We start from the raw sequence: 72089 nt of genomic DNA, 5'->3' as shown, positions 1-72089 counted from the left end.
AATACAATCTTCTTATACAAATCATACACAACAGAACCATCCACCTTATCAAATGACTCTTTTAAATCAGTCCAGACTTCAGAGGCAAGTTTTGAAAAAACTTGTCCTAAAAATAACTCCTCATAAATAGAATTTAACAGCCAAGTAATAACAACTGAGTTACACCTATCCCATTGCTTTTCTAAGACATCATCATCTTTTGATTTTTCACATTTACCATCAATAAAACCATATTTATTTTTGGCCTCTAAAGCAACCCTCATAGCATTTGACCAAACAGGATAGTTCTCAATACCTTTTAATTTTATACTAACAATGGTTAAGGTACTAGAGTCACTAGTGTGACCCATTTTAACACAAGAAACAAAAAAACAACAAACAAGTAGTAAAACAGTAAAACAAACAAGTAGTGAACAATCACAACCACAACAAACAATCACTAACCAACAAGAAGTGAACAAAAAACAACACAACTATCTGTGATAGAGGCCAGATTCCAGGTTCATCACTCTATAGATGCCTGGACAAGCATAACACAGAAACAACACAATCCAAGACAGACACAATGCAACAAGAACCAAGTAAGACACGATCAAGGCCGGTCCAGCTACCCCGGTAATAGACTATGCCTAGACTCACAATGAATGATGACAAAATAATCAAGAGAAAGTTAGAAACACCCTTACAGAAGCGTTTAACTCCCTCCTAAAGCAGATTGATCTGTAACCTTCTAGGGTTACAAGATCAAGATCAGAAGACAAACAAATGAAATCTGGTCAGTTTGCTTTGTGATTATAGACAATCACAAAGACCAACACAGTCCTTCACACCAACAATCAATGAAGAGCAAATCACCAACAACCACAGATTAGGGTTTTCAAACCCTAACTTGACACCACACCCAAGATCGCTCCAATCGCCTCCACTAGGGTTTCTTGAGTCTAGAAACCCTAAGATAACCCACATAATCACAACAAATAAAGATAATACCAGCGGAAACAATGATCGAGAGCTTGTATAGCTCTGATACCATGTATAAATTAATGGTATCAATAACTCACAAGATTGAAACACACAAGTATAGCGACAAAACGGTGTGAAAATCTTATTATTAACCCAAACCAAAAAAACACCCAACCAATACCCAAGATCTTACTGATCTTACACAAAGAAAGATCTGATGAACAATAATGTTCAGATCAACTGATTAATCAATCAGCTGATCACAACACAACACAACAAAGGATACAGGAGAAAGAATACAACCAAATCTAAAAAATCTCACAGGAGAGATTATCAACAACACAGAAACCCTAACTGATCGCCACAGATCATGCTGGGATGATGCAGAGATCAAGTGCAAAAGAGGAGAACCAGAAGAATGATTTGGAAACCCTAGTTTCCAAATATATATCAGCATCTTTTGTATTTCCACTTTGCACCCTCCATCTTTCACTAATTGCATCGACTTCACAACAAGTTACACCAAAATCCCTTCCAATATTACAAAACGACCCTCCAAGTTATTTTCCTGCTATATACCACAGTAACCAGAAAGATAAGTAACTTGTAACATAACAACATAACATAATTAACTTATGAATGATAACTAAATCATTCTTTTAACATTTTTAAATTTAAATTGATAACTTTTTTTAATAATTGTACTTGTTTTTTATTTGTAAAACAATGTGTGAGGCTATAGACAAAATGTTGTTTGAGGGGTGCACGTCGGGTCAAAGCTCTAATGTATGACACTTCTCTCCAACAAGAGTGAAACTTGAAAATTTAAAAATAATAAATTCTAATTCTGAACAAACTTAAGGTGCGTTTGATTCATAGGAATTCAATAGAATTTAAGAGAAATGGAATCTGAATTCCATCTATTAAGATGTTTGGTTCATAGAATTTGATGAATTGTAATCTCAATTCCAATATTTATGTGTTTGGTTGATAGTGGGATTGGAATTAGAATTTGACATGAATTCTTCAAATTCCTTTAACTAAAGGAATTCAAAATCCTTCTGACGGGTGGTCCATTGGACAACCCTTAATGATGTTAAAAGACGAATTTATCCTTCACTTGATCGTGTAATTATCTTGAATTAGATAACTACGAATGCTTATGTTTCAGGTACAGTTCGGGAGCTAAAAAGGAATAAAACGCAGCTTTGGATGGTTTGGAGATGAACGGGTCGTTCATGGAATGAAAGAAGAAACAAAACCCAACATTCAGGGCTCCACCGTAAATTACGGTGGCCCTGAAACATGTCAAATTCCCACCGTACCACAGGCTCATCTTACCGTAACACTTTTTGGTCCACCGTAATTTACGGAGAATTTGTAACTGCCTCATTAAAACAGTTTTTGGGGTGCCTTTTCACATTATCTCATGATTGGATGTTTTCTCTGCATATTGGGGGCGATTTTGGCTAGTTTTTCTTGGTTCCAAACATTTCTAAACAATTGGTTTGTGTTTTCGATTCGTATGAACATTAATCGTTGTGTGAAGATGATGTACCAAGTCATGCGTGGCTAAACTTTTGGTGATCATCCTAGATGTAAGGTTTGCTTTTGAAACACTATGTTTGTGCTTGAATTTCTAGAATAATAACTTTGAATGTTTGTTTGAGTTATTATGGTGATTGAATGTTTGTTTGTAAAGTATTGATTTTTGTTTGCTTATAATTCTAAACCATACGTTCTTGGTGCCGTTGGCAATTGAGATATCATGGGAGGGATTAGGGTTGGATAATTGTCAATTGATCATCGGGTAACAACCTCACATTTTATAATCCGAGTACTTAGTTCCCTTTCATCACAAACAGATAATCAATCACGAGCCATATCTATGTGGTTCTTTCTAGTTAAGCATAAACATTAGTGTGGATTAAAACCTGAAATCTAGGATGGTCGCTTGTTCCTAATCTGTTTACAAAACCAATCTTTGATTTGCAATTTAATTAGTTAATATTAGTACTTAAAACCAAAACAATCAACTCTTGAATTTTAGTTTCTGCATTTTAGGATAATTGTAGTTAAATCACAAAGCTATAACATAAACACATTTTCCACATACTCCCTGAGTTCGATACCCATTTACCGCTATCTACTAGTTGTAATTTGGATTAAATTTGTGTGTACCGCGACTGCACGTCAAATTTTGGCGTCGTTGCCGGGGAGTAGTGCGCAACGTGTGTTAATTTAGTAGTTTTGTTTTTGTTATTTTCGGGTTTACGCTGGTTGTGTTTAATGTGCAGGTACTTTCAGGTGTATGCATACTAGAGGCTCTCACAAGTCGTCACCACTATCGTTTGATCCGGAAATTGAAAGAACATTGAGGCAAAACAGAGTGTTATTACGAGAAAACAGAATTGTTGGTTCACCTACTTCACCTATTACACCAAGAAACATCACGCAAGAATCTCAAGTACCACCCACAACGGGTCAAACGACCTCATCATTCATACTGACTTCCACACAACCTTCACCAAACACCACTATACCTAATACCACCATCGAACCTACTCCACCATTTGAAGTTACACCAACCAACACCACGCAACCGAACACTACTGATGTGCGTGAAGTGTGTTATATTTTAGGTATATATTTTAAGTCCTTTTACACTTTTTAGCCAAGTTTTAAATTTATAAAACACGATATTTACTAACACTAAACACACATATGGGTAAGTGCACCCATCGTGGACATAGTATAGTGTTGGTAAGATACTGAGGTCGTCCAAGGACAGAAGAGCTTTTAGTACCGGTTTATCCTCAACGTCTAATCAAATCAAAATGTTAGAAAAAGGTTTTAAACTAAGAAAATAAAACTAACTAAAATGCTGAAAAATAAAATAAAAACAGATAGACAAGATGAATCACTTGGATCCAACTCGTGTGTAGTGTAACCTTTGATTATTTTCGCACTTTTGCACTTGTTTAAGAGATTATCTTAGTTATTGTAGTAGGCCCCTCTTTTGAAGGCGACGTTACCCTCAACCCAGTAGTTTGAGTCAGCAAGGATACAAACCTAAAGGGTCGGATTATTGAAAGATAATTAATTAAGTTATTAATGCATAATGTGGTAGGCCCCTCTTTTGAAGGCGACGTTACCCTCAGCTAAGTAGTCTGAGTCAGCAGGGATACAGTCCTAAGTAGCTGGGTTAAAGTTTTAATATTAGTTTAACTTATGAGGGGATCAAAGAGTTTGGACCCCCGCCATCCAATACCTTTGGGTATTGAAGGAGGTCCTACTAAATTTGACCCAGGTCCTTTGCAGGATCTATACACTGAACAATGACAAGACTCTTACCAAACCGTTCCCTTAACCCCCGACCAGGTAGCCAACATACCTCCATATATACCGCGGAGATATGAATGGTGAAAATCTTTTATTTTATATAGACAGTAAAATAATGCCAAGACACCACGGACAAACGATCAGGAAGAATCACCTTCAACATAAGAAACTAGTAATTAAAGTCATTAATACAAAACCAATTAAAAAGTGCAAAAGATTAAAAATAAAAAGTATTACACTAAACATCTGTCTTCACCAAGTGATGTAAGAGACTTAGGCAAACATGGCCTTTGATTGTCAAGAACTCTTACGATCAATCTTGGATCCCGAGACGACTCACACACTCTATGATGGACAATGGATGATGGTGGTGGATGATGGTGTTATGGTGGTGGTGGGTGGTGGGTGAAGTGTAAGAGAGGTGGTGTGCCAAGGGATGAGTTGCAAGAGCTCCAAACACTCCTATTTATAGGCTGAACAGAAGCTCGGGCATGGCCCCGTGTCCGCTGGGCACGGCCCCGTGTCCATCTGACTCTCTCTTCATTAATTGTAATTCGCAATTACAATAAATGCGCCTGTAGGAAGTTGACCACGCCCCCATGTCCGCTGGGTACGGCCCCGTGGTGCGTAGTAGAAGCTTCTATGGGTTTGTCTTTTCTGCTGCTACTTGGGCACGGCCCCGTGCTCACAGAGCACGGGGCGTGTTCAGTCTTCGGTCTTCTTTGTTTTGCTTGGGAAGATGTTGTCGGGAGGTCGGGCATGTCACTTTTGTTCCCTTTCTTGTATTTATGTTAGATTTTGCTGTCTTTTTGCTTCTTTTGTTCATTTGAGCTCATTTAATCCTAAAAATACAAAAGGAAGACAAAAACGCACTTTTTCCAAAATTAGTACTAAAAAAGGGTTAGTTTTATGACACCGTTGATGTAATTTATATGTTGCATTTTGTGCACATCAAATACCGCCACACTTGAATCTTCGCTTGTCCTCAAGCAAAACTCTTTATAATGTGGCTTTATTCACTCCCAAATGGAATGGGTAGAAGAGAAGGTTTTTGGGCTTGTCATAGTGTGTCGGGATTTCCAAGATTATTTAGGTTTTATTTTTATTTATTTACAATCCTATTCGTCATGATTTATTAAAAACGTTTCTTAAGATAAATTACTTATTAAGGCATAACATATCTCTTTAAAATTCCATTTATATACAAGTTCACATACCTCACGGGGAATCTCTCAACACTCGGCCGAAGGTGTATTTTTAGTGAATCACTCGAGAGCGGCATGGAACTTACTCCTACCATAAGCTTGCCAAGCAATCAATCCTCCTCCTTTTTAACTATATACCTTTGTAAATATCAAGAGGACTTTTTGGGTGAAGGGTTAGGCTTGGGCTAAAGGTGGGTGGTTGGGTTAGTGGTTAGTAAAAGGGCGAAAAGCATAACAAACGTCGGTTTTTGAAAGACTTTTTATTTATCACATTTTTGTTTGGTTTCATCAATATATATATATATATATATTCAAGGAAGAGTCATTAGAAAACCGAACGTTGTTACTAAAAGAAAGGGTTAAAAATAAAAAGGTTTAGGTGGGTAAAAAGGGTGATTGTTTTGGATTAAGAAATGAAAAGGTTTAGGCTCAAAGGGGTTAACTAGGGGGATTTTGGGTAGGTGGTAAAAAAATGAAAAATAATGGTGTAGAAAGAAAAATGGTTAGTCCTAATGCCTCCATCATTTACTTACTCATGTTTAAGTCGTACGAACCAAGCGGCTATTCACACAAAAAAACGAAAAATGAGCATTTAGTGTAAAGATATGTATTTGTATGCTCGATAAAGGCTCAAAACTCACTTTTGTGGGAAAGGGTTTTTATGTGATCAAGTATATATAATCAAATTTTAACTAAGTTTGTCATGCCTTTTCATAATTTTCTTATGTTGGTTCTTTTTATCACGATGCTATCGGTTGTAAACTTGTAAAAATAACCTTGTTAGAACTTGAAATTCCAACTTAAACTTAGAAAGTAAAAAAATGAAAATTTTTTGAAAAAATTTGGGGTGATTAGCGGTTCCAATAGAGTTTTGTGTAAGGCTTGTTATTAGGACTTGCAAGATTCAAGGTTTTAGCATCCCCCCTCACACTTAAATTACACATTGTCCTCCATGTGTCCCAAAAATAAGTTTTTAGGTTGATTGAATGTGTAAAATGGTGTTAAAAGCAAAATTTTATGTTACTGGCATCCTGGACACGACCCCGTGTTCAATTTCCAGTAACGAAAACTTACAGAAGATGGACACGGGGGCGTGTTGGCTGAGCACGACCCCATGTCTGCCAAAAATCTGTTGAAATTAAACAAACAACAGGTCTGGGAGGTGGGCACGGGGGCATGTCGGCCGGACAACACCCCGTGTGGACAGTCTGCAGGGATGAAAAACAGGTTTCTTTCTCTGGTTTTCCTGCCTTGGCTTTAGTAGTACTAATATTTAGCACCCTAAGCCTCGTTTGTACCTGTTTTATCAATAAATACCACACCAAACAATACCAAACGTCCTAAATTACCAAGTTAAGCATCCAAACCATCAAGTTAAAGATAAAAACAAAACCAGAAAATAAAAATAAGTTAGGAAAAGTAATTTGTTCAACACTTCGGCACGCAGGCCGGAAATTGTTCGATAGAAAGGGAATTTAACCTATGGGATCACCAACCAGCCGCTCCTACTCCTACTCCACCCGCCTAGTCCATGTCTTCATCACTGTCATCACCTCCTTCCCCATGCCCCGCCATATACTCCCGGATGCTTCCGATGTCATCTTGGATATCGGTGATGTTTCTTTCAATGGCTCCGACCCGGTGGTATGTGTTGTTGCCGAGGTTGTAGGTGTTCCTGGTGCACATAAGGTTTTCTTGCAAAAGATCATGTAAACTCTGAAAGTTAGGAAAACCACCTCCTTGTGAGGAGGACTGACCCGGTTCACCGTGGGGTTGGTACTGGTATTGGGGAGGTGGAGCGTGAAGGACTAGCGCCTCTTGCGGGTTCCATGCATGACCTTGCATCCTCTGAAAGCTTACCGACCCGTCTTCCGCCTCATAGATTAGGTTCATGGAGCGACAAATGTGTAACCCGTCCTGACCATGGGCTCCTTTCAAAAGACCTAGGTATGCGCGTGAAGTGCTTGAAGAGGCGGTACACCCATCCCCCGTAGAAAATAGGGGTTGGTGCATGAGCAAGCCGGTTCACATGCATGTTCCGGAGTAGGAGGAATGGAACATCGAGGGGTCTTCGGATGTGAATGCAATGGAGGACTACCAAATCTCTCAACCCAACAACGCCGCTGCTGTCATGTCTCTGACTAAGAGAGTAAGCAAGGAGCCTATGAATGTAGCGATAGAGCGGATCCCTTAGCTTAGTGCTCTTAGTACTGCTCGGACTGTAGAATCCTTCCCCAATCTGAGCCCATGCGGCTAGGCGTGCGTTTTCATCCAACTCTCGCATTCCCCCGGTGTTTTCTTCACTTCCAGAATCCTCTTCTGTATACAGCCCCACTATTGCCCCGAATTGCGCCATAGAGATCGAGTACCTAGTTCCACCACACCAAAATGCAACACCCTCATTGTCGAAAGGGTCGCACCTTGAGTTAAAAGTGAAGGTGCTGTAGAACTCCATGCTGCACTCATGTACCGATCGAAGTCGAGTGGTTAGGGCAGCCCTTAGTGGGCCGGTAACGAGGTTGTTGAACCGGTCAAGTTGGTTCACCATGGCTAAGAGGTACGTGCATGCTTGCCTTGGGTATTTTTCGGGTCTTGTTTGAAGTGTGTCATATCTGGCCCTAGCATCGAGCTCATTTGCGTTGAATCTTGTGAACTTCTTCGACATCTGAAAGAATACACTAAAAGTTAGCACGAAACAGTGAGATTTTCGGAAGAAACTGCAAACAGTGAGCTGGACACGGCCCCGTGCTCAGCGGGCACGACCCCGTGTCCAGGCGTCTGTTACTCAAAAATTGCATTTATCGACCCGGTCCCGAAAATCTGAAAATTTTTGGCCAAGTAGGTGCGGTTTCCCCTGAAAATGAAACCCCAAGTGCCGTTTTTCCCAAAACAAACCGTTTACCTTTTCAATTTCATCTTTTTCAGATCAAAAACAAGGGTTTGGGGTTTTCATGAGAAATCGGACAAATCTATCAACAATACAAGTGTATTTACTTCCCATTACACTATTCTAAACTAATGCTAACAGATGATTGCAAAAATTTGAGGTTTGATCCAGATGAACTTCAAGAACCCTAGATTTTTCCCCAAATTTTTGATGTTTTAACTACATGCAAGTAACTAATCTAACTACTAATGATGATAAGAATCATACCTTGATGTTGTTAGAATGAGAGGAGACATCGAAAATCTGCGGAAAATCGCCTGGACCAGAGCGTTTTTCGGGGAAACGGGGCGTGTGGAATGGTGTAACTGATATGAAAAGAGGGTTTTATCCCAACAGTTGCGCGGACACGGGGCCGTGTCCAGCGGATACGGCCCCGTGCCGAGCAAAGTTTTTTGAAAAAAAAAATTTTGTTTTGATAGTGCTCGTGTGAGTGCCCTGTTTTCCCAAAAACTTGGTTAGAAGACTTACCGATTTCGATGTTTACCCACTTGTTCGTAACATACCAGGTATGATGTGGATGCCTTTACTCGCCGACCGTTTGGAGCGAGATCTCCTCCTCTTCATCCTCAATGGATCCTCAATAGAGTTTCAGCCATTGGCCATTGACTTTGAATGGAATTCCATTCCGAGATTTAATTTCTACTGCACCGTGAGGAAAAATATGGATGATGGAAAAAGGTCCTGACCACCTAGATTTTAGTTTACCCAGAAATAATCGAAGTCGTGAATTAAACAATAGAACCTGATCTCCCACTCAAAATTCATTAGGTTTAATGTATCTGTCGTGTAAATTTTCATTCTTTCCTTATAAATTTCCGAGTTAGAGTATGCATAATTCCTTAATTCGTCTAATTCATTTATTTGACAAAATCGATTTTTGCTTGCAATTTCTAAATCCAAGTTTACATTTTTTATTGCCCAGTAGGCCTTGTGGGCTATTTCTACTGGCAAATGACAACTTTTTCCATAGATGAACTTATATGGGGTTGTGCCTATAATGGTTTTATAAGCAGTTCGAAAAGCCCATAAAGCATCGTTTAATTTATCGGCTCATTCCTTTTTATTTAAACCTACGGTTTTTTCAAGTATTCGTTTTAAACCTCTATTAGTCACTTCGGCTTGTCCGTTTGTTTGAGGGTGATATGTTGTTGAGACCCGGTGATAGACCCCATATCTTGTTAAGATTTTTTCGAGTTGATGATTGCAAAAATGGGTACCTCTATCACTTATTAATGCTTTAGGTGTTCCAAAACGAGAGAATAATTTTTTCAGAAATCTTACCACTACTCTTCCATCATTTGTTGGAAGTGCCTCGGCCTCGGCCCATTTAGACAAGTAATCGACTGCCACAAGTATATATTTGATTCCTTTTGACGGTGGGAAAGGTCCCATGAAATCGAGTCCCCACACATCAAAAATTTCACAAACGAGAATGCCATTTTTTGGCATTTCGTTTTTGGAAGAAATATTACCTGATTTTTGGCAAGCATCACATGTCTTGATGAGACTTTGCGCATCTTTATAAATGGTCGGCCAATAAAATCCTGAATCAAATACCTTTCGTGCGGTACTAGCGGCACCATGATGTCCTCCATATGGACCTTCATGACAATGGCGGAGAATTCTTCGTGCTTCGCTGCCATGTACGCACCTTTGGATGAGTTGGTCGGCACATATTTTGAAAAGATAAGGGTCTTCCCAAAAGTAATGCCTTACATCAGCAAAGAATTTCTTTCTTTGTTGATGTGGCCATCCTTTGGTGACTATACCGCTAGCTAAGTAGTTAGCGTAGTCGGCATACCATGGTTCTTGTCTACATTCCGCCATTTCCAAGGACTCTGTTGGAAATTTTTCGTTGATTTGCTCGTCCCTAGTTGCCTCCAAAGCTGGGTCTTCTAGGCGCGAAAGATGATCTGCTACTGTGTTTTCTGCCCCTCTTTTGTCTTTGATTTCAATATCAAATTCTTGGAGGAGTAGAATCCACCTGATCAAACGGGGTTTTGCGTCTTGTTTCTTGAAGAGGTATCGGATGACTGCATGATCTGTATAGACTACAGTTTTAGAAAGAACAAGGTAAGAACGAAATTTGTCAAAAGCAAATACCACAGCTAGTAATTCTTTTTCAGTGGTTGTGTAATTCTCTTGTGCATCATTAAGTATTTTACTAGCATAATAAATCGGGTGGAAATGCTTTTCTTTTCTTTGTCCCAAGACTGCTCCAACGGCAAAGTCACTTGCATCTCACATGATTTCGAAAGGTAATTTCCAATCGGGCGCTATCATGATAGGTGCATTGACTAGCATTTCCTTGAGGGTTAGAAATGCGTGATTGCAATCCTTGTCAAAGATGAAAGGCGCATCTTTTTCAAGTAATTTTGTTAGAGGTCTTGAAATTTTCGAAAAGTCTTTGATAAATCGTCTATAAAATCCAGCATGCCCTAAGAAACTTCTGATTGCTCTAACGGAGGAGGGTGGAGGTAATTGAGAAATTGTGTCTATTTTTGCTCGATCAACTTCCATTCCTTAGCTCGAGATCTTGTGACCGAGTACTATTCCCTCTATTACCATGAAATGGCATTTTTCCCAGTTAAGGGCGAGGTTAGTTTCCTCACATCGGGATAGCATTCGTTCGAGGTTATCGAGGCATTGGTCGTATGAATCTCCAAAGATAGAAAAGTCGTCCATGAAGACTTCCATTGTCTTTTCCATCATATCATGGAAAATGGCCGCCATGCAACGTTGGAATGTTGCAGGGGTATTACATAGACCGAATGGCATGCGTCGATAAGCAAAAGTTTCGTAGGGGCATGTGAAAGTTGTCTTTTCTTGGTCTTCAGGTGCTATCGGAATTTGGAAGTAACCTGAAAAACCATCCAAGAAACAGTAAAATTTATGATCGGATAGTCGTTCTAACATTTGATCAATGAAGGGCAAAGGAAAATGGTCTTTCCTTGTTGCTTCATTTAATCGTCTATAGTCTATGCATACTCTCCATCCTGTGACGGTTCTCGTTGGTATTAATTCATTCTTTTCATTAGTTATTACCGTCATACCTCCTTTCTTTGGGACTACTTGGACGGGACTCACCCATGGACTATCGGAGATAGGATAAATAAGTCCGGCGTCAAGTAGTTTGATGACCTCATTTTTAACCACTTCTTGGACATTTGGATTTACTCTCCTTTGTGGTTGTATTACTGATTTGCAGTCATCGTTCATTAGAATCTTGTGCGTGCACATGGAAGGGCTTATTCCTTTTATATCTACAAGCTTCCAAACGATCGCATTTTTATGTTTTTTCAAAAGTCTGATTAATTTTTCTTTTTCTACACTATTTAATTTAGACGAAATAATTACAGGTGAATTACCATCTTTGTCTAGAAAAGCATATTCCAAACCTTTTGGAAGTTCTTTGAGCTCAAGGGGCGGGTCTTTAGGAGACTCCTTATTTTGGGGCTCATCTAGATCAAGAACTTTAAAAGTTTGTTCTATGGCGACCTCTTCTTCAACAAAGTGGTCAATCTTTTCACTTATATCGGATGGCTCATCTTCATCTTCAATTATGGGGTCATTGTTGCCAAAAGGATATTTCATTGAACGCTCAAGATCTATGCTCCTTTTGAATTCCGCTAATTGAAGAGGTAGATTATTAAACTTCCGGTTTTTCAAAGCTTCGTGACTTTTTACAAATGGTCTTCCCAACACTAGAGGAGTGTCATCGAGGATGACAAAGTCGGTTGGAATAACCATTTAATTTGTTTGAACCAAGACGTCCTCAACTACACTGATTGATTTTATTACTTTCCGATTGGATAGAAAAATGGGTATTTGAAGGGGAGCAAAATCACTAATACTCAATTTTTCGAAAATGTAGTTAGGCATTATGTTAACACAAAGATCCTTATCAATGGTGACGTTACTAATAAATGAATTTTGAAAAAAACATGGAACCGTTGTAATGTTAATTTCAAAAGGGTCTTCTTTTATTACCGAAGTTTGATCGTTAGTTAACTTAACACTTACCATTTCCTCAATTTTTGCGTTAGTGTTTAGCTCTTTTAAACACTTAGCATGAGTTGATACTAAACAATGATTTTCAAAAGAAGGTGACAAGAGATTAATTTCTTCAAAATTAGACTCTTCTTGGATTTTAACGTTATCGGCCTCACCTTTTTCGTTGTTTAACTCATGTGTCGGTTTTTCACTTATTTGTTCCTCCATTTTTAACTCTTCAACTATCGTTTCTTTATTTAATTCTTCTCTTGCGCGGGACTCCTCTTCCCTTGCGCGAGATTCTTTTATGTATCTTTCGATAGTTTTAAGTTTTTCTATTATCCTATTGGCCACTTTGGTGATAGAGAAAGGATCGGGATCCTCAAAGCTTGAATCCGGTTGTTCGATCCTTGGTTCCTCATAGTACTCATATGAAGTAGATGGTTCACACCATTGTTCTTCATTGTAAGTATATGATGGATAAGGGTCATAATTTTGTTCTTCATAGTACCCATATGAGGTGGGTTGTTCATGCCATGGTTCCTCATAACAAGTGTATGAAGGTGGTGGTTCATATCTTGACTCCTCAAAGTATGAGTATGAAGGTTCATACCTTGGTTCATCAAAATATGAGTATGGAGAAGGTTCATACCTTTGGTCTTCATAGGATGTGTATGAAGTCGATGGCTCATACCTGGGCTCCTCATAATAGTTGTATGAAGTGGATGGTTGAAATAAGTTACAATATTGTACCGAGTGCAGGTTACCACAATTAGTGCAATAGTTTCCCCTATAATCATCCTCCTCATAGGTGTAGTTGTAGCCTCCTGAGTATTGATCCATAAGAATCACTCAACAGACCACAACTGAGTCTCGGGAACAGAGGCTGGACACGGCCCCGTGTTTGGTGAACACGGCCCCGTGTTCAGGGTCTGTATCTTGGCGTTTTAATTAAAGTTGCTGGTCTTGTTGAGCACGGGGGCGTGTTCAGTGAGCACGACCCCTGTTCAGACTCTGTATCTGGGCGTTTTATGAAAAATATGCAGCACGGCCCCGTGTTCAGTGAACATGGCCCCGTGTTCAGGCTATTGTAAATGCAAACTAAACTAAAATGCAGAAAAATGTGCGCGCGTTTTGAAAAAGTTTTGAAAAACAGATTAGGCCGTCGATTTTAAGCTTTCTTAAAATCCTTGTGTCCCCGGCAACGGCGCCAAAAACTTGATGTGCGTGAAGTGTGTTATATTTTAGGTATATATTTTAAGTCCTTTTACACTTTTTAGCCAAGTTTTAAATTTATAAAACACGATATTTACTAACACTAAACACACATATGGGCAAGTGCACCCATCGTGGACGTAGTATAGTGTTGGTAAGATACTGAGGTCGTCCAAGGACACAAGAGCTTTTAGTACCGGTTTATCCTCAACGTCTAATCAAATCAAAATGTTAGAAAAAGGTTTTAAACTAAGAAAATAAAACTAACTAAAATGCTGAAAAATAAAATAAAAACAGATAGACAAGATGAATCACTTGGATCCAACTCGTGTGTAGTGTAACCTTTGATTATTTTCGCACTTTTGCACTTGTTTAAGAGATTATCTTAGTTATTGTAGTAGGCCCCTCTTTTGAAGGCGACGTTACCCTCAACCCAGTAGTTTGAGTCAGCAAGGATACAATCCTAAAGGGTCGGATTATTGAAAGATAATTAATTAAGTTATTAATGCATAGTGTTGTAGGCCCCTCTTTTGAAGGCGACGTTACCCTCAGCTAAGTAGTCTGAGTCAGCAGGGATACAGTGCTAAGTAGTTGGGTTAAAGTTTTAATAGTAGTTTAACTTATGAGGGGATCAAAGAGTTTGGACCCCTGCCATCCAATACCTTTGGGTATTGAAGGAGGTCCTACTAAATTTGACCCAGGTCCTTTGCAGGATCTATACACTGAACAATGGCAAGACTCTTACCAAACCGTTCCCTTAACCCCCGACCAGGTAGCCAACATACCTCCATATAGACCGTGGAGATATGAATGGTGAAAATCTTTTATTTTATATAGACAGTAAAATAATGCCAAGACACCACGGACAAACGATAAAAAAGAATCACCTTCAACATAAGAAACTAGTAATTAAATTCATTAATACAAAACCAATTAAAAAGTGCATAAGATTAAAAATAAAAAGTATTACACTAAACACTTGTCTTCACCAAGTGATGTAAGAGACTTAGGCAAACATGGCCTTTGATTGTCAAGAACTCTTACGATCAATCTTGGATCCCGAGACGACTCACACATTCTATGATGGACAATGGATGATGGTGGTGGATTATGGTGTTATGGTGGTGGTGGGTGGTGAGTGAAGTGTGAGAGAGGTGGTGTGCCAAGGGATGAATTGCAAGAGCTCCAAACACTCCTATTTATAGGCTGAACAGAAGCTCGGGCACGGCCCCGTGTCCGCTGGGCACGGCCCCGTGTCCATCTGACTCTTTCTCTTCATTAATTGTAATTCGCAATTACAATAAATGCGCCTGCAGGAAGTTGACCACGCCCCCGTGCCCGCTGGGCATGGCCCCGTGGTGGGCAGTAGAAGCTTCTATGGGTTTGTCTTTTCTGCTGCTACTTGGGCACGTGAGCACGGGGCGTGTTCAGTCTTCTGTCTTCTTTGTTTTGCTTGGGAAGATGCTGTCGGGAGGTCGGGCATGTCAGTTTTGTTCCCTTTCTTGTATTTATGTTAGATTTTGCTGTCTTTTTGTTTCTTTTGTTCATTTGAGCTCATTTAATCCTGAAAATACAAAAGGAAGACAAAAACGCACTTTTTCCAACATTAGTACTAAAAAAGGGTTAGTTTTATGCCACCATTGTTATACTTTATATGTTGCATTTTGTGCACATCAACTACTCAAGTTGAACCCAATCTTACCTTTAGCCCTTCCGTTACAATTCCACCATTGTCACACTTCTTTCCTCCAACTACGGGACAATCATCCTCTAACTTCACAATCGCACCAAATTCAACTATTGTGCATGCTACTTCATCCTTTAGACCACAAAACCAATCGGGTTTTCAATATTCAACTCTTCCCTTTGGGCAATCTTTGGGAATACAAGGGGATGGATACGACAATGGGTATGAAGAGGATTTTAGAGGGTATGAAGAGGAAAATTTTTACTATGGGGGTGATGGAGGATATTTTGGACTACAAGGAGAAGCGGGACAACAAAGTCAACCAATTCAACAATTTCAAAATATGGGTAGACTACCGGTTGGAGTGCAACACATTAGACCGCAAGGGCCACAATTGCAACGCCCTACACCGCTACATCAAGTGCGGCCTCAAAATATGCAACCTCAATTTCAAAGGCCGATTCAACAACAACCAATGCATCAACATCAATATCAACCCCCGTTTGCTCCTCAAGGGCCTTTGCAAGGGCAAATGGGTCAACCGAGAGCACCATTAGGTGCCCCTCAAAGACATCAACGGGAGGTAGTATGGGGAATTGAAGCTCACTTCCGGCCTATTATCACTAACAATCCTTCGCCGGTAGTGATTCCCCATCGAGCGGATGGAAGAACTTTTGAAGTTAGAACAACCGCCCTCCAAAGTTTACCGAAGTTCAAGGGATTAGCAACGGAAGAACCCTATTTTCATTTGGAAACATACGACTCCATTTGCAACACTATTGAAGGTCAAGGGTTTTCTACAGATGATGTCAAGTTGGTCCTTTTCCAATTTTCCCTAGAAGATAAAGCAAAGAGATGGTTTCACACTTTGCCCTTCGCGTCCATTTTTACATGGGCCGACATGCAGCAAATATTCTTGGATGAATATTACACTTCTCAAAAGACCAATGATGCTAGAAGAGGTTTGAGAAGTTTCCAACAACAATCGGGGGAGATATTTCATGAAGCCTTCGAAAGGTTTAATATGATGTTACGGAATTGTCCTCATCACGGGATCCAACTTTGGGAATTGTTGAATGCGTTTCATGAAGGGTTGAGTTCGGAGGATGCACGGGATCTAATGTCGACCACTAATGGTACACTCGGTACGAATTATGAACATGTTGATTGGGCATTTTTAGAACAAATGGCAGTGAATTCAAAGAGGAAAGCTCAATCTTCAAGGCGGGCAAGGCATATGACACAAAGGCCACAAGTGCATGGAGTAGAGAGTGGCAATGTTCAAACCACAAACCAAGTGTACAACGTGTGCACCAATTGCAATGAAATAGGCCATACGGCGGAAGTTTGTGTAGTGGGGGTGGTTGACGAGTAAGTAGAGGAAGTTAATGCAATTCAAGGCGGGGGTGGTCGAAATTTCAACATGAACTCCAACACATACCACCCCGGGTTACGAAATCATCCTAATTTCCGTTATGGGAACGCGGCGAACCAAGCAAACCCAAACTTTCAAGGAGCTCAAAGTAACTTTGCACCTCGTCAACAATACAATTAAGGCAGTTGTCGGTGTGGAAGCAACTACGGTTATCATGGGCAATTTCAACAAACGGGTCAAGGTGGTTCGGGTCAAAGTTCATCAAGTGGGAATGAAGTCATGGATATGCTTCGGGCTATGCAACAAGATATGCAAAAGCGGAATCAACTTCATGAAGTCTGGATGCAAAAGGATGAGGTTCGTGACAAGAGCATTCAATCACTCACAACCCAAATGGGTCAATTGGCAACCGATGTGGCAGAATTGAAGAAAAACAAAGGTCAACTTCCTAGCGACACTAAGGTAAATCCTTTACATGGTTCGTCACGAGGTAACAATGTTAATATTAATCATGTTAGTGTTTTGAGAAGTGGCAAAGAATTTAAGGCCAATTTCTCACCGGGTTTGGTCGAGGGGGTAGTTGAGGATGTCACGGGTAATGAAAGTGACGATGATGTTTCACCGGTTACACCTAAAGAATCAAATGTTAACAAACCGGGGTTGGGTGAAAATGAAAAGAGTGAAAATGATAAAGGTGGACCGAGTCAAGCCCCGTTTATATCGGCTTTACTTGACCCGGGTAAGAAAAACTTTGTTGCATCAAGAGGTCCCCAAAAAGAAGAGTTGTAGGACATGTTTAAACAAGTAAAAATCAATCTTCCACTACTTGATGCAATAAAACAAGTACCTGCTTATGCTAAATTTCTAAAGGAATTATGTACACAAAAAAGGCAACAAAAGAAAAAAATGCCCAAGCGGGTAGATTTGACCGGGCAAGTAAGTGCAGTTTTGAACGGGGAGCTTCCCCCTAAGCTCAAAGGTCCGGGTACGCCATTGATAAATATACAAGTTGGTAATTTTCAAATGGCAAAGGCGTTACTTGATCTTGGAGCCGGGGTGAGCATTTTACCGGGGGGCTTATATGACCAATACGACTTTGGTCCGTTTGCAAGAGTAGAGACAATGGTTGTTTTAGCCGATTTGTCTCATAAGCTACCCCGAGGGATGGTTCAAAACGTGATTGTGAAAATTGATGAGTTCTATTACCCGGTTGACTTTTTAGTCTTGGACTACTCATCCGCGGACCCAAAACAACAACAAAATGTTATTTTGGGTCGGCCATTTTTGAGCACCGCGCATGCTGTGATCGATTGTATATTTGGTACAGTCGATATTGTCACACCCCCAAAAATCCCACACGCGGAGTACCACCGCTTGGAGGCGTGACTGACCAGGATCAAGCCACCAATTATATCAAACATAGCATTTAATAGTAACCATAGACATAATTGATGTTCAAAACCAAACATTGTATATGTAGCGGAAGCATTAAATGTAAAACCCAAAACATAAGTATCAATGTGTGAATATAAAAGTGTTTAATAAGCATTCACATGTTCTTGTCCACAACGACCCGCCTCTCCTCTGGTGCAAGCTCCAAGTATACCTAAGGTCCTGCAAGGCATGCAGCAAATAATCAACAAACTAGTTGAGCGAGTTCACAGAAAGTAAGTTCATAACATAGTGCATAAGTATAACTAGTGGGGGCTTCCCATACTAGTGTGTGTACTAAAGGTGGGGGCTTCCCAAACCTTGTGTTTATAATACCGGTGGGGGCTTCCCACGTTTATCCTTACTAATGAGGGCTTCTCATTAGTGGTACTTACTAGACTAACTTCCAACCATGTGTTCTTCTTTACCGAGAACAGGAATACGTACTGGGTCACGTAGGCTTTACGTGACGTGCCCTTCCCCGAGGACAGTGGTACGCGTGGGGGCTACGTAGGCTTTACGCAGCGTGTCCTTCCGACCCGGAAGACAGTAGAAGGTATTGGGTTACGTAGGCTTTACGTAACGTGTCCTCCCGACCCGGGAGACAAATGGCAAATACTGGGTTACGTAGGCTTTACGTAACGTGTCCTGACTATCCTGAGGACGATGGTCTATAGTCTAGTGAATGCGTAAGTACGAGTAACTCTTTCAATATCAACATATCCAACCCAATTCCCAACCCGGGAATCCCATGCCTTGGCTGTGTGAACTCACCTTGGTTTGCTCGGCAGATACACAAATAAAAGACTCTTGAACTAAGGGTGGTCAACCACGTCCTAACAGGGTTACCACACAAGTCAGGTTCGGTTCAAATAGTGCACGTATACATCATGGCAAACACGTATGCACGTAAACAGTTAACACATTAAATACACCCCTTGTGCGATTCGGATGGTTGGGCCAAAGAGCTTGTGCGAGCCCAACCATCTTGTGCGATTATAAGACTAAGCCCAATCTATACCCGGCCCATCATACACATAAGCAGTTTGAACATTCACGGCCCAATAATAAAACAATCAAACATGAAGGCCTCGGCCCAGATAAATAAACAGTCTAGAAGTTTAATCGGCCCAAACAATTATCACAATTTAAGAACGTATTGGCCCAAAAATGTATAAGGGATTCCGTAATATAAGCGGCCCAATTATAAAACCAATAGTGGACTTGTGCGGTCCAACTTAGGTTGTGCGATCCGATCAGTTGGGCTGCCCGGCCCATTCTCGCAACATATTAACTTGTGCGATCAATGTGGCCTTGTACGATTGGTCATGCTTATGCGAACAGGCTTCCTTGTGCGAACCAATCAGCTTGTTCGATCCTAACAGCTTGTGCGACCGGGGCGTCTTATGCGAACAGATCAGGTCTTGAATGACCTGATCTTGTGTGATGTGTGAAGTGCCTTGTGCGATCGGTTAGCCATCCGGTAAACATGCAAATTGGTTTCAATCTTAACAGTTTCCAATTTTTACGAAATCAATTAATTATTACCCGGTTTCCTTATTTATAATTCATCAATTAACAAAAACAAAGATTTCTATCCAATCCCTAACCGATCAAACATGCATATTTCATATGTTCATTCTCAAGAACCCTAACCGAAAACATGAACAATAACAACATTCGTTCGGATTACTTTTAAGACATAACAACCTCATGCAAACTGATTTCATAATAACCCGATTTCACTAATATATCAACAAGTTATCAATCCGGAGCATATATCGTCACAGCAATTTAACAAGCATCATTGAATCGATTTAAGCTTATTATCATGCAATACAACTACAAGATCATCTTTACACTGTTCATATCATTCATCGCATCAATCAACCCTAATGGTTCTAATCAAATCATATAATCGATCACACGTACAATAACAACAAACACTAACCGATTTGATAAAGGTGATCCGATTGCTAGGAATCTTCGGGAGAGAGATTGCTTGCCGTCAGGTTCAAAGAAGAGAGAAATAGAGCTAGGGTTGTGTGTGTGTGTGATAATTGCCAAGGTGTGAGAAAACTACAAAACACCCTAATGATATTCGTGGGAGTGTAGTGGGCCGAAACCCCTCATGGGCCGCCCTATTGGTCCGTTTATAAGTGTAAAGCCCAACATGTTGTGCGATCGGTTCATAACCATACATATACATACATGCATTACATACACAAACATAATAATCGTACTCTCAATTAATCGATCAAGTTCATATAATCAAGTTCATATAATCACATATCGTGCACAAAGTAAATCTAAAGTTCGAGTTGTCACATTATCCCCAACTAATTGGAAATTTCGTCCCGAAATTTGGTATGCACTCACTGAGGAAGCTAGGTAAACTGTATTGTTCACTGATTTTCCTGGGGTGTCACATCCTCCCCCCGTTGATCTGGAATTTCGTCCCGAAATTCCGAAGTAGTAGCTTCAGCCTCAGTAGTGGTAGCATTGGTTTCGAATAACTGGGGGTACTTTTCTGTCATCCTGTCTTCGCGTTCCCAGGTGTACTCTGGGCCACGTTTGGAGTTCCAACGAACTCGAACAAGAGGGATTCTCTTGCTTTTGAGGACCTTCACATCCCGGTCCGTGATTTCAACTGGTTCCTCGACGAACTGCAACCGCTCGTCGATAGTGAGTTCCTTAAAAGGAATGATGAGGTTTTCATCTGATAGGCACTTCTTTAGGTTTGACACATGAAAGACATTGTGAACTGCCCCGAGTTCAGCTGGTAGGTTCAACTTGTAGGCTACTTTGCCAATCTTTTCTATGATTTCGAATGGTCCGACGTATCGCGGATTCAGTTTGCCCCGTTTGCCAAAACGTACCACACCCTTCCAGGGTGAGACTTTCAATAAAACCCGGTCCCCGACCTGAAATTCCAAAGGCTTTCTACGCTTGTCCGCGTAGGCTTTCTGACGGTCGCGTGCTGCCGCCATGCGTTGTCGTATCTGTGCTATCTTTTCTGTGGCGTCCACTACAATTTCTGGACCCGTAATCTGACTATCCCCCACCTCTGCCCAACAGAGAGGTGACCGGCATTTACGCCCGTACAATGCCTCGAATGGAGCGGCTTGGATGCTGGTGTGATAACTGTTATTGTAAGAAAACTCCACCAAAGGGAGGTGCTTTTCCCAGCCGTTGCCGAAATCGATAACGCATGCCCGAAGCATGTCTTCTAGTGTTTGAATCGTTCGCTCAGACTGCCCATCCGTCTGAGGATGATATGCTGTGCTCATGTCTAATCGTGAGCCGAAAGATTTGTGCATTGCTTGCCAAAGCTCTGACGTGAATCGTGCATCGCGATCCGAAATGATGGATGTGGGCACCCCGTGCCTCGAAACAACTTCTTTAAGACAGACGTCCGCGAGAGTGGAGAACTTATCCGTTTCCTTTATAGGTAGGAAGTGTGCAGACTTGGTGAGTCGATCCACGATCACCCATATGGTATCATTTCCCCGCTGGGATCTAGGTAAGCCTGTAACGAAATCCATGGAAATTTCTTCCCATTTCCATTGCGGTATCTTAGGCTGCTGAAGTAGGCCAGCTGGTTTCTGATATTCAACCTTGACTCTCGCACAGGTCAAGCATTTTCCAACGTACGTAGCGATGTGGGCCTTCATGCTAGGCCACCAATAAGTAGTGCTGATGTCGTGGTACATTTTATCCGACCCTGGATGTACCGAATAGCGAGACTTGTGTGCTTCGTCCATCACAAGTTCGCGTAGACCGCCATAAAGTGGGACCCAAATACGCCCCGTTACATAGTAGGCGCCGTCTGCCTTCTGTTCCATCTGTTGTCGTGAGCCGCGTAAGGCTTCAGCCTTGACGTTTTCGGGCTTCAATGCTTCTGCCTGAGCATCTCGTATCTGTGCAGGAAGGCTAGACTGAATCGTAAGCTGTAGCGCTCGCACGCGCCGAGGTAAAGTGTCTTTTCGACTGAGGGCATCAGCCACAACATTGGCTTTGCCCGGATGATACTTGATGGCGCATTCGTAATCGTTCAGTAATTCAACCCATCGTCGTTGACGCATGTTCAAATCCTTCTGCTTAAGAATATGCTCGAGACTCCTGTGATCGGTGTAAATCGTGCACCTAGTACCGTACAGGTAGTGTCGCCATATCTTAAGCGCGAAAACGACAGCTCCCAGCTCTAGATCGTGCGTCGTGTAGTTCCGTTCATGAATCTTGAGTTGACGTGAAGCGTAAGCAATAACCTTGTCGCGCTGCATTAACACACATCCAAGTCCCCGAATGGATGCATCACAATAAACCACGAAGTCGTCTGTGCCCTCTGGCAAGGAGAGAATAGGTGCACTGCAAAGCCTATCCTTTAGGTGCTGAAAAGCAGTCTCCTGGGGTTCTCCCCAGCGATAGCTGACACCCTTCTGTGTCAGTAGCGTAAGCGGCTGAGCAATCTTCGAAAAGTCTCTAATAAACCGTCTGTAGTAACCTGCCAGACCCAAGAATTGGCGTATTTCTGTCGGCGTACGCGGTGCAGGCCAGTTTCTGATCGAATCTACCTTGGATGGATCGACATGGATCCCATCCCTGTTTACCACATGGCCTAAGAAGTGGACTTCATGAAGCCAGAAATCGCATTTAGAAAGCTTGGCGTACAGCTGTTCCTTCCGAAGGAGTTCCAATATCAGACGTAGATGCTGCTCGTGTTCCTCCTGACTCTTGGAGTAGATTAGAATGTCGTCGATGAAAACAATGACGAACTTGTCGAGATAGGGTTTGCACACCCTATTCATAAGATCCATAAATACAGCTGGCGCGTTCGTTAACCCGAACGGTATGACAAGAAACTCGTAGTGGCCATAACGAGTTCTGAATGCGGTCTTGGAGACGTCCTCATCCCGGACTCTCAGCTGATGGTACCCCGACCTCAAATCTATCTTCGAATAGTAGCACGACCCTTGTAACTGGTCGAATAAGTCGTCGATGCGCGGAAGAGGATAACGGTTCTTCACCGTCACCTTGTTCAGTTCACGGTAGTCGATGCACATCCTGAACGTACCGTCTTTCTTTTTCACGAATAGTACTGGAGCTCCCCAAGGCGAAGAGCTTGGACGAATGAAGCCCTTTTCCAAGAGCTCTTGTAGCTGCTTTGACAGTTCCTCCAATTCTGATGGAGCTAGACGATAAGGTGCGTGAGCTATGGGTGCTGCTCCTGGAGCGAGCTCGATTTGAAATTCGACCTGACGATGAGGCGGTAAGCCAGGTAAGTCTTCAGGAAACACCTGAGGGTAATCGCGTACAATTGGAATATCCTCCAATTTCTTTTCCTTCGTCGATGCATCTGTAACGAGTGCCAGAATGGCAGTGTGACCCTTACGTAAGCATTTCTGAGCCTTCAAGAAAGAGATGATGCCAACCACAGCACCACTCTTGTCGCCTTGGACTTCGAGAGGTTCTTGACCAGAACGTGGAATACGAATTATCTTCTCACTGCATAAGATCTCTGCCTGATGTTGGGATAACCAATCCATCCCAATCACGACGTCGAAGCTACCCAAAACAATGGGAATGAGATCAATAGAGAAGGCTTGACCAGCTAGGATAAGATTACAACCCTGAACTACGTGCGTGGCTTCTAGACTTTTACCGTTAGCTAACTCTACTACATGTTTGGTGGGTAAAAGTGTTGGTGCACGTTTTAGCAGTCGACACATTTTCACAGACATATAGCTTGTATCCGCACCCGAATCAAATAAAACAGTAACGTAAATATTGTCGAGGAGAAACTTACCCATAACTACGTTGGGATCGTTCACTGCGTCGCCTCGACCTAGTACGAATGCACGACCACGAGCTTCATTGCCGTTATTGTTTCCCCCGTTGTTATTCCCGTTGCCCTGATTGTTGTTGTTGCGATTTTGGTTCAACTGAGGGCAGTCGCGTTTGAAATGACCTTCAGCCCCACACTGGAAACATCCCCGGTTTCCACGCTGTGGCTGCTGCTGCTGCTGCTGGTTTTGTGGAGCTGGTTGCTGAGGCTGCTGATTCTGATTCGCAGGCCGTGGACTCCTACAGTCTTTGGCCTCGTGACCCATCTTAAGACACCTTTGACAACGACCCTTGTTACACGGGCCATTGTGATGTCTGTGGCAATTGTAACACTTAGGTTGACTTCCCTGATATCTCCTCTGTCTGTGACCACCAGAGGATTGCTGACTGGGACTCTGATAGTGGTCGATCTTCTGCTGCTGAGCTTGTGATTGAACAGTCGCTGAACCCCTGCTGGAATCTCCATCCCATTTTCTTTTGCTTTCGCTAGTAGTAGCAGGAGTAGCTGAAGGAGTGATTGTAGCAGTAGCGTTGACACGCTTAGGCAGTTTATTCTGATCCACTGCCTGGTCGGTGATACGGTGAGCGAGACGCTTAATTTCCTGGATGTTGTCGAGATTAGCCGAAGTAACATAGCTCTGGATCTCTGGCGCTAATCCCTTGAGATACATCTCAATGCGCTTGTATGGAGGGTCCACCATAGTTGGACACAGAACGGCCAGCTCATTCGACCGTTTCGTATACGCTTCGATCTCTGATCCAACCATTTTCAGGTTATACAGCTCGTCTTCCAACTTGTGAATATCTTCACGCGTACAATACTCACGCTTGATGAGTTCCTTAAAATCATTCCAGGGTGTGGCGTTAGCAGCTGCCAACCCAAGAATCTGCACCTGCGCGTTCCACCAGGTTAGCGCGATTCCCTCCAAGGTGCCAGTGGCAAACTTGACCTTGCGAGCCTCAGGGCACTCGCACATTTCGAATACTGATTCTAGCTTTTCAAACCAGTGGAGGAGTCCCACTGCCCCCTCTGTGCCGCTGAAGGAATTTGGACGACAGTCCATGAAGTTCTTGAATGTGCAGACAGGCTGCTGCGCGTGTTGACCTATTGTGTACGAATAGGACGAAGTTAAATACGAGAGTTAATGTAGGATCTAAAGATCCTAGTGTGTGCCTATACTGCAGGATATACTACCTGCTTGAGCTGCTGCAACTGCCGCAGCAACTTGAGCTTGAACGAGAGCCTCTAGCTGGGCTTGTGTCATGTTGATTCGTCCAGACATGATCTTCATTGTAACAAGTAGCATAGGTAAGAATGGTTCGCGAATAGGGCGATGACAGAAAAGAGTAAGCACGTAGGGATTCTCATACTATAGTATCATGTGTATCTAATCGTAATGCGAGCAAAGTTCTAAACAGTTCTACCAAACAGGCAATAAACATAAACCTTATTACCTAGGATGTCGAGTCTTGCACGTGGAGCGAAGCGTCGTTGTGGATCGTTGAGAGCACTGTTCTGGTTATAGTCTGGTTTTAATAAAAAACGTTTTCCCATATTAAAACCAAGTTCTCTATAACCAATGGCTCTGATACCAATCTGTCACACCCCCAAAAATCCCACACGCGGAGTACCACCGCTTGGAGGCGTGACTGACCAGATCAAGCCACCAATTATATCAAACATAGCATTTAATAGTAACCATAGACATAATTGATGTTCAAAACCAAACATTGTATATGTAGCGAAAGCATTAAATGTAAAACCCAAAACATAAGTATCAATGTGTGAATATAAAAGTGTTTAATAAGCATTCACATGTTCTTGTCCACAACGACCCGCCTCTCCTCTGGTGCAAGCTCCAAGTATACCTAAGGTCCTGCAAGGCATGCAGCAAATAATCAACAAACTAGTTGAGCGAGTTCACAGAAAGTAAGTTCATAACATAGTGCATAAGTATAACTAGTGGGGGCTTCCCATACTAGTGTGTGTACTAAAGATGGGGGCTTCCCAAACCTTGTGTTTATAATACCGGTGGGGGCTTCCCACGTTTATCCTTACTAATGAGGGCTTCTCATTAGTGGTACTTACTAGACTAACTTCCAACCATGTGTTCTTCTTTACCGAGAACAGGAATACGTACTGGGTCACGTAGGCTTTACGTGACGTGCCCTTCCCCGAGGACAGTGGTACGCGTGGGGGCTACGTAGGCTTTACGCAGCGTGTCCTTCCGACCCGGAAGACAGTAGAAGGTATTGGGTTACGTAGGCTTTACGTAACGTGTCCTCCCGACCCGGGAGACAAATGGCAAATACTGGGTTACGTAGGCTTTACGTAACGTGTCCTGACTATCCTGAGGACGATGGTCTATAGTCTAGTGAATGCGTAAGTACGAGTAACTCTTTCAATATCAACATATCCAACCCAATTCCCAACCCGGGAATCCCATGCCTTGGCTGTGTGAACTCACCTTGGTTTGCTCGGCAGATACACAAATAAAAGACTCTTGAACTAAGGGTGGTCAACCACGTCCTAACAGGGTTACCACACAAGTCAGGTTCGGTTCAAATAGTGCACGTATACATCATGGCAAACACGTATGCACGTAAACAGTCAACACATTAAATACACCCCTTGTGCGATTCGGATGGTTGGGCCAAAGAGCTTGTGCGAGCCCAACCATCTTGTGCGATTATAAGACTAAGCCCAATCTATACCCGGCCCATCATACACATAAGCAGTTTGAACATTCACGGCCCAATAATAAAACAATCAAACATGAAGGCCTCGGCCCAGATAAATAAACAGTCTAGAAGTTTAATCGGCCCAAACAATTATCACAATTTAAGAACGTATTGGCCCAAAAATGTATAAGGGATTCCGTAATATAAGCGGCCCAATTATAAAACCAATAGTGGACTTGTGCGGTCCAACTTAGGTTGTGCGATCCGATCAGTTGGGCTGCCCGGCCCATTCTCGCAACATATTAACTTGTGCGATCAATGTGGCCTTGTACGATTGGTCATGCTTATGCGAACAGGCTTCCTTGTGCGAACCAATCAGCTTGTTCGATCCTAACAGCTTGTGCGACCGGAGCGTCTTATGCGAACAGATCAGGTCTTGAATGACCTGATCTTGTGTGATGTGTGAAGTGCCTTGTGCGATCGGTTAGCCATCCGGTAAACATGCAAATTGGTTTCAATCTTAACAGTTTCCAATTTTTACGAAATCAATTAATTATTACCCGGTTTCCTTATTTATAATTCATCAATTAACAAAAACAAAGATTTCTATCCAATCCCTAACCGATCAAACATGCATATTTCATATGTTCATTCTCAAGAACCCTAACCGAAAACATGAACAATAACAACATTCGTTCGGATTACTTTTAAGACATAACAACCTCATGCAAACTGATTTCATAATAACCCGATTTCACTAATATATCAACAAGTTATCAATCCGGAGCATATATCGTCACAGCAATTTAACAAGCATCATTGAATCGATTTAAGCTTATTATCATGCAATACAACTACAAGATCATCTTTACACTGTTCATATCATTCATCGCATCAATCAACCCTAATGGTTCTAATCAAATCATATAATCGATCACACGTACAATAACAACAAACACTAACCGATTTGATAGAGGTGATCCGATTGCTAGGAATCTTCGGGAGAGAGATTGCTTGCCGTCAGGTTCAAAGAAGAGAGAAATAGAGCTAGGGTTGTGTGTGTGTGATAATTGCCAAAGTGTGAGAAAACTACAAAACACCCTAATGATATTCGTGGGAGTGTAGTGGGCCGAAACCCCTCATGGGCCGCCCTATTGGTCCGTTTATAAGTGTAAAGCCCAACATGTTGTGCGATCGGTTCATAACCATACATATACATACATGCATTACATACACAAACATAATAATCGTACTCTCAATTAATCGATCAAGTTCATATAATCAAGTTCATATAATCACATATCGTGCACAAAGTAAATCTAAAGTTCGAGTTGTCACAGATATGACTTTTGGGAATCGAAAAATGCGCTTGAATGTTTTTACTAACAATTCTGATGTTGTTGGTGTTGATGAGTGTTTCATGGCAGATTTAGTCGATGGATGCAACCCGCACGAATACGAGGAGGATGGCATAGATATTTGTTTGTGTGATTTTTCTGAACAGGTACATGCGTGTGCACTAGGGGTTGAAGAAGAAAAGCAGGATGCTATGGCATTAAAGGAAGGTCGACCACCATGGACTCATCAATTCGAAAGCTTGCTGGTGGAAATAAACTCGGGTACTAGACCATCATTAGAAGAACCACCAAGGTTGGAGCTCAAAGACTTGCCAAGCCATTTGAAGTATGCGTTTTTAGGGGATAATGACACACTACCGGTCATTATTGCCTCTAATTTAGAGATGGCGCAAGAACGAGCTCTGTTGGAAGTTTTGAAGGAAAACAAGGGAGCTATTGGATGGACAATTGCCGATCTCAAAGGAATTAGTCCATCCATCGTCATGCACAAGATTATTACCACCGCAGATGCAAAACCGACACGAGAAGCTCAAAGGCGTTTGAATCCGAACCTACGGGAAGTAGTAAAGAAAGAGGTAATAAAATGGTTGGACGCGAGAATTATCTATCCGGTTTCGGATAGCGCTTAGGTAAGTCCTACCCAAGTTGTGCCTAAGAAGGCCGGTATTCAAGTAGTCAAGGATGAAAGTGGTGAGCAAATTGCCACCCAACCGGTCACTGGGTGGCATGTATGCATTAACTACCGCAAATTGAATACCGCCACTTCTAAGGACCATTTCCCGCTACCTTTCATTGACCAAATTATTGAAAAATTATCGGGTCAAAAATATTACTACTTTTTGGATGGGTATTCAGGTTACAATCAAATAGCAATACACCCGGATGACCAACACAAGACCACCTTCACTTATCCAACTTATCCATATGGTACCTTTGCCTTTCGGCGAATGCCATTTGGCTTGTGCAATGCACCGGCAACTTTCCAACGATGTATGATGAGTATCTTCTCGGACATGGTTAGAGAGTCGCTTGAAGTGTTCATGGATGACTTTTCAATTTTCGGAACTAGTTTTGAATCTTGTCTCAACGAATTACAAAAGGTTTTAAAAAGGTGTGTTGAGAAAAATTTGGTGCTTAGTTGGGAGAAAAGTCATTTCATGGTGCAAGAGGGCATTGTGTTGGGTCATGTGATATCGGAGAGGGGCATGGAGGTGGACAAGGCAAAAATACGGGTAATATCATCTTTGCCACCACCGAAACATGTTAAAAGGGTAAGATCATTTTTGGGACACGAGGGTTTAGTGTTATCACCAAACCTTTATGTAACTTGTAACACCCCCAAAACACCACTTGCGGAGACTCCGCGAGGCGTGTTACGCATCAGAGTCTGAGCCACCAATCACATTGAACCAATGATAAACATTTAAATAAAACATGTTATTCATTACCAAGCAAGTCTAATACCAACGTTAAATCCAAAAGATATGTTTAGCGGAAGCATAAGTGAAATAATATTCAATTGTTTAAAGTTCAAAACCACCAAGTCAACTGTTTAATCAAAAGCCACGATCCATGACCACTCCAGCACTCCCAGATAGCAAGTCCATGTCTCCAACCCTAACGACCTGCAAGCATGCAGACAAGTGTGTCAGACTACGCTGGTGAGTTCAAAGTTTTGTTAACGTGTTTTGTTACCAGATATATGTTAAAGCGTTTCAACGTTGCGATACGATGTTGCTCATGCTAGATACCCTAGGGAGTGTGCCCATATCTATCCGGGGAGTGTGCCCCTTAACAACCCCAATGCTTCTAACCAAGCATTGGTAATGATGCCCATATAATTAGTTCACGCCCATCCTTACGGCCCGGTGTGAGGTTTCCCACCTAATAGCGCTATCAACTAATTACCCCATTGCCCTACAGGCAATCCGATACTGGTTTGTTCCGTGTTCAACTGTTTACCCAATTCAACTGTTTACCCAAAATTCCCTTCCACATGGTTACTAGTTGTCCCAAACCACTGGGACGCATGCTTGAGAAATGCAATGAACTCACCTGGGATTGCTCGGTATGATACACAACAGTTCAATTAAGCTACAAAGTGATCAACCACGTCCTATCACAGTTATCATACCAATCAGATTCGTACACTAGCATTGCACGTATGTTCCGCACATATAGTAACAAGTTGTGTACAAGCATTGATCATCATGTTCACGTTTAAGCATGGCAGTTCTACAGTAACTTCACATAAGCAAGTCCAAATACGTGGCCCAATCAATTGGGCTGGTAACAGTGGGCCAGTCCTACAACAGGGTATGCATGTTCTCGGTCTCGAGTCGAGACTAGCAATCTCGAGTCGAGACTAGTCGGTCTCGGGTTATATTGATCTCGAAGTCTCGAGTCGCAACAGGGAGTTCTCGGGTCATCTTGGTCTGGCCGAGACTACACGGTCTCGAGTCGCAACCGGACCCGCAACCGTGGTCTCGAGTTGTGTTGTTTTGTGCCGGTGTTATGGTCTCGAGTCGAGACTAGGAGTTCTCGACTCGCAATCTCTTGTCGAGACAAGGTGTGTAACAGATTTCCATGGTTAAACAGCAACAATTACTCCGTAAATCCAGCTAACAACTTATCGGTTTCACAAATCGGATCAAGCACCATGTTCAACAGTTTCACTTATTCAAATCATCATCAACAAGAACATTAATTCATCATCAACATAAATATGCAACCGGATCATTTGATTAACAACTTCATAGCCGATTAATTCTAAGACTCGAATCTATGACATAACATCCGATTACATGAGCATATTCCAAAACACACATACACGCCGATTACATGTATCCATTCGGTCTTCATACAACATGGACAATCCGATTTTTTTTTGAACATTATCAATAATTTAACAAGCATCATCAAATCGGTACTAGCTTATCATTCCACATACATTCCTAATCGATATAGTCTAAGCATGATATCACATCATCATTCAACAATTAAACAATAACAAAATACTAACCGATAAGAAGATGGTAAACAAGAATTGATCCAAACAAGTGGTCTTGGTGCCGTCGGTTCCGAGAGAGAGACGAGAGAGAGCTAGGGTTTGCAACTTGTGTGTGTTTTGATAAAAATGTGAGATGTTTACAACATCTCCTGTGTAAATCGGCTAAGGGAATGGGCCGAACCCACTTGGGCTGCCCTAAGGGTCCGCGCACAAGTGCAAAGCCCAGATGACTTGTGCGGTTGAGTGTAGTGTCGTGTGGTTCGGTTTGGTTGCATATACACGCATTCACGTATAATAAAACATAACCTTCATACATTAATTCAATTAACATAGTTCACGTAAGCACGTAACGTTACATAAAGTAGGTTCGAATTATGAGTTGTCACAGTATCCCCAACTAAAAGGAAATTTCGTCCCGAAATTTGGTATGCACTACGCACTCACTGAGGAAGCTAGGTAAGTTATATCATTCACTAGTTTGCCTGGGGTGTCACATCCTCCCCAACTTGAATGGGAATTTCGTCCCGAAATTCACTAGTTGCATCAACATTAGGTTTGCTAGGTTTTGTCTTGTCTTTGGGGAACAAATGTGGATACTTAAGTTCCATCTGATCCTCGCGTTCCCATGTGAACTCTGGGCCACGTCTTGAGTTCCAACGAACTCTCACAATCGGTATACGGCTGTGTTTACGAACTTTAACTTCCCGATCCATAATCTCAATTGGTTCTTCGACAAACTGTAATTTGTCGTCTATCTTCAGCTCTTGAAATGGTACAACTAGTGTCTCATCAACCAAACACTTCTTTAACTGCGATACGTGGAACACATCATGGACATTACCCAACTCAGCAGGTAATTCCAACCTGTAGGCCACCTTTCCAATTCGTTCCAGAATTTTGAATGGTCCTACATAACGTGGTTGAGTTTGCCGCGTTTCCCAAAACGCACCACACCCTTCCAGGGTGAGACCTTTAACATGACGCGGTCATTAACTTCGAATTCCAACGGTTTACTACGCTTGTCAGCATAGCTTTTCTGGCGATCGCGAGCTGCGGCCATGCGGTTTCGGATCTGCACAATGTTTTCTGATGTCTCAAGCACAAGTTCAGGGCCTGTGATCTGACTGTCACCCACCTCAAGCCAACAGAGAGGTGAACGGCATTTCCGTCCGTACAGTGCTTCAAACGGAGCTGCCTGTATACTAGTGTGGTAGCTGTTGTTGTAGGAGAATTCTATCAACGGTAAGTGCTTCTCCCACCCTTTCCCAAAATCGATTACACATGCCCGTAGCATATCTTCAAGTGTCTGGATGGTGCGCTCGCTTTGACCATCCGTCTGCGGGTGATAAGCGGTACTCATGTCGAGTCGTGAACCGAACGACTTATGCATTGCTTGCCAAAGATCGGAAGTGAAACGTGGATCTCGATCTGAGATGATGGAAGTTGGTACTCCATGTCTAGAGACGACTTCCTTAAGATAAACCGCTGCTAGTTGCGAAAACTTGTCTGTCTCCTTAATTGCTAAGAAATGTGCTGACTTCGTGAGGCGATCAACAATCACCCAAATGGTATCGTTTCCAGCCTGAGTTCTTGGTAGTCCTGTCACGAAATTCATGGCGATCTGTTCCCACTTCCATTTGGGTATCTCTGGTTGCTGCAGTAGACCCGAGGGCTTTTGATGTTCCGCCTTGACTTTAGCACAAGTCAAACATTTGCTGACGTAGGTTGCGATGTGAGCTTTCATGCTAGGCCACCAATATGTAGTTTTCAAGTCGTGGTACATCTTATCTGATCCAGGGTGTACGGAGTAACGTGACTTATGCGCCTCCTCCATTACAAGTTCTCGCAAGTCACCATAAAGTGGAACCCAGATGCGTCCGGTTACGTAGTAAGCGCCGTCTCCCTTTTGCTCTAGGCGTTGTCTTGAACCGCGCAAAGCTTCAGCTCGAACGTTCTCTGGTTTCAACGCTTCTAACTGAGCGTCTCGTATCTGGGAAGGAAGATTGGACTGGATCGTGAGTTGCAATGCTCGCACACGCCTAGGTGCATTATCCTTTCTGCTGAGGGCGTCAGCTACGACGTTCGCCTTGCCCGGATGATACTTGATGGCACATTCATAATCATTTAACAGTTCAACCCATCGTCGTTGCCGCATATTCAATTCTTTCTGGTCGAAGATATGCTGAAGACTCCTATGGTCGGTGTAGATGGTGCATTTGGTACCGTACAGATAGTGCCTCCAGATCTTCAACGCAAACACCACCGCTCCTAATTCCAAATCGTGAGTCGTATAGTTCTTCTCGTGCACCTTCAACTGACAAGAAGCATAAGCTATCACCTTCTCGCATTGCATCAACACGCAACCGAGACCCTGAATCGAAGCATCACAATAAACCACAAAATCTTCGGTACCCTCTGGTAACGACAAGATCGGTGCACTGCATAGTGTCTGTTTTAACAACTGGAAGGCCTCTTCCTGCTTCGTTCCCCAAGAGTATACCGTGTTCTTCTGTGTCAACGAGGTGAGAGGTTGTGCGATCTTCGAGAAACCTTTAATAAACCTCCGATAATATCCAGCAAGACCAAGAAATTGGCGCACCTCAGAGGGAGTCTTTGGTGCCGCCCAATTTTTAACTGCGTCCACTTTCGCAGGATCCACATGTATCCCTTTTTCATTAACAACGTGGCCAAGGAAATGTACTTCTCGGATCCAAAATCGCACTTAGAAAACTTCGCATACAGCTGCTCCCTTCTCAAAAGTTCCAAGATGAGACGTAGGTGTTGCTCGTGATCTTCCTTGTTCTTCGAATAGACTAAGATGTCATCGATGAATACTATAACGAATTCATCGAGATAAGGCTTACACACGCGGTTCATGAGATCCATGAAAACCGCTGGTGCATTTGTCAATCCAAATGGCATGACCAAAAACTCATAGTGTCCATAGCGCGTTCGAAAAGCCGTCTTGGAAATATCCTCTTCCCTAACCCTTACCTGGTGATAACCCGACCTTAAGTCGATCTTCGAATAGAAACTTGACCCCTGTAACTGGTCAAACAAGTCGTCGATCCGGGGTAACGGATAACGGTTCTTGATGGTCACCTTGTTGAGCTCCCGATAATCAATACACATACGGAATGACCCATCTTTCTTCTTTACAAATAGTACTGGGGCTCCCCAAGGTGAAGAACTGGGTCGAATAAAGCCCCTGTCCAACAACTCTTGCAGTTGGTTAGACAGTTCTTGCAATTCCCCTGGTGCTAAACGGTAAGGAGCACGTGCAATTAGAGCTGCTCCCGGCGTAAGATCAATCTGGAATTCTACTTGATGGTGAGGAGGTAACCCTGGTAGCTCCTCTGGAAATACATCAGCGAAGTCTCGCACCACTGGTAGGTCTTCGATCTTTCTCTCCTCAGACTGAGCATTAGTAACTAACGCTAACATTGCAGGATACCCCTTTTGTAGATACTGCTGTGCACGCATGGCCGAGATAATACCGACCATCGTCCCACTACGATGCCCTTGAACTAATAATGACTCCCCATCAGGGAGAGGGATACGCACAATCTTCTCCTTACATAAGATTTCTGCTTGGTGCTTAGACAACCAATCCATGCCTACTACTATATCGAAACTTCCGAGCGTAACGGGAAGAAGATCAATATCAAACACTTGACCCACGAGATCTAGTTTGCATCCGAAAAGGACATTCGAGGCTTCTATCGTTTTACCATCTGCTAGTTCTACTACTTGCTTAACTTCTAAGGGTGTTGGGGTTATCCCTAATCGTTGACTAAATTCTAGGGACACATAACTCCAATCGGCGCCGGAATCAAATAATACAGAAGCAATATGATTGTTTACAGGAAACGTACCAGTTACAACGTTGCCGTCATTCCTGGCATCCCCTGCTCCAAGCTGGAACACTCTGCCTCGAGCACCATTTCCCCCATTGTTGCCGTTGTTGTTGTTGTTCCCCGTATTGTTGTTATTCGGATGATTGTTGTCGTTAGCGTTTTGATTCAACTGAGGGCAGTCCCGCTTAAAATGACCCTCATCCCCACACTGATAGCACCCCTTCCTGAAACCCTGGTTCTGCTGGGGTGGTTGTCCCTGTTGTCTCTGGTTCTGCTGGTTCTGTTGTTGCTGGTGTCTGGGCTGTGAGGCCCTACAATCCCTGGACTCATGGCCCGCCTTACCACACCTGTTACACATCCGACCACACGGCCCAAAATGATGATAGCCACACTTGTTACACCGTGGCTTCCTCCCTGCATATGAACCCTGACTTTGGCTACTTCCCTGGCCTTGATTGACAGAAGATGACTGGCTGATGTTGCGGTTGTTGTTGTTTTCTGGCCTTTTCTGAGTCTGACCAGCACTGGATGCTTTGTCGTAGTCGCTCCACTTTCGTTTGTTATCATTAGCAGATGTAATAGCAGTGGGTGCCGCAGCAGTAGTGGCTGAAATGCGCGGGGGTAACGAATTGCTCTCTACCTCTTGGTCCACAATCTTATGAGTCAGACGAACAATCTGTGTCAAATCATTGAGATGGGCTGCAGTGACCAAACTCTTCACACGCGGAGGCAACCCTTTGATGAATAACTCAATCCTCCGAGACATAGGCCGGGACAAGTTTGGGCACATGTCGGCCAGTTCATACGATCGCTTCACATACGCTTCACAGATCCAACCATCTTCAAGTCGTAGTACTCGTTTTCCAACTTCTGGACTTCATCCCGAGGACAGTACTCCTCCCTGATTAGTTCTTTAAAGTCATCCCAAGTTGTGGCATTCGCTGCCTCGATGCCCAACAACTGTACCTGGGCATTCCACCACGTTAGGGCACCATCCGCCAAGGTACCCGCAGCATATTTCACCATGTCCCCAGCGGGACAGTTACAGATAGCAAACACAGACTCTGCTTTCTCGAACCATCTCAGAAGTCCCACAGCCCCTTCAGTCCCGGTGAAGGTTTGTGGCTTACAGTCCATAAACATTTTAAACGTACACGCAGGCTGGTTGGGTTGAGGTTGCACTTGCTGACCTAAAGGATGAAAGGGAACACATTATAGGAGTGAAAAGACGTGTACGCGGTATAAGAGTAAAGAGTACTTGGTACATTCCGTACCAGCTTGATAGGCTGCTAAGGCCTCAGCCACACGGGTATTGATTAAGTCAGTCAACTCAGCCTGAGTCATGTTGATGTTGCCACGTCCGTGTCCTCGTCCACTCATGATTCTATATATAGAGATGAATCGATTCAGGAAATCGAAACGAGATGGAAATCAAGTATCGTGTCGATATCTATGTACTACCAAATTCACACATAATAAGGCAGAACCCTTCTCACGCTCGATAAGCCTCACTGGGACTTGCATGCACCCCACGTTATTATTAAGTGTGCACCCATAATAATAAGGTAATTTGCATGCTTATCTCAGTGCCTCTTAGCTTGCGCTCAAAGTTTCCCCCGTTCACGCAACACAACAAATGGTATCACAGGTCTATGATTCACATGAGTCAAAGAGTAGTGTCACACTATCAAGTCACTATAGTATCAAGTGTATTGTGTCATGCAAGTTATGAGTGTGTGACAACTATGGATGTAATGCATAAACTAAACAGAGGACAAACCTTGCGATCTGGAGCTGAGTGTCATGATCGATTCTTCGAAGGTATTCGGTTATAGTCTGGTTTTATAAAACGTTTTAAAACCTAGTTCACTATAACCAGTGGCTCTGATACCAAACTGTAACACCCCCAAAATACCACTTGCGGAGACTCCGCGAGGCGTGTTACGCATCAGAGTCTGAGCCACCAATCACATTGAACCAATGATAAACATTTAAATAAAACATGTTATTAATTACCAAGCAAGTCTAATACCAACGTTAAATCCAAAAGATATGTTTAGCGGAAGCATAAGTGAAATAATATTCAATTGTTTAAAGTTCAAAACCACCAAGTCAACTGTTTAATCAAAAGCCACGATCCATGACCACTCCAGCACTCCCAGATAGCAAGTCCATGTCTCCAACCCTAACGACCTGCAAGCATGCAAACAAGTGTGTCAGACTACGCTGGTGAGTTCAAAGTTTTGTTAACGTGTTTTGTTACCAGATATATGTTAATGCGTTTCAACGTTGCGATACGATGTTGCTCATGCTAGATACCCTAGGGAGTGTGCCCATATGTATCCGGGGAGTGTGCCCCTTAACAACCCCAATGCTTCTAACCAAGCATTGGTAATGATGCCCAGATAATTAGTTCACGCCCGTCCTTACGGCCCGGTGTGAGGTTTCCCACCTAATAGCGCTATCAACTAATTACCCCATTGCCCTACAGGCAATCCGATACTGGTTTGTTCCGTGTTCAACTGTTTACCCAATTCAACTGTTTACCCAAAATTCCCTTCCACATGGTTACTAGTTGTCCCAAACCACCGGGACGCATGCTTGAGAAATGCAATGAACTCACCTGGGATTGCTCGGTATGATACACAACAGTTCAATTAAGCTACAAAGTGATCAACCACGTCCTATCACAGTTATCATACCAATCAGATTCGTACACTAGCATTGCACGTATGTTCCGCACATATAGTAACAAGTTGTGTACAAGCATTGATCATCATGTTCACGTTTAAGCATGGCAGTTCTACAGTAACTTCACATAAGCAAGTCCAAATACGTGGCCCAATCAATTGGGCTGGTAACAGTGGGCCAGTCCTACAACAGGGTATGCATGTTCTCGGTCTCGAGTCGAGACTAGCAATCTCGAGTCGAGACTAGTCGGTCTCGGGTTATATTGATCTCGAAGTCTCGAGTCGCAACAGGGAGTTCTCGGGTCATCTTGGTCTGGCCGAGACTACACGGTCTCGAGTCGCAACCGGACCCGCAACCGTGGTCTCGAGTTGTGTTGTTTTGTGCCGGTGTTATGGTCTCGAGTCGAGACTAGGAATTCTCGAATCGCAATCTCTTGTCGAGACAAGGTGTGTAACAGATTTCCATGGTTAAACAGCAACAATTACTCCGTAAATCCAGCTAACAACTTATCGGTTTCACAAATCGGATCAAGCACCATGTTCAACAGTTTCACTTATTCAAATCATCATCAACAAGAACAGTAATTCATCATCAACATAAATATGCAACCGGATCATTTGATTAACAACTTCATAGCCGATTAATTCTAAGACTCAAATCTATGACATAACATCCGATTACATGAGCATATTCCAAAACACACATACAGGCCGATTACATGTATCCATTCGGTCTTCATACAACATGGACAATCCGATTTTTTTTGAACATTATCAATAATTTAACAAGCATCATCAAATCGGTTCTAGCTTATCATACCACATACATTCCTAATGGATATAGTCCAAGCATGATATCACATCATCATTCAACAATTAAACAATAACAAAATACTAACCGATAAGAAGATGGTAAACAAGAATTGATCCAAACAAGTGGTCTTGGTGCCGTCGGTTCCGAGAGAGAGACGAGAGAGAGCTAGGGTTTGCAACTTGTGTGTGTTTTGATAAAAATGTGAGATGTTTACAACATCTCCTGTGTAAATCGGCTAAGGGAATGGGCCGAACCCACTTGGGCTGCCCTAAGGGTCCGCGCACAAGTGCAAAGCCCAGATGAATTGTGCGGTTGAGTGTAGTGTCGTGCGGTTCGGTTTGGTTGCATATACACGCATTCACGTACAATAAAACATAACCTTCATACATTAATTCAATTAACATAGTTCACGTAAGCACGTAACATTACATAAAGTAGGTTCGAATTACGAGTTGTCACATAACTTATTATTAAAAGACGTTCCTTTTGATTTTACTAATGAGTGTTTGCAAGCCTTTAATGTTTTGAAGGAACATTTGGTCAAAGCTCCTATCTTGCAACCCCGGATTGGTCAAAGCCATTCGAGATCATGTGTGACGCAAGCGACACTACAACTGGTGCATTTTTGGGTCGACAAGTTGATAAGAAACCGGTGGTAGTTTACTATGCAATCAAAACTTTATTCGAGGCGCAACTGAAGTACACCACAACCGAGAAGGAATTATTAGCGGTGGTGTATGCTTTGGATAAGTCCCGCTCGTATATTTGGGGGAGCAAAGTTGTGGTATATTTGGATCATAGTGCGGTTCGATACTTGATGGAGAAAAAAGACGCCAAGCCCCGTTTGATTCGATGGGTGTTGTTGTTACAAGAGTTTGATTTAGAGATCCGAGACAAAAAGGGAAGTGAGAACGTCGTGGCGGATCACTTGTCTCGGATCCCGGTGGAAGGAATTGATGATATTAGTGAGATAAATGAGAGGTTCCCCGATGAGCAACTTCTAGCCGTTTCCACTTTTGTTGCACTGTGGTACGCTCACTACGTAAATTACTTAGCCACGGGTGCCATCCCAAATCATTGGACCAAGAAGCGAAGACAACAATTTATGGTCCAAGTGAAGCAATATATTTGGGATGAACCGGATCTTTTCAAGATCGGGCCGGATCAAGTCATTAGGAGGTGTGTGCCCGAAACTGAAGTGTTGGAAATTTTGACTCATGCCCATTCATCTGCATGTGGAGGTCACTTTAGCGGGCATAAAACGGGTTATCAGGTTCTCTCATGTGGGTTTTATTGGCCCATAATTTTCAAGGACGCTTGTGAGTTTGCAAGGAACTGTGTGAATTGTCAAAAGATGGGAAGCATTTCGAAGAGGGATGAGATGCCATTACAACCAATCTTGGTTGTAGAAATATTTGATGTATGGGGCATTGACTTTATGGGCCCCTTCCCGAATTCGAATGGTTTTCTATATATTTTGGTGGCGGCGGATTACGTCTCTAAGTGGATTAAAGCCATTGCAACAAGGACAAATGATCACTCGGTTGTTTGTAAGTTTGTTCAATCCAACATCTTCTCCTGTTTTGGTATTCCGAGGGTCATTATTAGTGACGGAGGGTCACATTTCAAGAACTTTAACTTCGGGAAATTATTGAAGCGATATAGTGTGAATCACCGGATTGCCACACCTTACCATCCGCGAACAAGTGGACAAGTCGAAGTTTCCAACCGTCAAATAAAAGAAATTCTCATGAAGACGGTTCGTACGGATAGGAAGGATTGGTTGATCAAGTTAGACGATGCATTGTGGGCATGCCGAACGGCCTACAAGACTCCGATTGGCACAACACCTTACCGGATGGTGTATGGAAAGGGTTGTCACTTGCCAATGGAGTTAGCGCATCAGGCATATTGGGTAATCACAACGGTAAACGCACATTATAATGAAGCGGGAAAAATGAGAAAGTTGCAGTTGTGTGAAATCGAAGAACTTAGAGATGAGGCATATGAGTGTGCATCGGCTTACAAAGACAAGCTCAAGAAAGTACATGATGCAAAATTGAGGAAGAAAACCTTTGAAGTGGGTCAAAAGGTTTGGTTGTATAACTCAAGACTCAAGATGTTTGCGGGCAAGCTCAAAAGCAAATGGATGGGCCCGTATGTCGTTCGGCGAGTTGGGACGTTTGGTGATATAGACATCCAAGATGAGCAAACGAATAAACAATAAACGGTGAACGGTCATCGGTTGAAGCCGTACTTGGAAGGAAACGACATTAACAACTTGGAGCTAGACAAAGTGGGCTACATCTTACGCCCGGTCGATGAAGAACAACCATAAAAGGCCTAGGTTTGGTAGTGTAAATAGTTAGCATTTCATTTTGTTTGTTTTATATAGTTTGCACAAGTACCGTATTTGCTTGAAATCCGTGTTTGAAAGAAGTGTGGGGACATTCGGGTCACGAATTGCTCTAACATTGTGTTGAGGACAACACGGGACTTTTGAGGGGGTAGGGTAATTTTTATATGTTTTTGAAAATTTTAAAAACACAAAAAAAATTGAAAAAAACTGAAAAATATATAAAAAGACATGTAAAAACTGCGTTTTTAAGCAAAACAGAGATGCCCAGGTACCACCGTAAGTTACGGTGGTACCGTAATTTACGGTGGCCAATGAAGAGTTTGGGGCTTTACGGTGAAAATGTACTGAGTTACGGTGAGGATTTTGTTCCAGGTTCCACCGTAATTTACGGTGGAGACCGTAAATTACGGTAGACCTGGAAATCTGTTGGGTCGGCTCGGGAATTGCAATTACATAAATAATAATAATAATAATAATAATAATAATAATAATAATAATAATAATAATAATAATAATAATAATAATAATAATAATAATAATAATAATCACAAGTCACGTGAACTAAACTCCATCCACTCGTTTTCCTTCATTCCTCTCCTCCAAACGTTCTCATCCATCACTTTCTATTGCCCCACCAAATCTAAGAAACTCCATAACCTTCTTCAAGCTTCAAGCTTCAATCCTTCATATCTCTCTCAATTCTTGACCAAATCAAGTGAAATCTAGGTCTATCTTGACTAATTTTTCACGTAGTTGCTGATTTTGCCAAGAGATTTGTGAGAAAATGAAGTTTTCTGGTCTGAATCACAAACCCTAGGTCCGAAAATTTTGGGGGTTTTTGAAGTTCTTGCTTCACTTGTGTTTCTAGCATCTTCAAACAAAGGTATGGAAGTTTATTTTCTATGTTTTGTTGATGCATTGTGAGAAAGAAGGTTATTAGTATTACTTGTTCATACCCACTTGCTTGTTCTTAGATATTGTTATGAAAATAGTTACTTGAGTATTGTTATGGTTTGTAGATGTGGGTTTGATGATTAATGTAGTGAACTTTTGGGAATCTCTACATTGTAGAGACACCATGCCCAAATTTTTTGAAAATGATTTATAAAAATTTTTGGTTCACTAACATCTACAACCATAGTAACAAGCAAGTGTGGGGATATTTTGGAGAGAAGGGTCTAATTTTTGTGTTTGGTTGTGTTGTTTGCTTTGCTATGTGTGTAGGAAAATGGTACGAACGTAGGAAAGAGCGGGAGCTAGTTCATCTTCTTCGTCTAAAGGCAAAGGCAAACAGCCGGAAGTACAACCGAAGAAAAGACAATATTTGGGTAGAGTTAGTGAAAGTGAAAGCGAGGATGAAGAGATGGTAGACTTGGATCCGGCTAACAAGCCAAAATAGGAGTCGGGTCCGTTAGATGAGCAGCCGGAGCATTGGCAACCGACACTTTTTCACGACAGTATGAATCGGTTGAAAAACAGGGCTGCTGCGTTTCTTTGTGAAAGGGAAGTTCGAGAGGTGGAGTTTGGGCCATTCAATGTGTTTAATCAATTCCGCGCCCTAGGATGGGAGGCGGCTCTCAATTGCTATGATAAGGATAGCAAGAATTTATTCATGGATGAAATCCAAGAATGGATGACAACCCTCAAGTGCAATACATACGAGAAGCCGTCACAAATGAAGTTAACGGGTGAGGTGAATGGGATTCCGGTAGAGATGTCTTTTGATACACTCCGAAATTTGGCAAGGTACGACAGTTTTCCGGCTCGTGACTACATGATTCCTAGTCTTGATGACCTTTTGGTAAAACCGGAGAAGCATCCTCGTTGGAATGATATGTTAGCGGCGTTGTTCTTGCCCGGTACTTATAGTGGAGTTTTGTACCGGAAGAACTTGAAAATTGAAGCGAAGTTGTTGTTAGCCATTTGCATTTTGAATGTCATACCGAGAAGAGGAGATAAGGAGCAAGTGAGGTACCTGGAAGTACCCGTTCTCTATTCATTACTCAATGGGTCTCCACGTTTTCCAATCCGATACTTGATTATAAACCATCTCTGGATTTGTCGAAACAAGTTGGGGAGAGATATTGTCCCGTATTGCCGGATTATCACGGGATTGATGAAGCAATTTAAGGCAATTACGTCAGAGGATAGAGGACACCCGAAAAGGCATCAGCCTTTTACTTTACAGAAGATGGGTATCGGGTGGACTTACACCCAGTCGGAAAGGTATCATAAACTCAAGTCGGAGGGTCAGCGATGGCGAGCACTGAAAGTTGATGCGAGAGTTCTTCTACCGGGAGAGGAGGACGAACCGGAAAGTGATGCGGAACCTCCAAGTGGTGATGAAGATTATGTGGATGAACCTCATGGTGGTGCGAATGTGAATGTGGGCCAAGGGGGCCCAAGTGGAGGACACGGTGGTGCTTTTTAAGATTACACGGAGCGTTCCTATGAGCCGAATTGGGCTTATGACGGCACGATGCAAGAAGTTATCGAGAACCAACGTCCTCCGGCACCTATCTTTGAGTCATGGTCGGGTTCGGAGCGCACGTTATTTGATCAACAAACGATGATGAGTGCTAGTATGGAGCGGTCTTTGAAGCATAACTTCGATCATCAAGAAGCATGGAATCGTGCACACACCTACTCCCATGAGCTAGAGATGAACAACCGGTATGAAGATGACTAAGCGAGAAGGATGCATGCGGATTGGCATGTCGGGCGGCTCGTGGTTGTTGATCCACCTCCAGTGGATTATGCATCTTTACCACCCTACGATGGTAGTGTATCATATCCAACCCCGCCGCTCCATCATTCACAATGGCTTGATCCGCGACAACAACAACAAGGAGCTCCATAACAAGGTGGAAGTAGTAGCGGTGCATTCGCTTTTGGAGAATGGAACGAGATGATGTCGTCCATTTTCGGACCGCCTCAACCGCGCTACTACTAGTCAGGTCGTGCTCTTTTTTTGTATATTTTGTGAATATGTGTTATTTTGTTATGTCTTCGGTCGGGTGGATGGGTGGAGTTAGTTTGTTTTGTTATGATTTGGGTTGGTAGAGTTGGTGGTGTTATGTCTTTAAAAGAAAAAAAATATAAAATGAAAAATACCAAAAAGAAATTTGTGGTTTGAGTGTTGAGCTTGTATTGGTGTTGAAAAGTTCAAGTGATCAAAGCCTCTCAAAACCATATATTAGGGTCAATGTATCCCAAGTGTGGGGATGAGGGGAATTTTTGAGATTTTAAAAAAATTTTAAATCAAGCGAAATAATGTGAAAATTTGAAACAACTTGGATTAACCCCAAATGATGCACCGGCAACCCTTAATACCCCTTTATTCTTGGTGAGAGTTGAAGCCACACATGTAAATAAATAATACTTATCTTTGATGAGAGTGGCAACGGATGGGGGTGCATTAGAACTTGTGCTTTGATACGGTTTGAGTCCTTAGTTGGATATGAATGCGAAAAGGATAAGGGCATCTAGGTAGCCTCGTTTTTAGTGTGTGTAAGTGTGGGATTTGGGGGGTTGGACCTCATAAGTTATATATATGAGCATGGTTGCGAGAGGGGCGGGGGTTTGGACATTTAGTTGCCCAATTTTGTGCCTAAAAGCCTATCGTTTGTTACCCCTTAGCTAGTTACCTAAAAATTTACACAACTTGACCCGGTCTTATAGTGTTAGTAATTGTTTAGTAGTATGTAATTTTATTTGATGTTATGTTGAATGCTATGTAAAAAAAAAAAGAAAGAAAGAAAAAACAGAAAAAGAAAGAAAGAAAAAAAAAGCAATGAAAAATAAAAAAAAGTGATGTTTAGTTGTCTTGTACATAGTAGTTAAGCTTGTAGTTGTTTGTTTATTTTATCGTGTAATAAAAGTCCGGGTTAAGTTTTCGTTACTTCATATATATTCCATTTCCTACCCGTACACCTAGCCATGTTACAACCTTAAAAGTCCCTTTGATTTGCATTCATGTTTGACACGTTTTAGGAGAAGGATCGATTTAGGTACAAGCTTGTAGTTGTGCAACCGCCCGTTAGCCCTTGTGTGTCTAGCTCATAGTTGCTAGTGCTTACTTGTTGCCGAGAGGAGAGACATAGTGAGGGGTGCATTATTTTGGGTGTTAAGAAAGGGTTAGTTAAAGGACTACATGTTTATGCTTGGTTTACATTGATCACGTGTTTGAAAACGTTTTGGTGAGTTGCTTGGGACAAGCAACGGTTAAGTGTGGGGATGTGACGGGTGGTCCATTGGACAACCCTTAATGATGTTAAAAGACGAATTTATCCTTCACTTGATCGTGTAATTATCTTGAATTAGATAACTACGAATGCTTATGTTTCAGGTACAGTTCGGGAGCTAAAAAGGAATAAAACGCAGCTTTGGATGGTTTGGAGATGAACGAGTCGTGCATGGAATGAAAGAAGAAACAAAACCCAACATTCAGGGCTCCACCGTAAATTACGGTGGCCCTGAAACATGTCAAATTCCCACCGTACCACAGGCTCATCTTAACGTAACACTTTTTGGTCCACCGTAATTTACGGTGGTACCGTAATTTACGGTGGAGATGACGGAGAATTTGTAACTGCCTTATTAAACAGTTTTTGCGGTGCCTTTTCACATTATCTCATGATTGGACGTTTTCTCTGCATATTGGGGCGATTTTGGCTAGTTTTTCTTGGTTCCAAACATTTCTAAACAATTGGTTTGTGTTTTCGATTCGTATGAACATTAATCGTTGTGTGAAGATGATGTACCAAGTCATGCGTAGCTAAACTTTTGGTGATCATCCTAGATGTAAGGTTTGCTTTTGAAACACTATGTTTGTGCTTGAATTTCTAGAATAATAACTTTGAATGTTTGTTTGAGTTATTATGGTGATTGAATGTTTGTTTGTAAAGTATTGATTTTTGTTTGCTTATAATTCTAAACCATACGTTCTTGGTGCCCTTGGCAATTGAGATATCATGGGAGGGATTAGGGTTGGATAATTGTCAATTGATCATCGGGTAACAACCTCGCATTTTGTAATCCGAGTATTTAGTTCCCTTTCATCACAAACAGATAATCAATCACGAGCCATGTCTATGTGGTTCTTTCTAGTTAAGCATAAACATTAGTGTGGATTAAAACCTGAAATCTAGGATGGTCGCTTGTTCCTAATCTGTTTACAAAACCAATATTTGATTTGCAATTTAATTAGTTAATATTAGTTCTTAAAACCAAAACAATCAACTCTGAATTTTAGTTTCTGCATTTTAGGATAATTGTAGTTAAATCACAAAGCTATAACATAAACACATTTTCCACATACTCCCTGAGTTCGATACCCATTTACCACTATCTACTAGTTGTAATTTGGATTAAATTTGCGTGTACCGCGATTGCACGTCACCTTCCTATATGTGAAGGAATTAAAGTAAATTCATTGGAATCTTCGACCTTTTACCGTTTCGATCTGAACGGTTTCGACCCGTACCGTTTCACTCAAACCGTTTCATTCAACCCAATTTCGACCCGTACCGTTTCAACTCGAATCGTTTCGACCCGTACACCGTTCCGACGCGAAGCGTTTCGACCCGTACACCGTTCCGACACGAAGCGTTCCGACACGAAGCATTTGACAACCAAACACAACAAAAATGGAATTGAGATTCCAATTCCAACTGGAATGTTTAAATTCCAAATCCAATTCCTTCAAATTCAAATTTCTACACAAATTCCAAAACATTCCTCGAACCAAACGCCCCCTTATAACTTTGAAACAAAAACTTTCTCTTATTCCTAATAATGATTCCTTAAGGTTTGAGGAAATAGACATAAGTTGGATGAACTTCAACTTGATTAGATCACAACTCAGTATTTAAAGCAAGCAGGTGAGAATGTTAAAAGGCACACAGATAGCACAGAGCGAACTATTCTTTCGCCTTTTACTAAAGAATAATGTGTGCTCGCTGCTTTTATGTGGCATACCCTATTTTTGGAGAGTCTCTTCTAATGAAGAACTCCAAACCAATGTTTAATTTGTAAAAGCTTTGAAAGTATTTATTTGTCTGTTCATTATACAAATTATGTAAAACTATAATTATATGTTTTCTGTTTTTAATGCAATTTGAAACATAAGTCGCTGTGAATTTGGAGTAAATAAATTTGGATATAAAGTATCAAACTGATTCGTGTAAATATGCTCTATATCATCAATATATATTTGCAAATAACCTGGGACTCAGGGCCAAAAAGGATAAGTTGGATATAGAGTCAGTCCCACATCGAATAGTTTTTAAACAAAGCAGGTGCTTGTAAAGCACGTTTGCTATACATAGCGAACTATTCTTTCGCCTTTTACTAAAGAATACCTTATGCTTGCTTTTTCAAGTGGGGTACGCATATTTTTTGAAGAACCTCTTCTATTATATTAAAAAAGCTCCAAACCAATGTTTTATTATAAAGTTTGTGAAAAATTGTTTTTTTTGTACCATCTGTTTTTAAAAATATCTAAGTTTTGTTTGAACTGTTATCAAACTAAAAGTTGCTCATTATTCATTTTTGAACCGAGTGTGAGCTGCTAGTAAGATATAGTGAGTTGCCAATGATGTAGTGGTGGAGTGGTTGCGAAAAGATTTGGTGTTCCTTGTGACCCAGGTTCGACTCCCACTCTCCCCATTATTTTCTGCGGCATCCAGGTGAAGGGCGAATACGGGTGGCGCCGGTTCGTCTTGGATGGGAGGCGAGATTTTACCGATTATTCCACTGTCGTGCCTTCGGGCGGGTGGAGGTCGTGTTTCCGCCCATCTGGGAGAGCCAAGGGGCTGGCGGCGGTGAGTAGTCGACCTTAGCCACAGCATATTGCAAATCCGTCGCACATTGCAAATAACAAGCTAAAGTCCGTCGCACATCGCTTGATTGGAGTATGCAGATGGTGTGAAACTCATCCAAACCAAAATGCAGTGCAGTGATGATTAAAAACAACGCATATTGCAAATAACACGTTAATTTTTGGTATAGAAATTATTAAAAATACACTTTGGAAGGATTTCAACTAGTCGGATCTGTTCTCCTTTTACCCAAAATTTTCAATTTGACCCGTTTGACCTAAAATACATTAAAAAAAACACAAAATTGACCGTTGAAAAAGTAAACGGGTTGAAGTGAATGCCACTACAGCATGTACGAAGACAAACCGGTTCAGCCTGTTTATGGAATGCTTCTAGTCTCGACTTGAGAACAGCTGCAGTGTCATCTTTATAGAATCAACGGTTCTCTAGTGACCTTTAAAAAATTTATGCTTAGTTAAACGGATTAGACACGTCAACCTGAACACTAAAACGAGTTCAATAGGTCAACGGTCAACCTGAACTCGACATGTTCAGGTTAAATATGACAACTAAAACTTGATTATTTTTGTGTCGTATCAAGAACTACCCTTGATATCATTCAGATTTAAAAGAGTGCTCCACATCCACATTTTGATGGAATGCAATGTTAATTTGTAGGTTAAACTATATGAACAAATTCCAACTTTGAAAAAAAAAAAGATTTTCTTTTCTCCAATAATCACTTCTTCAGTTCTTAGCCGATAGATAGATTTGTATGTTCCGAAAAAGGACTTATCGGCATTTCATTTGCCCACACGTTAACTACTACAACGGGACATGATGAAAAATGAAATAAAATAAAAAAATAAAAAATGAAATGAAGTCCGTCCCACATCGACTGCATAGTGTAAACAGAGGAAGTGAAACTCAATATTTAAGCAAGCAGATGAGAATGTTGAAAAGCACGCAGCCATGCCAGTAAGCACAGAGCGAACTATTCTTTCGCCTTTTACTAAAGAATACCGTGTGCTTGCTGCTTTTAAGTGGCATACTTTTAAGTGGCATACGCCTATTTTTGGAGAGAATTTTCTATATTGAAAAGCTCCAAACCAATGGTTATAGTATAAGGTTTGTAAAAAGATTTTTTTTTCATTGGTCTATTATCTGCTCCCACACACTTTTACAACGACTACACTCATTTGTTGCTTATTCTATTGTTCGGGCCGATGGTCTCCACTTGTTCTTTTTGACACGTGTTATGTTGGCTATTACATGAGCTGAAAAAATAAACTCACTTTTTTTTCTAAAAAATTAGTGAGTTGGTTCAAGATATAACCCATATGCCTCATGGTTAAACCTTAGGGTAGTGAATCGGTTCTGTATTTTATGTTTGATTGGTTCTCGGGTCGGGTTTTGCCTTTTGCTCACCCCTACCCTAAGGCCTAATAACAAATCTATTTTGATGTGCTCTATTATTTGTCTAAAATTCTTTGAACCCAGATGCCAGATGGGATGCTAAGGTCTTTTTAATCTCTAGGCGTCTTCTTCAGCGACAAGACTATCGTTGAAATTGCAAAACCTCCAGATTATGGCATGCATGTTTTCGCTTGTCTGGGATCAAATCAGAACCTAACCAGATTAAAGGGTTGCCCTGTTTGGTTAAATGAATTAAATAGGTCAACCTGAACTCAACATGTTTATTAAATGAGTCAAATATAACAAACAAAATCTGGTCATTTTTCGTGTAGTATTAGAATCGCCAACCTAGACTGTGTATGTCTAAAAAAAATACCCATATTTTGATAGAATGCGATGTTAATTTGGAGGTTAAATTATATGAAAAAGCGCCAACGATTTTAGATGCGGCAAAAAGAGCAGCTTTAACATGTCAAACTAAAAACGAGTCAAAATGAGAGCCTAGAACTATTGAATATTTAAAAACTATTTTATTCACCGATGAATACACTACACTATATTATTTACTAACCGATTTATAGATATGTTAATGATTCTATGAATATAGTACTTAAATGAAAGTACAAAAATAATTTTTAGAGTTAATTACTGTTTTCGTCCATGTGGTTTGTCAAAAGTCACTATTTCATTCCATTAGTTTAAAAATTGTGATTTCAGTCCTGTGGTTTCACTTTCGTAACCATTTAAGTCCATGTGGTTTCACTTTCGTAACCATTTCAATCTATTATTTTGTTAAGTACAGACACTGAAATGGTTACGAGGTGGACTGAAATGGTTACGAAAGTGAAACCACGGGAACTGAAATCACAATTTTTAAACTAATGGACTGAAATTGTGATTTTTGACAAACCACAGGGACGGAAACAGTAATTAACTCTAATTACTTAAATGATATGTTAATGGTTCTATGAATATAGTACTTAAATGAAAGTATACAAATAATTTTCAAGATTATTTTAAAAAGAAACAATAATTTCATAACTCAAATACTTAATAGTAACTTGGAACATAGCAATCTGATATTTATTCAGTGGTTAAACCCCATAAAGTTTCTCAATTCAAGAACAAGAACCCTAATCAACAACATTTCACAATTTACCCTGCTCCTTCTCAAGCATGGCTCTAACCCTCATAGGCAACCCATACAACTTAATAAACCCAGCAGCATCAGCCTGATCATAGATCTGCCCGCTTTCAAAAGACGAAATATCCTCCCGATACAGACTAAACGGACTCTTCCGGCTAGCCACAATGACCGAACCCTTGTACAACTTAAGGGTCACCGAACCCGTAGTGGTTTTAGTGATATTCTCCATGAACGCATCCATGGACTCACGGAGTGGGTCGAACCACCGGCCCGCATAGACGAGTTCGGCATACTTGAGAGCCATGATGTCTTTGAACTGGATGGCTTCTCTATCGAGAGTTAGTGACTCGAGCTCACGGCACGCGGCGGCTAAGATGGTCCCGCCAGGGGTCTCGTACACCCCGCGGCTTTTCATTCCGACTAGACGGTTTTCCACCATGTCGATTCGGCCGATACCGTGGCGGCCACCAATGTCGTTTAGCTCGGTTAAAAGAGATGCGGGAGAGAGTTCTTTCCCGTTTATGGAAACTGGGATACCAGAAACAATACCGATTTCAAGGTACCTGATGTAATAGGATTAAAAAGATGAGAAAGTTATCCAGCAATGTGTTGAAACATAATGAGCCCATATATGAGTAAAGCAGTTGAAATAATGCTTAAATCAAAACCTTTATCAACAAAAGGACTATAATGCAAATAGAACTTACTCGGGTTTGTCAGGTGCGTCTTCTGGGTCAACAGACATCATGTACATATCCTTGTTGGGCTCGTTCGCAGGGTCTTCCAAGATATCCCCCTTCGATACCGCAAATAAAATAAACAAACGAGTCATTTTGTCTGCCACAAACAAAGCTTTGAATATATGGTAGAGGTGCCAAAATGGGTGGGTTGGGTAATGGACCGAAATAGGGATGGGATTTGTACATTACCTGTACATGTACCGGTACCGAATATGAACAAAGCCGGGTACCAAATACTGTACCGAATATATTGGTGCGGTACGAGTATTGATACAGGCATTTCGGTATGGTACCCGCTTTGGTACCACTTTGTTTTTATTTTATTTTTTAGCACTCGTACGGGTACTAAATAGGTAAAATCGGCATGAGTACCAATATCAACGAGTACCAGATAGATAAAACCAGTATGAGTACCAATGCGATACGGGTACCAAATAGGTAAAATCGATACGAGTACCATAGAAAACATAATACGAAACAAAATATAATATAAAAAAACTTCTAAAGTTCTATATAAAATTCGGTAACAGGGACCTGTTTCGATTCGGAAAGTACCGAATACCGAAATGAATTAAACTGGGTACCGATACATGTTCCGAATACCTAAAATCAGTACGGGTATGGGCCCGGTATTTGGGGGAAAAAACTCATCCCTAGACCAAAACATTTCAGGTTGAAACAGACATTGTTTAGTTTGGGACAACACACGCCGGGCCAAGTCCGGTCGTCCTATAATAAGTAAATTATGTCTTTTTAACCAGTTCCTTTTTAGCTAAGTTTTTTTATTTGGCTGGTTTGAGATAAAACACAACCCAAATCAACGCGTTCATAAGTAAACGTGTTGATTGCCAGCTCTTAACATGTAATAATGAAGCAAAACATACCTCGTGACTAAGATGCCACAGGTTCCTGTCTCTGCTATAGATGGATTTCTTTGTGACTGGGACGGGAACATTGTGTTTTTTGGCATATTCAATAGCATCTTCCCTACCTGTTATATCCCATTCCCTCCACGGAGCCACAACTTGGAGATCAGGATTGAGAGAAAAGAATGTCAGCTCAAACCGCACCTGTATTCGAAAAAAAAACACAAAAAAATGAAAAAAAAAATAATTACACTTATATTATATCAATCTGTCTGAAAAGTATGATACCTGATCGTTTCCCTTTCCTGTGCATCCATGGGCAACAGCATCCGCTCCAACTTCTTTTGCCACATCCACCATTGCCTGTGACGATGCACATTAAGAATAGAATTTGGATCTTTATAAATATTTATTATAATACTATTTGTTTGGGCTTTACCTTAGCAATAACGGGTCGGGCCATGGAGGTACCCAACAAGTACTTTCTTTCGTAAACTGCCCCAGCTCTCAAACACGGGTATACATAATCCTTTACGAATTCTTCTGTCAGATCTTTCACCACCAATTGGCAGGCTCCACTTGCTTTAGCCTTTGCTTCCAGACCTTCTAATTCCGAGATCCCCTAAAACAAGTAATAAAACAAGTTAACATAAATAACAAGAGTCAAACCATATACAGGGCCCATCACTAGCACATTCCAAAGTTATTAGTCTGAAAAGAAATAAGATCGCACAACTAAGACCATAGGGTATGGTTTGGGTAGTCCCTTTGGGGACTATCCGCCACATAGGCGCCACGTCACATTCGATGAAGGACCATCCAAAGGGGGACTACCCAAGGGTGTCGTGACTACCCAATAACAAAAAACTAATCTTCATCAATTATACAAGACATTATGTTTATGTTTAAAAGAAAAAAAAACAAAAACAAAACAAAGCTTAAACCATTTTAAATATGTTATTAAGTAAGGGGCCAATTATGTAAAATTTCAAAACTTTCAAAACCAAACATGTGCCTTCATCTTCTACATAATCCGGCCGGTTTTTCCGGCGACAATTCCGGCAACTCCGGAACCCGTTTCCACGCTTTTTCGGTCCGTTTCTTTAGCGATAAACCTCATCTCCACATAAATCATATCTATTCACTCGTTTTTATCCCGAAATTTAAAATAAAGGAGAGAGAGAGAGAAGAACTAAGGGGGCCCACCATCAGCCAATCAATGGGCTCGTCTCCAACGTCCGCAGATGGACGCCAGCGACGCGACGGAGGGAGGGGGGCGGTGTGCGACGGAGCGGGACGTGCGGCGCCGGTGGGGGACGATCCCCACACCGCATGGTCTAAGTGCACCCAATCAAGAGACTCACTGTTTTGTATTCTTCACAATAACCACCAATCTTGCAAAATGAATAATTTTAGACAAACCAGTTGACATGTAGAACGTAGGTGCCTAAAATCGCTTGTGTTTTGCATGTTTTAATAATTTAAGCAGTTTTTTTAATAAGTAATTTTTTGGGCATTTACACAAAGTTGACGGTTTGCTTGCAATTAGAAGCCAGTTGATGGTTTACAACTCAGTCACGCACACTAGATAACTTACTTGACCAACATCTGCAGTAAAGCATACAACCTCACAGCCATAATTCTCCCTACAACATTAAAGGCAAAGTTAGTTCCTCCAATGCACTACAGATATAAACAAGGTCATGTATATAAATAAAATTAACTGAAGTAAAGCAGTATGATCATCATTTGAAGCAAAACCAGAAGCTAACTAAAATATACATTCACGTATTCAATAACAAACACGGTAAATCCATGAATCAAACATCAAAACGTGTTCACATTGTTGTAGAATTTGCAAAAGCTATATCAACACGCAACATGAAGACATCGAATGAGCATGTACATAAATGATGATAATTAGTTTTTTTAAAGGTATTTTCTGCATCTTGTGAAGCAAAAATAAAGACCCAAAAGAAGATTAAGACAATTTTCCTATTCTTTCTGTGAATAACAGATCTCGATTTAGTATTGTACCTGAGCCAAGGAACAATTACGGAGGTATCTAACCCACCACTATAGGCTAGAACAACTTTGTTCAATTTGCCACGTAGACCTCTTCCCTTGGTAGCATTTGATGCATCTGTTTCTTTATCACTCGCCATTACTGCTCGAATTTCTGTTCACCAAGCAAATTCCATATATTAGAGTCCCACACATATATCAAATAATACAGATATGTATGCTCTATTAACACATGTTAAGATGCATTTAGTATGTCCAGGATCCTACTTGAAAAAATAATATATATATATATATATATATATATATATATATATATATATAGGGTTGAGTTCATTTCAGAATTCTAAATAACTACAGAACTTTCAGAACTCCTAATAAACAATCATTTTATATATAAGCTTTTGTATTTAGGATCTTTTTATCATCTATTATATGTATTTCTTTGATTACATACATGTTAAAAGTAGTTTACATATGTTTAATTGCCAAAATTATATATATGTGTCAACTAATTACATATATGTAAAAAAACTAGTTTACATATGTGTGATTATAAAATTACATATAAAAAATGATAAAATTACTCTTAACATGTATGTAATCGTAAAAATACACATAATAAATGATAAAATTATCCTAAACATAAAAATATATAAATAAAAAGATTGTTTATTAGGAGTTCTGTAAATATTTGTGGTTCTGAAATGATCCTGGCGCTATATATATATATATAGGGTGGGGTTCTAGAGTGAACACTAGTTTATTTGCAAACTGAGTGAACAAATCCTGGCCATTGATCTACACACGTGTATGGTCAGTATCTCATCATCAAATCGTAAAATACACTAGTGTATTTCAACATCAAATCCTGGTCATTGATCTACACACATGTATGGCCAGGATTAGTTCACTCAGTTCGCAAGCTACACTAGTGTTCACTCTTGAACCTAATCCTATATATATATATATATATACTGGGACAATGTGTCCCATGAGCACATGTTAAGATACACTTCTTGAAAAAACAATTTCCCACTAACTTTTTCTCTCTAGGAATTTACATTTCCTTTGATCAATCCAATTTTCAACAAAGCCTTTAAACAAACAATCTGCTAAGAGCTTGGTTTTTAAAAGCTCGTCTAAAGCGCAAGGCGAACTGAACAACACCTCATGCACATCCAAGTCAACATTGGTCAAAATTAAGGTCTAAGGATGCTGATATGTAAAAAACAACCAAAAGAAATTAAAAAAAAAATAAAAAACTATATTATGTTTACTTGATAAAAAGACTACAATGTAAAAGAAGCCTCAGGTTGTACATAAAACTTATATTTGGTTAACACACTCGCATACGTAAAGCTCTCGCCTAGACGCCCCTGAGCGCCTCCTAGAGCTCTCTAAAACCAAGGCAATTATTAACTTAACTAGACTCTAGGGCACATTAAACAGTCTCAAATGCAATTGCAAATTTAAAAAAAAAAAAAAAAAATCATATAAACAACAACTCTCACATGCAAATCTGACAAGTCATCCTAAAGCTCAAACCAATCAACCATTGTTTTCTATAATAACAATTAAAAAATACAAAATAAAACTGGTAAAACTCAATCCAAAGGTACCTTGAACATTAGCTTTACACGTCAGAGAAACATTCCTATTGCTACGATGAACAAACGCAACTCCACGAAACTCACTTTCTTTAGCTCCTAATTTACACTCTATAACAAATTTCAACACAATCTGTTATCGTATATCGAACGAACAATAACAATCAGAAAACAAAATCGCATGGAAGCATACAATTGACGGAAATAATCGATTGTATTGCATGTGGAGATGATTAACCTGAGTTTAGGGCGTGAACTAGCGGTTTTGTTGAAGATGAAGTGACCTGCAAGTGAGCCATTTGAGTGTCAATGGCGGCTGTAATGGAACAGTTGGTGGTGAGAGTGGTGATTAGGGTTTATAAATAAAGAAATGTAATAAGGATTTAATTAGGGGTGTCACTATCCGATAAATTGTACTCATTTACCCGTAACCCGATTATATACCCGACATAATTTCTTTTATACTTTTAAATATGTATATATATGATACATCCATTTTTATAGACGTAAGTATTTTATTTCGTATACATTGTAGTTATTTCATACATTTTTATAGTGATAATATTGAATGTAACTAATTACTAGTTACTCGATAGATACCCGATGGGTTTTGAGTCAAGTATAACACACGGGCAATTTTTTTAAATTAACGGGTTTACCCAAAACCCGTGGGTATACCCGATGGGTATTTACCCACTAGAAACCCGACGGGTTTGGGACAAGCTTATCTAACTGGGTTTGAGATTACCTAAACCCGACCCATTGTCATCCCTAGTGTAATAAGGTTTAGAGACCATTAGGTTCTGAGTTCGATTTCCACATTAAGGGATTTTTCTAAATTTATTGGTTTTCTTCTGAATTAGTGTATATGTATTATTGTTTAGAGGAGATGGATCAAATTTGCCGTTAAAAAGAAAATATTTGGAAACTATTGATTTTTCATTTTATTACTTTTTTATTTTATCTATTTTTATAACTTTGAAGATTGTAGAGTGGTATATGCAATTTGGATGGATGGGAGGAAAACTGGTCACCGCGCATTGTAAAATGACACATTGTAAAATGTAAAATGGAATTCTATGTGCTATGACATAACTCACATGTGACCTAGTTTGTTTTTTTTTTTAAATTGATGTGATAAAAAAAGACGGTTTTTGTCAAAACTCGAAATTCTCGGTTTCGATTCAGATTTTTGTCTCGGTTTCAGTTTCAAATTTTGTGTAAGCTTTGAGTATTTGTATGCATTTTCCATATTTGGTTGCTTAAGTCCCTAAATTTTGCTTAAGTTCCATATTCAGTTTCAAAAATTTCGGATGCCGACAGCCTTTTGTTAGTAGAGCAGTTCTCTGAAGTGGAAATTAAAAATGCTGTTTTTGAATGTGGGGATGATCGGTCTCCAGGGCCTGACGGCTTCAATTTCAGATTTATCAAGCATTTCTGGGACATCTTCAAAGAAGATTTTGTTAGAATCTTCGCGTGGTTTTACGAGCACGGTGTGATTAATGATGGATGTGGGGCGTCTTTCATTGCTCTTATCGCTAAAATCCCCGATCCGGTTTCCCTAAACAATTATCGTCCGATTAATTTGGTCGGGGTTATTAGCAAGGTTATCTCTAAAGTTTTGGCTAACAGGATGAGGTTGGTTCTGGACAGTGTGATTTCTGACTCTCAATCCGCTTTTTTAAAAGGTAGATTCATCCTGGATGGTCCGCTTATCATCAATGAGCTCATTTCTTGGATCAAAAAGAGTAAAATGAAGGCGTTTTTCCTGAAGATCGACTTTGAAAAGGCTTACGACAATGTAAATTGGAATTTCGTTATTAGTATCCTTAATCAAATGGGCTATCCTAATTTGTGGTGCAAATGGGTTTTGGGGATTCTGAAGTCGGCTTCTTCGTCCGTTCTTGTCAACGGAGCCCCTACGTTTCTTTTTAGATGTGAGAAAGGTATGAGACAGGGAGATCCGCTATCCCCGTTTCTTTTCCTTGTAGTTATGGAGGCCCTCTCATGTATGTTTAATAGTGCTAGAAATGCTCAACTGATCAAAGGCATTGCTACTCCTAATAATGGGCCAGTTATTACGCACCTTTTGTATGCGGATGATTCTATAGTGGTGGGAGAGTGGTCCAAGACGGAAGTGACTAATATTGTTAGAGTGCTTCGGTGCTTCTTCTTATGCTCGGGTCTCAAAATTAATATTGAAAAATCTAATTTGTACGGTATTGGGGTGGAGCAGGAGGACATCAACAATATGGCTAGTGAGGTGGGTTGTAAACCGGATGTTCTTCCATTCAAATATCTGGGGCTTAAAGTGGGTGCGAATATGAACCGTATTAGCAACTGGCAACCTGTGTACGATATTTTTCGAAGTCGGCTGGATAAATGGAAATCGAACTTGCTTTCTATTGGTGGCAGAGTTGTTATTATCAGATCCGTTATGGAGAGTCTTCCTTGTTACTATTTTTCCTTATACAAAGCGCCTAAGAAGGTGATACAAGACTTGGAGTCTATGATTAAAAAGTTTTTATGGGGCGGTTCTATCGAAGACAGGAAGACTCATTGGGTAGCTTGGGACCGGGTTTCGATGCACAAAAAGGATGGGGGTTTGGGTCTTAACAAGTTATCGGAAGTGAATATTTCGCTCCTATCAAAATGGGGCTGGCGTTATAAAAATGAAGTTAATTGCTTTTGGAGAAAAATCATTGCTGCCTTACACTTTAATCGGATTGGTTGGGAAGGGTTCCCGTTTAAGAAATCGCTGAGTGGTGTTTGGAGTAACATTGTCAAAGTTCTGATCCGCACTAAAATCGGAGGTAATTTTCTCAGGAACTACATGCAGGGAGACGTCGGAAACGGAGAAAAAATTCAGTTTTGGCTAGACTCATGGATCATTGCTGAACCTCTGAGGCTGAGATTTCCTGAATTGTTCAGATTGGAGGCGGAGAAAAAATGTTTTGTAGCGGATAGGGTTCGTCGTTCCGGTTCGGGCTCAGTGTTCTCTTGGCATTGGAAATCGGTTTTGGTGGATAATATTCTCTTAGCAGATCTGCAACAACTTTGCAGCTTGATCGGGTCGGTTCGTTTAGTCGATAAAGAAGATAAATGGAGGTGGTCTCCGCACAAGGAAGGTACTTATTCTGTTAAATCTGTGAAGAGTCTGTGTTATTTGGATAGGCCGGTTAGTCAAAATTTTGTTATGAAATGGAGTAATTGGGTGCCCGATAAATGTAACATCCATTTGTGGAGAGCGGAGATGGAGAAAATTCCTACTAAGGTTGCGCTAAGGAAGAGGAATATTCTTCAAGAGGATCCGATTTGCCCTTTGTGTTTAGTCGCTGAAGAGACAGTAGATCATCTATATTCTTCGTGTTTCGTCTCCTCGATTGTTTGGAACATGGTTAGCACGTGGTGCAGGATCCCGGCTATTTTTGCGTTCTCTATTAAAGACCTTCTCCGCCTTCACAAGAGTCTCTCGGTTTCGTCCAAGAAGAGGGAAGCGGTGCACGGTATTATTATCATATCTTGTTGGTGCATTTGGCGTGCTAGGAACAGGCTGATTTTTTCTAGTAATCCAGTTAGGATCGATAGGATTATTAGTGAAATAAAGGCGCTAGGTTTTTTATGGTTTTCTCATAGATCTAAGTATAAAGGGATTTCTTGGGAGGAGTGGATTTCCTTTGTAAATATGTAATGTTTGTCTGTTTTTTGGTCGGCCCGATTTGGGTTGGCTGGTTGTGAATGAAGTTTACTTTTCAAAAAAAAAAAAAAGTCCCTATCACACCGCACCCAAGAAGAGGAATAACGACCGGTTGATATAGACTTTTCATGAAAAGTTGAGAGAAAAATGCTCGGATAGTCCCTGTGGTTTGTCTAATTTTCACCTTTAGTCCCTAACTTTCTAAAATTACACCTATAGTCTCCAATTTTTTGAATTTCGTTCAAGGATAGTCCCTGATGTGGATGTGTGTTAGTTTTTTGTGTTAGGTGCGTATGAAATGACAAAAATACCCTTACTGTCAAATTAATAAATAAGAAGTTAAAAAGTGTTATGAATGAGGTGACTTTCCACATGCTTAATTCCCACCCCTTTAATGTATTTGTATTAATGTCAAGCCCTATAAATACTAGCTATTGTATTTGTATGATATATCAATAAGATTTTACATTCCCTCATTCTTTTATTCTTCTCCTTATATTACTATTAGGTTTAGTTGTTTTACAACACGTTATCAGCACGAGTTGTTTATGGAGTTGAATCGCATTATGTAAGTTTCTAGAGCAGCCATTGTTACAAGCCATCGCTGGACGCTTCACCATGCCACTGTTTGCTTTCAATCTAACCATTATGCAAAAGGTACCGATATTGAATCGCAAAACAGGTATCATTCGATCCTATATGTGTTTAAAGTGGTAATGCATAGATTTAAATAATGTTTTTCCAACAACCATATCCTTATCTGCAAAATATAGATTTAATTTTGTATTCGAAAACAAATGATTTTGATGCGGTGAGAACTGTCGGTAACTGGAACACGTTGTCTAAAAGTCGGTTACATAACTTTCTAATTCTTTATATTGCTATGTTTATTTATTTATTCAGATATTTATTTAACTTTTATTTTCAATATTACATAATGTTTTCCGTAATAAATTTTGTCTCAACATTTAATTTAATATAACGGTGGATTCGTCAACCATCAACAAGTTTTAAATATATTTCATACTTATCATATTTTAGTGACCATTCGTTATCTAGGTTAATTGTCATCCACTAAATATAATAAATTGTCATTCATCAAATTTATCATCATGAATTAATTTTATGGTAGTTGTTATACATCAAATTTCATATAGTTGATTTTCATGTTATGTGATTTATTGCTATCTTACTTTGATTACTGAATGCAATTGATGAATGAATATGGTTTATAAAATAAACTAATTTTGGAATACTGATTTTAAGAAACTAAAACTTGATACCTTGTTTCAATATTTGGTTCTTGTATTTAATTCAAGCTATGGGATTCGACTACACAAATTTAGTTAAAAAAATATTTTCTTTTGAATTGTTTATAGATAAGTCGTAGAGATGTATAAATGGCTTAAAATAGATATACAAAATAGGTTCCCTTATATATTCCCTTCTTTAAATCTTGATTAACACATAAACGTTTTGATAAATCGATCGAAGCAACATGAGCCTATGAAATTAATTTGAGTGAATTTATTGATTTTATTTAAATTTAGTTGATTGGTGGCCTTCCATTTAGCCGTATTTAATTACCACTTGACTTTCATATTCATGATTTTAGCATTCTAAATATTTAATATTATATGTTATGAATTAATGATATGTTAATATCACATTTATGTTTTATCTACTTTTAATACATCTATTTTAATATGCTTAAATATGCAGTTACATAAATGGTGAATACATTTATAAATTTTAATATATGATTAATTAGATCATAATTGGATTTAAGTTTAAAAACTTTGTGGTTTATTATGATTGTACCTACTTTAGAAATATATAATAAATCTTGCATGTATCATTATCATATTAAGTTTTAACCACCTTTATTATTATTATCACAATATTATCACCGTTACCTTATTAAATTAGACATTATATAACTTGTTTTAAGTGTGGTATGTTTTTACTCATCTCAACTTGTTGCTTTGGTAGTCATGCTAGCGTATAGAAGGCATGCCAAAATACCTTTACACAGTTAAGATGTTAAAGAGAACTAGTGTGTAGTACACATTCGACATTCATTTCTACGATTTTAAACATTGATTGATTTCGGTATTACATACACTATACAAGCCTTTAATGCAATACATTATTACAATAACATATTGCTACAGTATTAAAAAAACTTTGATATTTATGCATGGGTTGTACCAAGATTTATAAAAAAAAAAAGTATCATTTATATGGTGACTATTTATTGTTCGATCGATTTAAAACCCACTCAAATTTCTTTTAAGTTTTCTCATTGGGAAATCTTGTGGGGCTAGGCAATCGATTTTTGGTTATCTTAGGTGGTTGTCTTTTGATCTAAAATATGGAAGATGAAAAGTTATCATTAATATTTATTAAATTGGATTTGTCACAACATATAAATGAAGAAGATGAAACGTTACCATTAGTATTTATGAAATTGGATTTATCACAACATATAAATGAATATTCATTATCTTAGTTTTTTTATTTAATTATAGTATTAGTATGAAAAGTTTCGATGAAAGGTTTTAATTATTGAATTTTATTATATTATTAATATGAATGAATCTTGCTTTATGTCTATATAATTAAGTTATTTATGTATGGGATATAGTTCGGTATTTTGTTTTCGATGTATACTTTATATTCGGGTTAATTACTTTATACTTTTAATTGTGGGATATGAACTCGTTATCAAGCTAAGCAACGTATTTATTTATTGTATACAAAATTAAATCAGTATATTATTTAAAAGATCTTTGCTTAGATAAATATAGAGTTGTATTCTCATACATATATTAGTTTCTATCATATGTTTAGATAAAAGATGTAATTTTAGAAAATTATCACATTTCATAGGGAACACTTAGTCATCAAGGTTTCACCATATTCTTTTCTTACGATATTATAGAGTATATAATTATGAAAAGAAATAGAACCATTAGACCTAAAGAATTGTACGTTGGAGTTATAATATTTGCTTTTTATGGTTCTCTGATTCATTAAAGAACAATTCTATTCGTGGTAGTTTGATAAACATAAAAGGAATTAATTGAGATTTTAGTATGAAATCTATATGCATGCATATATAATTGCAATTTATGATTCATGATGCCTTTCATTTTATATCCATTATCTCCTTTATGGTAAAAACATTATATTGAAAAACATATATGACGCTGCCTAATGATGTCTAATGATTTTCATTTGGAGATTATCATTTATATAGATATTACTGAATAAGGCTAATAAAGACCAAAAGTTGTGTATTATTGTCATTCCCATGAAAGTTTATAAGCATGCTTAAAAGACCCGTTTATTTGAAATAAATTGAAGTAAAGACATGTCATATGAAGTGTGGGTCTCACGTAAGCTCATTATAAATTTATGGAAGCTCGTAAGATTTTCAATCGATAAATTTTGTTGTCTCAGTCATATAACTACTACTTCTTGATTTACATCATCTAATGAGATATATAAGAAGGTTGAAAAAAAAATTTCACTTGTCAAATCTCAAATGCGCTGTAGATATATAAGGTTTGAAACAGTCACCATGAAAGTTTTGTGACTCTAATCCATTCCTTAAAGTGAATGTAATGATATACTGATTAGTAGAATGGTCGTGATTATGTACATAGTGAAGAAATTGTAATGATGCGACCATGAAAGTTATAATCCATTCCCTGAAGAGAATGTGATGAAGAAAATATCAATTTAAAGGTCATGATCATGTACATAAGAAAAAGGGTTTAATGATGCCCATGTTGATAATGAGATTAAGCATGCTAATAATGAAATTGATAGCAAGAAGTAGCGCACTGTGAGATTGAATATACGAGAACAAATGAAATGGGAAAAGATGGAAACATAATAATTATCCTCTCGTATTTAGTATCGTGTATTAAACAAACATGAGTGCAAGTAAAGTATATATGATCATAATTATTTAATGATTGGCATGACCGGCCATACCATACCGAGTCATTAATGATGATGTGAAAAGTATTGAAGAACCAGAAGATTCGTCTTGATAATTATACATGTCATATTTGCTCTCAAGTGAAGTTAAGTATTGATCAACAAAAGTAGGGTGTGAATCCCCAAATATTCTGGAAATGATAATGAAAATAATTATACAAACATGATACCATTTAGTGTTTTAAAATCGATGCATCGTCTAAATGGTTATCAAATCCACAACCTGAAGCTTGTGTGATTGTGGCTTAGCTAATGTGATAGCAAGCATATTAATCCAGATTACTATTGGTTACAAAGCCAATAATCATGAGAGGAGCAAAAGTTCATGTAGGTACATGTAATTTTATATATAGTACCATCAATTCACATCAAGCCAATATGTTATAGTTCTCCCTATACAGTTGGTTTTTTGGTCAGGAACCAAAGATGTCTCATCAAAGATTTTGGTTGTGCGACATATGTTGAAACTTATCCACCACACCGCAAAAAAATGGGACTTCTAAACAGTTTGAGAATATGTTGGGTATAAATAATCGTTTATGATTGAATACTTAAAGCCATTATTGAGAAATTTGTTTATGGCTCGTTGGTTTTTCACTTTAGTGAATGAATGTTCCCAACATTAGGGGGAGATAACAAGCAGTTGAAAAGTGAAAAGTGAAATGAATTATCATGTCATCTTGATCCTCAAACTATAAACTATGAACTAGAAGTTTAAAGCATAATTCATTTACCAATATTAAAGAACAAATTACCAGACAAGTTCACTGACCTAATAGAGTGACTAAGTAAGTCACATAATCAACTGCTTATGCTCCAGTTATATTTGTGTCCCAAGAGGACAACCACATATTTTTGTAATGAGTCTATTGCACGCCTAAAGCGTGGTAGATTAGTTGATTCCAATAATAAAATTCCTCGAAAATTGGAGCAAGTAATTAAGATGGTCAAGTCGAGGTTATAGTAATAAGATCTCCTAAAGAGACAATAGACATGATGGTTCAAGAAGAACCTCAGGTACCTGAAAATAAAGAGATCTCTATAAGTTGTATCATGTCTAACATATGTATGGAATCGAAATAAAAATCGACGTCGTTATACCTTTGTATATAATGTAGCGCTTAAAATGATTAACTGATAAGGATCAAGATTTAAGATCTGCCTATGAATGAATATTAGGAAATGATTGGCCAAAATAGAAAGACGCAAACAAGGCAGAGTTTAGTTCTCTAATGAAATGGAAAGTTTCTGGACCAACAGTCCATACAACTGAAGTTGTAAAATATGTTGGATACAAAAGTGTCTTTTATGCGAATCATGTGAAAATCAAATTAAGTGTTATAAGTCGAAACTGGTGGCACAAGAATTTTCACAAAGACCTATGATTGATTATGAGAAAACGTATTTTCCAGTGGTGAATGCATTGACTTTCCAATATCTTATTAGTCTGGTAATATATAAAAGAGAATTGACATGCGTTTTAGGAAAGTTATGTATCACTTGATACTAATTCATATAAAATAAGTTCTCGAGAATATTATGATTATTATATAATTTCAGATCTGAATACATATACATGTTGTATATGTTATTGAATTGAATATAATTGGAACTCCCCATGAGTATCCTAAAGCATTTGAGTGCTTAAGAGGTTAATTGAAACACCTTATGGATGTAATTATAGTGCAACAAATACTCCAATAAACATACATAGAAAATGTGTACCTGGTTATTATGGAATCTTAATGTACACAGTGTACAAACATGGTACAATATGTGTGATAACTTGAGTTTCCGAGATTCCACTTTCGCATTTATTGCACATTCACTGTTTGTTTAGTTGCTTACTTACACAATTTGTTTGCGTTGTAAATGTATACATTGTGATTTGACAAAGTGTATTGTGATTGTTGCAAGGTTATGTGTTATTTTATGAATGATTGATAAATACATGAACTTGGTGATGAAACTGTAAATTATATGTGGAGTGGGTGTTTTGTGTAAAGGATGATACTTAGGGGTGTTTAGTGTTAATAGTGAAAATAAAACAAAACCCCTTAACCCTAATCATTCTCACCAATTTCAATCATACGTCACTTCAAATCATTCTCTCTACAATCATTTCTCTCATCATTCTTGGCTACACAAGTGCTCTTGCATCAATCTTGATCTTCCAATCCATCTAGAATCAATCCAAGGTAAATGTTTAATGATTGTTTATTGTTAATCATTGGTTAATTGATTCTTGCAAACCCTAGTTCTCCAAATAATGGTTCTGTGTTTATTGATCACTTCTGATTATTGTGAAATGGTTTGTGAATAGTTGTTTAATCAAATGCCTGACAATAGGATGCCGGATATGTTAGAATTGTTTGATTTTGATTTGATTACAGCATTGCCAAAGTATGAAGATTAGGGTTTCTGATCGTAGTCTGCAAATGTAACTGTTCCAATGAAATGCTGTAAAATGGTTTTGGAATTGATAACTCGGAGTTAAGTGTCAGAGTTTTATGGAAAACACATAGTCTGAGTTTTGATTAAATTCTATAAGGGTCCGACTTTTGATTTATAATATGAAGTCCGAATTTTGTATGATTATAAGGGTCCGAATTTTTAATACTTGCATATGGTCCGAATTTCTTTACAAGGATGTATGATCCGAGGTTGTTAGATGGTGATGGGTCCGAGTTTTTGGTTGTTATACATGGTCCGACTTTTTAATGTAAGCATGGTCCGACTTTTTAATGTAAGCATGGTCCGACTTTTTAATGTAAGCATGGTCCGACTTTTAATGTGAAGCATGGTCCGACTTTCTAATGTAAGCATGGTCCGACCTTCTAATGTAGGCATGGTCCGACTTTTGTATATTGGATACAAGGTCCGAATTTTAGATGAGCTTCATAATCTGAGTTTTAAAATTTATGTTTGTCCGACTTTTTGGAATGAAAGTAAGGTCCGAACTTTATATATGTTATGCTAGGTCCGACCTTTTTGTGATGTTATGTGAGGTCCGAATTTTTACAAGGGGTTTGGCCGAGTTTTGAGAATGATATACATGATAGGTCTGAGTTTTTAAGAGAGTTGCTTGGTCCGACTTTTGTTCTATACATGGTCCGAATTTGGTTAAGTTATTAACCTTGTTAACTTTGTTAATCTTGTTTAGCCTTGTAGGATCGGTTTCGCGACCTGAATGAGTCGTTCGGAAGAGTTCTAATCCATTTCAGAGGCGGAAACTAAGAAACGAACTTGAAAACAGCTAGAAAATCACTTTAATCCTCTTTTTCATTCAATAAACAACGTCTACAATGAGAGGAAATACCGGCATCACCTCGGTATCAAATTACACGTTCATTACAAATGTCATCGTTTGAATGATATATATAGTGCATGACCTGACCGTTTGAACATGCTCAAACGGTCATGCATCACTCAAACGGAACGCCCTCAAACGGTCACAATTCAAACGACATACATCACATTCAAACGACCAACTATCTCAAACGGAAGGGCTTGTTCCAAACGGCCACGCTTGCTTCAAGCGGCCAGGATTCATTATCTTGTTTCGTGATGTCATGCTTGATCAAATCCACTCCAAGACTGAGACTCGACATCAGACGAAGACGACAGATGACTGCACCAACAGACTCCCCCTCAGATGTTGACAAGTCTGAAGTGTTGAGTCTTCACAATCTTCAGTCTTGATCCGTTTCTGAGCTTCACTCTCAGTCTATTCTTGCTGGTCTTCAGACTCCCTCTTGCGATATGCTGGCATTTCTTCAGATCATCAGCATCATCAGCTTTAGGATCGTTGTCTGGCTTTCCGACTAGCAACTTTTCATCCTATCCTGCAAAACTCTACCTCAAAGTAAATTTCTCTCACATACATATCTCAAATTTAAACACTCGCACTATTCAGAATCTCTATCAAAACAATTACAGATCTTCCAACCAGATGAACCACTTTAGGGTTAGATTATGAAAACATTAAATTCCAAACAAACACTCCCCCTCAAATATTGCTCACCATGTTTAGCACTCGGAATTTTGAAAATCTGCTTTTCAATATCAGTTGTCGAAAATCTTTTTGAATTTTCAAAATTTTATGCTAAAACACACCAAAAATCTTTTTGAATTTTTGAATAGAAGTAAAAACAGAAACAAAATATTTACAGACACTATTTTTGTGAGTTCGTGCAAGAGGATCATATCAGATTTTGAGACATATCACAAACACCGTTAAGCTTGATTACATTTTAAGTTCTAAACAATTTACCTAGGTTGTCAGTATGTTTGTCCTCTTAAATTTTCACACAGATTTCAACTGTTTCGAGATACGCAATTAGTGTCTTAGATACTTAAACTTATCCGTGTGTCCCACTACTCGAATATACTCCCGTATCCAGATCCCAATATTTAGTCTTACAGGTGAGTATACCACAACTGATATCTGTAAAGGGGTTATGTGCGAGGGCCGTGAGAGCTCAGGTCGATACTTCCGTATACGCAGAGAGATGACGGCTTCGACTTTTGGTGGGTCCCCTTTAGAGGATCTTTTGTTACAACAGCAGCGACTATCAATTTTATTGTTTCATCAGCTTGCTGAGGGCGATGCTATATTTCAAGCATTTTGCGAAAAGCATTATCCGGGGACTAGGTCAGTACTTCCATACAGCAGAAGTCCCATACCCCAGATATCACTGAGTATAAAGACCTAGTATCTCAGAATACGGGACCTTTCAAACAAGATTTCAGGGGTTACCTATATATCCAAGCAGTTTTGTTAACCCACCGAATAAGCAAGTTTGATTTTAGGTTTATATCTCGTTACAGTTTACTAAATGTACAAAACCTACTGACACATCCACAGTAAGATTGTTTATCACATTTTTGACTATACATTTCTTTAGCGTGTCGTGATAGTCCACTGATGTACTATCATTTCCTCTTTTATGCAACAAAAACTCATTTTTCAGTTTTATCATGTTTTTGTCTTTTTCAAATTTTCTGATGTTTTTGGATTTTCTAAAAAAATTCTTACTCCCCCTAAAATTCAAAAACATCTAATGAAAATTGAAAACAAACTATACAGAACATGACAACTGATATCAAATCGCTTCAATTCTCCATCCGTTTGACTTAAACAATCAGAACTCCCCCTCACAACAAACTATTTTCCCATAATGATTTCAAAACACTTAAGTTTGTTTTAATCAGAATGGTTTTTCCGGAAAATAAGTTTTGTTGATTTTACCACTTGTAAAATTGGGGATCAAATCATCACATTGTTTTACCAATCTTTTGAATGATAGTTAACTCAAGTTCAAATTAATGACCTTGATTTAACCACTTGTACGATCAACCTAGTTCAAATTCTGAACCACTTATAACAATCACAAACATACAACTCAAACCTGTTTTTCAACCAATTACCATCTGTTGGTTGAATTCTCAAGGTGCCGATTCCTACTCCACGCTTACAAACCTGGGAGTTCCGGCAAGTCCTGCAATACCTTAAACACAGATTAAGAAAGATGCCGATTCATGATCCACGATTACCAACTTAGGATCTCCGGTAAGTCAGGTTTTTATTCTTTGAAAAATATATCCACCCAAGCCTGACCTTCCTTGGGTGTAACAACATCTTTTTCATCTTTTCTTTCAACAGACTTGTAAACACGTCCTTTGGAAGCATAAAAATCTTTGATACTTTTGGCCTTACCGTTGACCATTTGTCCAAAGATACGTTTCACATTTCCGTTGAAAGTCTTTTCAACATCAAATTTTTTCTTGTCAGAATAAAATTGATTTGAAATTTCAACTTTTCCAACTTTCTTCATAAAATTTTCAGCACACAACGGTGGAAAATTTTCATCGTTCATGGTTGGAACTTTCCTTTCAATCTTTTTCTCAACACGTGGCTCCTCTGATTTTATGGAATCAGATTCATCACCAGAACTATTACCTGAACCTTTCACAACCCATTTTTGATTTTGCATATTATCTTTCCTTTTTGAAGCACTCTTTGAACATTCTCCTTTCTCAAAAGTTGAATTTTCAAAGCCAGTAAACTTCCGGGTTGACAGTTCAGTCTTCTCGACAATCTTCTCTTTCATTTTACCAAAGATTTCCTGTTTTGGCTTGAATGTCTTTGGACAATCCTTTGCCACATGACCAGCAATTTTGCATTGAAAACAAGTTCTCTTCTCAATCTTCTTTGGAACTTCATTCTTCTTCAGTTCTTCTTGCTTATTGACAAGGAATTCCTGATTAGACTGCTTTCTGAATGATTGTTCTTTTTCAGCTTCTGACGTTTTTCCAGAAGATTTCACTTTTCCTTCATCTTCAGTCACAACTTTCTCTTCTTCAGACATTTTCATTTCTTCAAACGTCTTCAAATTCTCCACTATGGGATAAATCCTGTCAACAACAAAAGAAGAACATGAGTAACTGTTTAACAACTTTTTAACTTTCTCAGTCTCTATCTTCTGTGTTGCCAGCTCCAATTCTAAATCAGCACATTTTTAGATATGAAAGTTAGCATCATCCAGCTGTCTAAGATATGCTACTTTCAAAGTATTCATCGCCATTGCTTGTTCACCACTCGAATCAGTATATTTGTTGATTTCTCTGTTCATTGTGTCATACGATTCTTTCAACTTGTGAATATTGTGCAACAACTCATTGTTTTGTTTCATTAATGAATCACAGTTCATGCACTTTTCAGAAACTTCAACTCGTTCTGCATCAATCTTTACTTCATATTCTGGAACTTCTTTGACACTTCTACTTGATTGTAAAAACTCAGCTCTTCTTCTTTTCTCAGCTTTCGCTTCGGTCTTCAATCTATCTTCCTCTTCTTCCTCTTCTTTGTTCTTCCTTCGTCTTTCTTCAGCAGCTTCCATGACTTTTCTGCACCTTTCTGCACATTTCAAATCACAAGCATTAGCAAAGAAAGCATGAGAAGTGTTTTTGGACATCTCTTTGGCCATGAAATCTTGATCCAGACAAAAATCATCCCAAGTAAAACCGTCAACCAACTTTTCATCATCTTGTTCAACCAAACACACTTTGCTGTCTTTCGGAAGATACTTTTCCCAGGTAAAATTATCATATTTTCCCGGACTAACAACACATGCCTTTCTATCAACCACATCTCTTCCATTAGCTGTTTGTGCCTGTTGCTGTGCTGGTGGTGTGATTTGATGATAGATGGCCTTCTTGTGATAGTCGTTGTTTCCAAAAGGGTTCTGGGCTCCAGTAGCTTCACGGTTTTTGCACTCCCTCTTGAAATGCCCCCTCTCCCTGCAACGAAAACACGTAACTTTAGATTTATCAAAACCCAAAGCTGAAACGTTTGCATCACGAAAATCATCATGGCCTGTAATTTGTTTAAACTTTTCAGCACGTCTCATCACACTCGCCATACACCATTTGATATCCATCAATTCCATTTCCTCAGCATCGATTTGATCGTAATCCTCTTTCGTGAGCATTGGATTTCCGATCTTTCCTGCAACAAAGCAACTATAAGACTCTAAAATCATCCCTAACAAAGACATTTGATTTTTTGCAATTTCTTCAGTGTAGTCTTGATCATTTTCAAGACTTAACACAATGTTACACTGAAGTTTTCTACCATTCTTTGATACAGAGATATTAGGATCGTATGATGAAAATCTTGTGCTGTTTGATCCTTGAGATGCCTTCTTCTCAGGAGAATCTTTAACACTGTAAGCAGTTTCGATCTTTGGAGAATACTTTGTAGAATACTTTGTAGAATCAGTTGCACCACTCTTATAGTACAAACTGATATCCTGTTCTCCATCATAGTTTTTCATTCTAGCGATCTTCCTCTGCTCCATCTCCTGAGCTTCCAGATGCTTGGTAAAATCTCCCAGTGTCATTTTCTTATAATCTGTTTTGTTTGACCGCAACATCATCAGAAATGTTCCCCATATTTCATATGGTAGCGCATCTACAAGTTTTTCAATCAATTCATCAGTATCTTTCTTAACACCAAGTTTCGTCATATTTCTCACCAAGTTACAATATCTGTCAATTATTTGCTTGGTACTTTCATTTTTCAATCCCCTAAATAAATCAAATTCCTTTTTCATGAGAGACATCTTATTCCTAAGCATATCGTCACTTCCAGTAAACTTTGCTTCCAACTCTGTCCAAATCGAATGTGCAGTTCCATCATGTTGAAGCAGTATCAAAATATCTTCTTTTATCGCTTGCTGAAGCAGACTCACCATCAATTTCTCATCTCGATATTTCTTTTTATCTGCAGTACTCATCTCTCTAAGTGTTAACGGAGTACCATTCACAACATCGTTCTTTGTGGGCTTAACATACGGCTCTTTATTGTGTTCCCATGCATCTAAATGATAAGCCTCGACCCAATTTCCAAAACGTTCAGACCACACGTTATAGTCATCAATATCCATGAGTTTGGGTGGTTTCTGAGATGTTCCGGTTTCATTTTCAATCATAGCACTTTGAGTCACTGACATCGGTGTTGCAAAAGCGTTATAAAACTCAGAATCCATGATAAACAGAATACTTTCTCAAACGCACACAACTTCAAACGGTCAGACAAAATTCAAACAACAGGATCTTATCTCAAGCGGTCAAGAAGCTTTCAAACGATCTGATGTGATTTCAAACGACAGAATTACTTTTCAAACGACAGGTAAAGTTCAAACGATCGAATCACTTTTCAAACGAACGGTTCAAACGGGAAGGTATTGATCAAACGGTTGAATCCAATTTCAAACGATGGAACCCGGTTCAAACGAAAGGATAGCTGTTTCAAACGATATTTCAAACAATTGGAGGTCTTCAAACGGAGAGAACAATTTTTCAAACGGAAGGTCTTATGACGTCAGCAAATTGTCGAACTTGTTCAAACGGACAGGCAATTTTTATCCGTTTTACTTCGATTTTCAGTCTGAAACATTCAAGGCTTTGTCAGTAAACAATTC

The 72089-nt window shown here is 39.7% G+C and overlaps 1 protein-coding gene, 2 non-coding genes and 1 pseudogene across 4 annotated transcripts; 3 read left to right on the top strand and 1 right to left on the bottom strand.

Moving 5' to 3' along the window:
- Positions 1–46669: 46669 nt before the first annotated feature.
- On the top strand, positions 46670–46785 carry LOC118481342. The gene has a single exon (XR_004865549.1). It is a non-coding gene; the product is annotated as a U5 spliceosomal RNA (small nuclear RNA).
- A 295-nt stretch (positions 46786–47080) lies between these two features.
- LOC118481345 lies at positions 47081–47195 on the top strand. Its single transcript, XR_004865552.1, has one exon. It is a non-coding gene; the product is annotated as a U5 spliceosomal RNA (small nuclear RNA).
- A 1366-nt stretch (positions 47196–48561) lies between these two features.
- Positions 48562–48696, top strand: LOC118481341 (annotated as a pseudogene).
- A 1327-nt stretch (positions 48697–50023) lies between these two features.
- On the bottom strand, positions 50024–55765 carry LOC110873272 (argininosuccinate synthase, chloroplastic). 2 transcript variants are annotated; one of them, XM_022122206.2, is made up of 9 exons: positions 55633–55765; positions 55407–55505; positions 53800–53941; positions 53360–53408; positions 52202–52384; positions 52051–52125; positions 51781–51966; positions 50864–50952; positions 50024–50719 (listed from the first exon to the last, which is right to left on the bottom strand). In XM_022122206.2, exons 1-9 carry the CDS (start codon positions 55691–55693, stop codon positions 50158–50160), a joined length of 1446 nt encoding a protein of 481 aa, XP_021977898.1. In that variant the 5' UTR covers positions 55694–55765; the 3' UTR covers positions 50024–50157. The 2 variants fall into 2 exon arrangements, with proteins under 2 accessions (XP_021977898.1, XP_021977899.1); XM_022122207.2 differs by lacking the exon at positions 55407–55505.
- Between the last annotated feature and the right edge of the window lie 16324 nt (positions 55766–72089).

Source organism: Helianthus annuus, chromosome 8 (assembly GCF_002127325.2).
Source record: "Helianthus annuus cultivar XRQ/B chromosome 8, HanXRQr2.0-SUNRISE, whole genome shotgun sequence".
NCBI lineage: Eukaryota > Viridiplantae > Streptophyta > Magnoliopsida > Asterales > Asteraceae > Helianthus > Helianthus annuus.
The sequence above is the reverse complement of the archived record's forward strand: the minus strand, read 5'-3'. Positions and strand labels throughout refer to the sequence as shown.

Excerpts from the sequence above, each read along its gene's own strand:
- LOC110873272 (XM_022122206.2), bottom strand. The coding sequence starts at position 55,693 with ATGGCTCACTTGCAGGTCACTTCATCTTCAACAAAACCGCTAGTTCAC. Across the intron at positions 53,942-55,406 it reads GTGTAAAGCTAATGTTCAAG|AAATTCGAGCAGTAATGGCG; the intron begins GTACCTTTGGAT and ends CTTGGTGAACAG. Across the intron at positions 53,409-53,799 it reads GTAATTGTTCCTTGGCTCAG|GGAGAATTATGGCTGTGAGG; the intron begins GTACAATACTAA and ends TTAATGTTGTAG.